Genomic DNA, 56258 nt, shown 5'->3' with positions numbered 1-56258 from the left:
TTGTTGAATGCTTGATTCTGATTGGTCAATTACGACTAACAGACTACTGTCTGTTATGTAAGGGATAATGTACAGCGAGCTGGTCATTGTTGTGAATGAGGGGTCCTTCATCACCCTGAAGGGGATTCTTTCACAACAATGACCCGCTCGCTGTACATTATCCCGCTTATTACACAGCTGCTTACTTAAGAAATCAATTTTGACACAAAAATGGTCCGCCAGAGTCCGACATCAGAGCTGCACCCATAGCAGCGGTCTGTTATACATAGCAACGGTCTGTTATAGAGAAATTACAGACCGCAGAACGCTGTGATTAACCAATCAGAATTGAGTATTCAACACAGCTGTGTAATAATTCTTTATTACAGACCGTTGCTATGTGCTGTATAATAGAACATTGCTATGAGCGCAGTTCTGATGGCGGACTCTGGCGGACCGATTTTGTGTCAAATAACTGATTTCTTAAGTAAGTAGCTGTGTAATAAGCGGGATAATGTACAGCTAGCGGGTCATTGTTGTGAAATAAACCTCTTCAGGGCGATGAGAGACATTGTTGTCATTTCACACAATGACCGGCCAGTTGCACTGTACATCATCCCTTACTTAGAGCTGCTGGTGGATTATTTTACCACTGGACAGAGCCAGGCTAGCTGTTTTCCCCTGTTACTAGCCTTTATGCTAAGCTAACGTAACGTTCTCCGAGCTGTAACTTAACAAACTGATATGAGTGTGGTATCAATCATTGCATCTAATTCTTGCTAAGAAAGAGGATTTGCAACCCATGACCAATTCTAATGCAGTCATTATAGTCACTAATACATTAAAAGTTTACAAAAATGCAGGTGAGAGCGATGTGTGGGGTAACTTAACACCATAACACCATCGCTACATTGGTTCAAAATGATTATTATGTAATGCGTCTGCTACCTCCTAGTGTCCTGTTTTGACTAAATGGCTATTTTTTTTGTAGATCACTCTACATTATTTCCAATATGCTACTGTATTATATGTGCTGTGCATCAGAGTCAAATCTAGAAACTTGTTACAGTAATGTTGGCTTCCTCAAAAAAAGCCTTTGGCAACAAACCACTAATGACAAGTGCACTGAGATGTTTCAGAAAGCAAACAAGTCACTGACTCATGTAAGATGAGAGCAGAGGTCATCTAAAAATATTTACAGACCAGAGGGCAAGAACCTCAGCCAGTTACTGTGACAACAGGAGGTCTCAGCTATGTAAAGCTCACTAATTGAATATTTACAGAATGGTGGACGAAATATGAATCTGGCCTTTGTCACTGAATGGCAAACTTTCAGGAAATATGATGAAATGGGAAGTCTGTAGTATTTGCTCTGATGATAAGGACGTTGTGAAGAGTGCTCTGTGCTGTTTCCTCTCTCTTGTTTTGACAATGCTCCTTCTGCCGAAATAATTTTAATCTTGTTGTTATGCTGGAGTTTGTGAAGGATTTGGCCTACGAGATTAATGTAGGAGCACACCTAAACCACAAGTCAACAAACTGAATGCTTCCCAATGTAGAGACAGTTCAAAGTGCTTCAAAATCCTGTAATGCGGCGGTGCCTGACATCATGACGTCGGCGGCACGACGACGACGACGACGTGTATCTCGCTGTGAACGTGTGTTTCGGTGTGTGTCATCCGAAGCTGCATGACTCGCCCTAACTCTGACGTGGGGTCTGTAATAGGTCCCTGATTGTTTCCGTTTTGGGTCACATGTTTATCATTCCATCTCTTGGCAACACCACCACCACCCAGCACTCATCTCTCGCTCTCTCCTTCCAAGCTCTTCATTTCCCATGAAAAGTACGCTTTGGTAAACATTACTTAATGACAACATGCAACAAAAGTACTTCCAAATGATCAAACACCTTTAAACAATTTGCATTTGACTCTGATATTGCAAAACTGCAAAAAGCCCATTGGAAGAGTCATACGAGAAACAGATGTTCGATGCGGTTATTATGACAGCTAGCAGTCTTTGTCAGAACTCTGTGTTTAATTCAAATCAACTGTCATTCTTCATTAATAGTAAAGACTTTCACTCGCCAGAGACCCTAAAAAAATATATTACAAGTCGTTACCGGGAAGGCTGCTGCTTGTGAGAAAAATCCAACACATTGCTGAGGTAAAGTAATGACACTGTATATAAACTCATTATCTCTCTATGAGAATTGCATTTGACTGTCCATGTTGAGTCATTAAGTGTTACCCCATAGCTCACTGTGATGAAGTGTAGGAAGCTTGAGCAATCTGCAGCTCTTTGCTATCCTTTCTTTCATGTGAACAGAGCATGAGTGCCAGAGGAGAGGTAGCTACAAATCATCTGGCATGACCCCAGCTGCATTCTGCAGAAAAATAAACCGCCGGGGGAATGCTGTTGTTGTTGGGTTTTAAAGGTTTTTGATGACAATTCCTCTCTTGTAAAACAAATTACAAAGGTTACAACTGCAAAAAGTGACTGAAATGCTTCTTCTCAACTCTAAAAACGTGGTTTTGATTACTCAGTCAAATCCATATGGAACCAGTTTACAGAGAGAGCAGACAGCTGAGAGGCCCATCACAGTATAACAATCACGAACCACAACAGCAGAACAGAAATAAAACATGAAACCCTTGTTCTGCTTACACATGTTTTCTCATGCGTAAATGAACAAATATAGCGTTGAATATAACATATTTATCTATAATCTAAGAAAACAATCCGTAGAAAAACAGATAATGTCCTGGCAGAAAATTACCAGTACATTTTCCGTTAAGTTTACAGACATTTTTTTCAACCCTAAAACGGACATTTCTGTTGATTTACAGGATGTCCTCCGTGCCGAGCCAAATAGCAGGCCCAACCTTTACATTCTGGAGGCAATGCAGATGCTTATGGTAGCATTTGTACGTTACCTATCGGACCGCCTGAGACTAAAACTGGGGCTAACTCTACCTGACGTCCACTGAAGTCTAAAATATAAGCATTGGTAAAACATAAATTACCAAACTTGCGTTAGTCTCAAAATGAGTCAGCAAAATATTCCTGTGTATCTGGTAACGTTAACGGTCCATAACAGCTGAACTAAACAACAAAACAGCTTTCCAACTAAAACGATACCGAACTAACGTTAAGTCCTTAACATAAATCATTTTGGTTAGACATTAATTGTTGAATTTTTACCGCAGAATTTTTAGAAAGGTTTCTCCAAATTCGGAATTTGAACTAAACTTTGCTGTGTGTGATGGTCTCTGCCTCTTCCAACTTTCGCGATAGTGGAGGTTCTTGTTCCCACAATGCAATGCATATTTAAAAATACCAGTAAAACTCTTGTGAAAAATCGATACAGAAAATTCCTTCATATTAATACGGTACATTGGCCTGTATTTTTTCGGACTTTTCTTAGAGTATATATATAGTATATATTTACAATATAATCATCAAGCCAATCATCAACAGCTTTGGCTCAGAGAGGAATGTTCACGTTAGATATTCATATTATTTTTACATCGTAGACAGTTTCACACTTTTTTAAGGTTAACACTGTTGCCTCACAGCAAGAGGGTCACCCTCAGAGCACGAGGGTCACCCGGCTTGGGGTCCTTCTGTTTGGAGTTTGCATGTTCTCCCCGTGATAGCGTGGTTTTTTTCCAGGTTCTCCGGCTCATAGTCTGGCGACGTGTCCAGGGTGTGCCCCGCCTTCGCCCAATGTCAGCTGGGTTCCGCTCCTCCTGCGACCCTGAATAGGATAAAAAGTTACAGATAATGGATGGATAGATGGATGTAGACAGTTCCACCGAAGCTTTGGCACAATTTAAAGACTTACTTTACCTTTTGTAATGGCTAGATGACAAAAAGATATCAAACCATGTAGTGATATTAGAGAAATAGTCTCACATTTTGGGTATTTGCTTTCCTGCCAAGAGTTGGATAAGAAGATCGATAACACTCTCACGTTTGTGCGGTTAATATGAAATAACAGCCAGCAGCCAGTTTAGCTTAGCTTAGCATAAAGACTGGAAACAGGAAGAACAAGATCCACCTACCAGGACCTTAAGTTCACCAGCTGACACGTTATATCTTGTTTGTTTAATCTGTACTAAAATGTGTGGTTTTACGATTTGGTATGTTTGCCTTGGCCAGGCGCAGTCACTTCCTGGAGTCTCTGCTGAGGCAGGCTAGCTGTTTTCCCCTGTTTCCAGTCTTTGTGCTAAGCTAAGCTGACTACTGGTTGTAGCTTCCAATTGTACTGTAATGACTTGAGAGTGGCAGCAAACTTCTCTTTCATTGTAACCTGGGATGAGAGAATATCCAACTCGTTCTCACTCCCAACTCAACATAAGCTGGACATGCTAATGTTACAACTGGACTTTTCTTCATTCCCTGGAGTCAACACGAGCACATGGCCAACTTGACGCATAATTGAACCGCAGTGTATTGCACCGGTGTGACCTGTAATTTCCTCCTTGAGTAAGACTGGACTTTCCCAGTTTCAGCTTGATACTTACTTATAATACTAACAACATTAGTGCCAGGAAAATACATCTGCCAAATGCTCTGCTTTATAACCGCAGTAGTTATATCAACACAAGCGACTAATACGTCTTTTTGGAAGTTACCTCCACAAAGACGGTAGTCGAGTAACTGCGACCTGGAAGTGTTTTTTTTCAGGGGTGGAATTAGTGATTTGAGGGCCCCAAGCCAACGTTGGCTAGCTTTACTTTTCACCCTTTCTCTAACTTGGAGTGTTGTTCCCGTCAGTTGTAGAAAAAGAAAGGCCAACTCAAATGAACTATTAGTAAAACTACATAGTAAAAGGCCTGCATTCAAATGGTTACTTCAACTTAAGAGTGAAAGAGGCGAAGAGAGGTATGGAGCTTTCATGTAATGATCATATCATAATGGTCGGGTCATGGAAATGTTACTATGCTGAAGCCTTTTTTTTAAAAATTCGGTCATGTTAGATTCTCAGTGATTTTCAAGCACAGGGCTGTGATCTACTGCTCCCCACTGAGCCCAAACACTTCATTAGCAGGGACCCTGCCATCTGCCTGTATTTTCTCTTTTCTTCTTATTTTGCTATGTTCAGGACATTTCTGGGCTTCAGCAAACAGTGTAGCTTCCAGTACTGTATGGCCTGCCAGCTTTTGGAATTTCATTGACTGGATCTGGCAGGCAGTGGGCAGTAGTGGCCAAAGTTCATGTGGATAGAGATGGGCAAGTCTGTGTGCTTAAGGATGGAAACTGACTTCCTGTCTCCCTCTGCAGGAACAACGCATTCTCAACTCATCACACACTCATGCTTTGTGAGTCCCCTTGGTACTCATTTGCTTAAAGCTACAGTGGGTAGAAATGGAGCAAATATGATTTAAAAAAGTTATTTTTCTAAAACGATCACTATATCCTGACAGTAGTCAGTAAAAATCCTGTACCTTTGTTTCCTCAAGTGTCCTCCGGTCTTCCTAATGGCATCTGATCTAGAGTCTGCCATCTATGAGCCGGCTGTCAATCACTCGCGAAATCCGATCAAACGGTCAAACTAGGCACCGCTGATCAAATATGAATCAATATTCTGTTACTGTAATACCTATTTCTTGAATAAAATGTTTTCAGAATCATCTTGTGGTGCACTGTTTAGCTGTAAAATGAGAGTTTGTGACCCGTCAGCCATGTTGATATCTGTTGAGGAAATACCAAGCACCGCCCACCAGCCAGAGCACAGCCAATAGGAACGCTCTCTGTCTGAAATGACCTGTGATTGGTCAAAGTCTTCCGTCAAAGGCTAGATATTTTAAAGCCTGGAAACAGAGCCATGAGGAGGAGCAGAAGTCTAGTTATCTCTCAGAACACTTGAATTACAACATGCTGAAAGGTTATTATGGAATTTTTGCCCAATGATGCCAAAAATATACTGCCTACTGAAGCTTTAACATGGTATTTTGGTAATTTTTAATTCAAACAAAAACACTTGCTAAGGTTAAGGCAACAAAACCATTTAGTTAGGTTCAGAAAAAAACATCATAGTTGGGCTTAAAATGACTATGTTACGTGGCACATGAACGGCTGTTTGTAAAATGGAAAGTGAAACGGTGCTCTCCTGGATGAAAGCCTTGTGTTTGTCACACAGACTGTGTGAAAAGAAGTATTCATTATTCTCACTGTCCAAAAAACATCATGCCTGTGGGAGCATGAAATAAACTTTATAACCGTAGGAAGTCACACACTCACTGAGAACACATACACATTTCAACCAGGGTTGTGAGAGTGTGTGTGCGTGTGTGAGAGAGAGAGAGAGAGAGAGAAAGCAAGAGAGAGAGAGAGAGATAGATAGATAGATATGGCTCTCACCCCATCACCCTGCCCCAGCCAGGAGTTGAGCAAGCGGCCTGCAGCAGCACCGTCACATCAAACATCATCAACTGGGTTGTCGATGTGTAAATTGTGTATTACTGCATAGAATCATGCCAATGCATGTGTGTGTGTGTGTGTGTGTGTACTGTATCAGACCAGATGATTACCGACAGTAACTTAAGAGGAAGAAAAGGAAAACAGAGTGAAACCATCGCAGAAAGAGGCGAGATGTGATAATTGTTGAAATACAGGAATAATGGTGCACATATTCTCTCCTAGAAGGCATTCATAATGTTGTACTCGTTTGTTGTTAACACGAAAAGTGAGAGAATGAAAATAGAGATATTGAGAGAGAAAAACCTTGCTTACTTCCTCACCTCTGCACACCTGGCCAATCACGAACCTGGCCAATCATGAGGGAAAAGTGGGAGTGAATGTCAGAATATCGGTTTTGGAAAATTACAAAAATTGTATGATGAGGGGGGAGGGGGTTTCTGAAGCTGATCTGGCAACTTAACTTGCGCACCCTTTGTTTTTTAGGTTCCCACATTAAAATGGAACCATATGAGTCTAACATCCTTGCAGAGACTGGGTATATTACATCGTAACTGGCTGACCCTGCACCAACATCATAAATATGATTTACAGAGTTTTGTAGACTCGTATTTTTGATGACAGGAAGCACAGATGGGAGGGGGGCAGAATGAATTCCTGTCCAACAAACACAAAGCTTCATCCAGGAGACCGCTGTTCGTGTCCCGCTGCGTTAATTATTACAAAAGGAGACCAGGCGGGACCAAAAATAGCAAAAAAATGGCTTAGACCTCAGAGGGTTGTACCCTCCATCCAAAGCTGTGTTCAACTTGTTTGATAAAAGGATAAACAAATATACAATGCATTATTGTTGTTTTTTTGTTTTTTTGTTGTTGTGTGAATTAAAAAAACAGAAATCCACTTGCTTTTCATGTTTTCGTCTTCAAATCGGAAATTGGAATAGAAATTAAACCAAAACCAGAAAACAATTCGATACTATCACGATACTTGGGTGCTGAATCGATATGTATTGCGATTTTTATGTATTGCAATTCCTCTTCACACGTTACGATTTATTGCGATTTTTGTTAACTTTTTCAACACTAGACCGTGGGAAAAAGTTGAATTATACACTTCTAGGGACTTTTACTTTGGAAAATATCTAAATTGATACAGTAAAAATGTTTGATATTTTCTCTACAACAGAACAAGATCGAACCAGGAAATTTTTTCACAAGATAGAACAGATACCCAAAGGTTATATTTCAATCATAACTCAATTTTAACCAAATTTATAGTTTCTGCAGTTAGGCTTTGTAGGGCAGCATAGGTGAACTTTTTTTTCCCACCCCCAATATCTATAAGCTATCTGCCCCACCTGCATCTATACAAAAACAAAGTAACTGGCAATGCTATAAGCCTAGATAGACAGACAGAGAGACAATACTTTTGACCCTATTTTGATTCCATAGACTGGCTGCTGGTTGTAACTTCCAATTGTACTGCACCGACTTGATAATGGCATCAAACTTCTCTTTCATTTAATCAGTTTGTAAAGTAACCTGTCATGGGTGAATATCAGCGGACATTCACTTCCCTTTACCTACACGTACAGTCTGATCAGCATTGACCAAAATAAATCTGTCATGTATTATCTGCCTTACGCCTACAACATGAATGAATACACACCAAAACACTCCCATGTCACAAGGGCAAATCAGTTGCATAATAGTTCAGGCGTTTGTTCATTGTTTCATTGTCATGATTTATTGCGTCATCTCATGCTGCATTCACTTGCTACAGAACAGCTGGAGGTATTAGCGTTTAAATGCCATTGTTAGTTTTCACATTGTAAATACTGCACCTGAACATGATGTTTGTCAATGAACTTAGTGTAATGGCAATTTTAATATCTGCAGTTTAACACTGTACCTTTAGATAATCTCAGGGCCTCACATGTTCAACTAGGTCACCATAGGACAGTGACCTGACATTTTAGTTCTCTGTAACTGCAAACAACAGATTGCTGGAATACTTGTTATGTCTTGTGATGCTCTGTTGTCTGCTGTGTGTTGACGCATTGATACACTTTCTATCCTTCTCTTCTTTTCTTCTTTGCACTTATCTTCGTGTTATGCTTTAAATGTATAAATACTGACTACTCTTTGTATTCGGGGCTCACTTGCCACAGTCCACAACAGGTGGCTGTGCTCGTGAGTCCATCTGCAGTCCATCTGCAGATGTTTTAGTTATTAATGTATGCTTTTTTATTAAATTCACTGAAAGACAAGTTGTTACGTTGGTTTGTGTCTTGTTTTAACAGAAACTGCCACCACAATTTGGCGTTGTCGGCAGGATCACTCGTGTGAGCGGGACCGCTGGAACTCTGTGCGAGGGTAAAGACCGTGCACGGCTGGAGTCCGGGACTCTAACCTCAACCTCCCTATAAAAAGGGTGTAGAAGTGGGGGCCTGACGCCGGAGGACCAAGTCTCGCTCACCGCTGTGATCCAAAGAACCAGGTGGCAAAGAAAAAAAATAAACAACTCTGTCTTTCTGGTAAGTAAGAATTCATTGATAAAAAGGCATACATTAAAAGATTTCATTCATACGGCGTCTGTACAGGGGGATACAGTATCTGTACAGGGGGATAAAGCGCTGTTGGGGGAATGAAGAGAAAGTGATTCTCCCACCTCGAGGGTGGTTGTGACAGACGTGTCAACAGGGCAGGTTTTGGAAACCGCTGTAGAATTCAGGGCTAGCGCAATACGGTACCAAGTAAGATTTCATTCATACGGCGTCTGTACAGGGGGATACAGTATCTGTACAGGGGGATAAAGCGCTGTTGTGGGAATGAAGAAAGTGATTCTCCCACTTCGAGGGTGGTTGTGACAGACGTGTCAACAGGGCAGGTGTTAGACGACCGCTGTAGAATCCAGGGCTAGCACAATACGGTACCAAGGAGTTCAGGGAACTCAGAGGGATAACATCAATACACTGTTTTTTCTTGTATAAGTGTAAATACACAAGGAGTTCTGGGAACTCAGAGGGATAACATCAATACACTGTAATCACACATAGTGTAATAATAATAATAATAATAATAATAATAATAATAATAATAATAATATTGCTATCTTTTTTCTTTTGATCCAGTGGACTGATCACCCACTGGAAGAAAAAGAAAAAAGAGGGGGGGAAAGAGTAACTAGAAGTAAGACCTTACTGGAGTTAAAGCATAACCACCTGTAGGAGTTGAAGTATATAAAGGTACAACCACCTGTAGAAATCTCTAAGCAAAAATATTGATAAAAAATTCTTTCCCTTCCTTAGTCCATGGCCCTTAAATAAAAAGTACATTGATATTGAAGAGCTCTTGAAAACTATTTTTTAAAATAGGTGCAAATCATAGTAAACTCAAAGGATTGTGATAATCCACCTTAATTAATGTCGCCTAACATCAAAGATATGACCACCAAATAGAGTAAACAGTAAAAGGTATTTGACCAACTTGACGTGTGGGTTAACGAGTGTGGATTTCTAAGCACTGGCAGTTTTAGCATAAGACAGCTCCAAGCTTTAAAAAAACAAAGTAGAAGAAGCAACCATCAGGGACAGAAAACAAAAAAAATCAGGGACAGCACTACTAAAATCCATGTCTCAGTGTCTCTAACTAGATCCTGATCTGGACTCGACCCCGCAACGACAACAGCCGGCCCAGGCAGTGCTGTCCCTGGCTGCTGGTTGTAACTTCCAATTGTACTGCACCGACTTGATAATGGCATCAAACTTCTCTTTCATTTAATCAGTTTGTAAAGTAACCTGTCATGGGTGAATATCAGCAGACATTCACTTCCCTTTACCTACACGTACAGTCTGATCAGCATTGACCAAAATAAATCTGTCATGTATTATCTGCCTTACACATACAACATGAATGAATACACACCAAAACACTCCCATGTCACAAGGGCAAATCAGTTGCATAATAGTTCAGGCGTTTGTTCATTATTTCATTGTCATGATTTATTGCGTCATCTCATGCTGCATTCACTTGCTACAGAACAGCTGGAGAAATTAGCGTTTAAATGCCATTGTTAGTTTTCACATTGTAAATACTGCACCTGAACATGATGTTTGTCCATGAACTTAGTCATCAACAACTTAGATCACTGACGAGGAAACAGATAATGTAGTCTTGTTTAGAACATTATACAGATTTCAATCATTTTTATTATAAATGGCATTTTGTGGTCACAACTCAACTTAAACTTTATTACAATCCTCATAATACGTGGAATTTAAAGGCACTGTTTGTAAATCCTAACACGTATATATCATTGCGGGTCGGTGTCCCATGCGCGCTCGCGGGTGGCTACGCTGTTCAAACAACACAAACTACACAGAAGCATCAAAACCGCAAAGTTCTATCTAGTGAAGCCCGTCTGTTAAACAGTGTCAACTCTTCCTGCTCCAGCCCCCCCGGCCGTGGTCAGAAGACACAGGGGAGACTGTAGCTTTGGTCTCCTTAACCCACCCTAGGCATTAGGAGAAGGGGGCTGCTGCTAAGCAACTTGGGGTTCATCGTCTTGCTCAAGGACACTTGTGGACATGTGGACACTGAAAGCTGGGGATCAAACCGCCAACCTTGTGGTTAGGACAACCCCCTCTACCCACCGAACTCCAGCCGTCCCCCCTCTCTCAAAATGTCTTGACACTGTAGGATGTGTGCCTGAAATGGCAATGGTTGGTTTGCTGTAACTTTGGGATGACATATTCCTCATGAAGCGTGCGTATCAAAAGCTGATCAGGAACAACCAACATCTGCAGAAAATATCCTTCATTGCATCCTTGACAGCTTTGCTGGAACTTGAGCAATCCTCAGTTTGATATATGTAAATGTAAATCCAATTTTATTGGCACACATTGTACTTATCACAGCGCAGCACAAAGTCAAATTTACCCCTCCTAGTGTATAAGGAGCAGTGGGCAGCTACTACACAGAGTGAGTGACAGACTGAGCTACTGCCGCCCTCAGAATGCAACAGTCCCCATATGCAACAGTTTTGTCACTTTGGACGCGTATACTGCACTGGTGCACGGTACGTGCCAAAGAGGAGGTCCCAGTGGGTGAAGTAGGGGGCGTAGTTGACACTGTGGAGAGTATGGTGGGCTTGGTGGTAGGGGGCTCCTCCCAGGCAGGGCAGCAGTCTGTGCAGAGCCCAGGGCAGGTCGTAGCCACAGTGGTCCTCCACCGCCAGCCAGCTGTTGATGAGGTGGAAGAAGGCTTCGCTCAGAGGGTGGCAGCCCACCACCCAGGCGCTGCTCAGAGCCAGCAGCAGCAGAGACAGCAGCTCCAGTGAGCCGCTGTCCTGAGCAGCCAGAGCAAAGGGTATGTGGTACTGATGGTGCAGCTGGTGGGCGTTGCGGTACAGCCAGGGAACCCTGATGAGAAACATACAAACAGCTGTCTCTGCTTATGTTCTTACTGTTATGGATAATCACTACAATATTCCCAGAATGGTATAATGTCAGTGTGTCTGTGGTCGTTTACGCAATAGAAATTTAGTTCAACTATTACTAATAATATTGAAAAGCAACTGTCAGGACACCTATGGTCACCTAGTATGTTCAGAATAAAGGATTCACATGCCATCAGTTTCCCTGTCCCTGATGATGCCAAAGTGATGTCATCAGGGTTATCTCCGATTGGACTTGAGACTTAAAGGGACCTATTTAAAGGATCTATAGCGCATGGTCTAAAGTGCACGGCGCAAATGCATTTAGGGCGTGTCCAACTCCACTTTTGCTACTTAAGCGGCGCATAATCTGGGCGCAAAGCAAGGCACAAGGGGCAAAGGGGTTGTGTTTAGTAATGTGTGTTTTAATTAATCATAGGTTTGTTTTGGGCGTAACAGAAATTAAACCAATCAGAGTGTCATCTCCCATTCGCATCGCTTTTTAAAAGGCGGACTCGTCAAATTGGAGAAGCGAGCCGCTTTTCTGCTGAAACCGATCCGCTCATGCGCGAAGTGAAAGTGTGGAGCAGATGTATGTGATGCTTGGCCGTTGGACCCTCTGCCTCCGCCGTCTCCCAATCCTCTGTCCCATCAACAACTCCATTTGACTGCATATGAGCAAAATGCACCTATTTAACTTGTGGAGCATTGAGCCTGTCCAAATAAGCTTTTGTGTCCTCCCACAAATCATTATATTTAATTAACATTAAATTTGACAAACATGTATTGATAAATAATGAAAACTGTATTGCTTTCTGATGCAACCCACGGGGGACTCAGACCGGCTGAGTGGAACCCTCCAGAGCTGCTTTACGCACGGGCTTGCAGTCGGGCACTGCCGGAGAGGCTGTGTGTAACGCGCCAATCCATCAGCCTCAAAACGCCGTCGTTTAGGGGGAGAGGGCCCGCAAACTTTGAAGTAGCCTCCGTCTACACTCCCACACATAGAGGGAGGAGGAGAGGAGACGCCACAGAGGAGTGTGTGCACCGTGATCTCTCTGGTCACGGCGGTCACGACTTGATTGACAAGCCATAGGTTAGAAGCAATATTACTTAAACACACAGCATGTTATTTGTCATTCTAATCCCACTTAATGTCTTTAATTAGAACTGTGCCAAGCCAGGTGGAACAGATTTGTTATTGGACCACACAGCTCATCACATCAACTTATCTGATCTCCATGGGCTGTATATGGAGATGGATTAGAACTAATGATTTTGATTAGGCTGGTGCACGCCAAGGGTAGAGTACGAGCAGGGAGGCAGGGAGGCATCTGATTGGTTCTTTCCAAGCGGACCGCGAGGCAGTGACTGGTAGACTTTTTTAAAGGATTATAGCAGCAACAGATGACGGCTCTTCTCTGGCCCTTTTTCAGAGCTCATCAGTAATGGATCGCTGTCGGGCTGTAAAGACCATTTCAACCAATATAACAAATAGTGGATACTGGAGAACATCGTCAACCCTGCCTTTAATGTTATAACTGCCTCGTGGAAGTGATTCTAGCTATTTTTATGTGCTGCTTGGGTGGTTTCATTTATTGTATGAAAATAGAAAGTATTTCATATGCTCATCATAGGTTTTTAAAATCTTAATATGTGAAATAACAGTCGCTGTCCGATAAATGTACTCGAGTAAAAAAGTGTAGGCTTTTAGCAGAAAATTTATATTAAAGTCGCAGTCGCACCGCAGTTCATGAAATTATCACAAAATTTAATGTATTGATTTGTGTACATAGACACGTGATGGTCAGCACAAAATCAATTCGTATGTAACCCATCAATTATGAACTGGTGAAGTATGGCGGCGGATGCCAGGGTGGATGGGAGGGTCAAAAAACACATGACTTTCGCTCAGGAGACCGGTGTTTGTGTCCCATGTGAAACACGTCAAAGTTGATTTATTTGTCACGTACCTTTTATACTTCAGTTACAGCACTTTCTGAGTTATTTTAACCCAAAACCGCAATCTTTTCCTAAAGCTATCAAAGTATTTATCTCATTGTTAACTGCAATGGTTCAATAAAGGATAAATCAAAAGATGATCATATAGGCTGATCAACTTTTAATCTTTTTTTGGGATGTGATTGGTTGATGTTGTGTCATGCCGCATTCCTGAAGCAACCTTTCTTGGAACAGCCGCTGGCTTTAGGGGGAATTCCTTGATAACCTTACTACGGGTTTTAATTGATAGAGGCATACCGATATTGCTCTCAACTTCTCCTCTCCCTAGGCTCACCTTGCTCCCGATGACGGGGTGTTTATTATAATATTTATATTATAAACTGTTGATTTTAGATCTAAAGTGATTATCCCAAAGGAGGATGCACCACATCCTGAAATATATGTACATGTTTTAGTTGGAGACATTCCCAACATGTACATGTTCCCTCACCTTAAAGCTTCAGTAGGCAGAATGTTTTTGGCATCATTGGGCAAAAATGTCCTAATAACCTTTCAGCATATTGTAATTCAAGTGTTCTGAGAGATAATTAGACTTCTGGTCCTCCTCATGGCTCTGTTTTCAGGCTTTAGAAAATCTAGCCCGTGACTGGAGACATTGGCCAATCACAGGTCATTTCAGAGAGAGTGTTCCTATTGGCTGTTCATTCAACGGAGCCAGCTGTCAATCACACGCAAACTTTGCGAAACGGTCAAACTAGACAGCGCTGATCAAATATGAATCAATATTCTGTTACTGTAATGCCTATTTCTCATGTAAAATGTTTTCAGAATCATCTTGTAGTGTACTGTTTAGCTGTTGAATGAGAAAGTTTGCTCCGGCTGGTAGTCGGTGCTTGGTATTTCCTCAACTGATTTCAACATGGCTGCCGGGTCACAAACTCTCACATTTTACAGCTAAACATTACACTACAAGATGTTTCTCAAAACATTTTATGCGAGAAATAGGCATTACAGTAACATAATATTGATTCATATTTGATCAGCGGTGCCTAATTTAACCATTTGATTGGATTTTGTGAGTGATGTCAGCTGCTCAGAGAAGGCAAGGCTCCAGCTCAGCTCAGATTGGTTGTTTTCCTCCGGTCTGCAAAATCTTGCAGATGCCATTAGGAGCACCGGAGGACACCGGAGGAACATTATTTTTTTTCAGATTACCTGTCTCACACACTACTGCCAGGATATAGTGAATTTTATAAAAAAATAACTTTTTCAATCATATTTGCTCCATTTCTACCTACTGCAGCTTTAAAGGTCCCATATTGTAAAAAGTGAGATTTTCAGCTCTTTTATATTATAAAGCAGGTTTAAGTGCTTTATAAATACTGTGAAAGTATCAAAACGTTCAATATACGGAGAAATACACACCTCAAATAAAAACTGTCACATTGAAATAAACACAACCACATGGTATGGGATGCAGACTGCTCACCGGTGCAGACAGATGTGCCATATGAAGAAGAGCAGGTCGAAAAGCAGCAAACACGCGAAGACTTCCACGAAGAGCTGCCAGCAGGACGGAGCCAGCTGCGGTAGCGCGGGGCTCCTCAGTGCGTGGAACAGCGCGTGGATCAGCACGGTGGCCGGGAACACGGCGGTGACATATTTGAACAGCACGCTCCACAAACAGTCAAACCACCGGCGGAGAGACGGCGGAGGACCGGAGCCCGCGGAGATCCTCCAGGACCGGACCCGCTGACTGACACCCCCCAGGGCGTCCAGCGCGAGGAACGGAGCGCTCAGCAGGACATGAATCAAGAAGGCGAAGGACGCGGGCAGGTACGGAGACAGCAGGATCTGCTCCTGACCGGATCTCACCGACTCCCAGAGACCCTGCAGGATGGGCTCTGTCATCACGGCTCCAGCCTCACCAGCTCCAGCATCTTGTGCTCCAGGGCTGCAGCGGCCTCCTGATGATATGAAGTAGATAGAAGATACCAAGTCTTACCAAAGAATCACTTTTTCTTTGGAAAAAGCAGTGTTTGTATCCTTTTAAAACCAATATCCTCTTATGAATTATATGTTTCCACTTTGAATGTACTCCAGAAGGATCAGTCCTTGATTGACTCTCTTACATTTCTAGAATAAAGGCATGTTGTGTAAAAGGGTCTTTAGATGTTGTTCCTCTGCTGCTGCCTCGCTTCTTCCTGGAGCTCCTGCTGCTGGAGAAGTTTTGTGTCCACACGGTGGAAGAAGAAGAAGGAGGAGGAGCTCCACATTCTACATGTGCAAATATACAAAGCTTAAAGTGTCCTTCTCTCCTATTTCTTTTATGTGGACATGTGGAGACTGAGTAGAAAGTCCCCTGAGGGCAGCGTTCTCTTTGACGCACTAGTACCACCTACTTTACGCCTACAGTTGGCTGTGGGAAATGCAGGGGGTTTCTGGCTGCACTGCCGCACTAGAGGACCAGTTTTTCCTCAGTGATGGCGGGGAGGTCTGATTATGATCCCACACAGACAGATTACACTGCTGATTACTAATTCATTTAGAATTAGAGTCAGATTCTGGATTTGGTGATTTTATTTGGGGATTTTATTGGAAAAGGAGACATCCTCAGCCAGAACAGGATTGGTCCTCAAACTGGCAGAATATGAAAGAAATGATATGATGAATGATCCAGAGGGGTGAAAAAAAAATACATTTCAACACCTCTTTGATTTTCTTTACATTTTTCATTCTTTTTTTTTAATTAAGGAGACAAACATGCAGCTGTAAAATCAAATGAATCATCGCAAACGCCTGCAAACTATTACCAAATTACTGTGTCATCAAAATGAACTATATTCTGAGATAAATTATCAAAATATTCAAATTGCACAGGGTATTATCTACAGTCATTATTTCAGTTAAGGCTGCACTAGCCACCAGTCAAAGTGGACAAATGCTCCGAGAACCTAAAGCCCCCACATTCCCTCTGAGTCAGTTGGCTGTAATTAGTCATTAACAGTACGTTTGAGTGGGATAGAATTTGTGCCAGAAAGGACGACGGCAACTAAAGAGGAACCTGCGTGATAATCCTCTCGGTCTTGTAGAGGGGTCATGTGTTTTTTAAGACTTAAAGCGGCTATAATCAATACGTTTATATTAACAATGTATCAAATGACAATGAGAACACAAATGCAGGAACTTTCCCCCCAGAACTAAGAACTTTTTGAGGAACTCATTGCATTTTGACTGCAGGAACCAGCGTCTAAATCAAGTTCTTGGGGGCATTTTTACCCCCCAAAAAGGAAAGTAAAGTTAGTCTCTGCTGTCGGCTTCCTGACTCAGAAAAAAAAGGGAAAAGAGAGAGAGTATATATGCAGCAGTAAATAATGTCACAGTGAGACGAAACCCAACAACATTTTATTTTTTTTCTAAGGTTTAATTTTTTTCCGCTGTGTTTACTGCTGTGACCAGCAGCAGCCCCTCGTCCCGTATCGTGTTGCTTTTTCTTACGTTGGCAGACTAATTTGCCTAATCTTCGCAGGTCTTTAGACCGCGGTGGAAACGCAGACAACAGTGAGTTGAAGGAACCTTTTAGTTCCTTGAAGGGACTAAAAGTCCCGTGGAAACTTTTGGTGGAAACCCGGCTAATGTGACAAGGTGAAAGCTGCCGCTCATAGTGATGAACCTACGGAGAATTATCACCTGAACCTGCAGCTCCTCTCAGCTCTACAGAACTCTACAGTGAGTTTCAGCTCATTGTTCAGCTGTCCGGCCCACACCTCTACTGTTTTAGTTCACTCTCACTGCTCTCTAGCTTCGCTTTCAGCCGCAGCAGCAGCAGCAGCAGCGGGCAGCTGTTTTCAGTGAAAAAGCTCTTAAGTCCCACTGACCCAGTCAGCAAATAGCTGGTGAACATAATGGAGCATTTAGCAGCTAAAGAACCAGATATTTCCTTCGGGTGTTAGTAGAGACCAAAAACCGAGCTAAAAGAGAATGAATGTTGGACATACATGTGCCAGAAACCCAACTCCAAATGAAAGCTAATGTCACTGGGTGGTATGCCGCATGCGCGAGCGGCGACACAGTTCCATGCACGTCTCTGTATGTCTGTTTGTTTTAAGTATTGTTTAAGTACTTGTTTTAGGAGTCGTAATGTTTGACCGTGTTTCAGACAGATGAGCGTGGAGGTTAAAGATGAAGTCGGCTCCAGTGCTTTTGCTGCTGTTTTTTTGTCACTTTTTTGACCGAACGTGCCAAACTTGCTGCGGGGCACATCACATACACAAACAGCGGCTTGGAACTTTGGCTCACCTACACTCGGGATGTCTTAATCAATCTAAGAACCTCCGCAACACGTCTACGCTACGATGACACAAAACTGTTTCCACCTGAGTGTGTCAAAGACGGCACAATTAAAGCAAGGAAACGCGGCAAGAAAGGTGGGATACGGGAGCGGACTAAAAGGCAGCCTTACAGACGACCACTTCCATCTATTATGCTCGGCAATGTTCAGAGCATAAGAAATAAGGCAGACGAGCTGCAGGCTTGCACCCAACACCTCTCTGACTACCGACAATCCTGCCTTATCTGCCTGACTGAAACCTGGCTCACGGAGACGGATCCTGACTCAGCGGTCGACCTGGAGGGCTACACCCTCGTGAGGAGGGACAGAAACCTGAATTCCGGGAAAAGTAAGGGCGGTGGAGTGTGTGTGTTTGTCAACAATAAGTACTGTTAACCAGCGCATATTACAACCAAACATCAGGTTTGCACAAAGGACATTGAATTACTGGCGCTTAGCCTAAGGCCTTATGACCTGCCTCGCGATATACACCAAATAAAGTGGTGGACACACTGCCCGCATGAGACGCGCGTGCCGGCTGCGTGGCGTGTTGTTTTTTTATTTCGCGTCCATGTTAACAGACTAGAGTGGACACACTGCCCGCATGAGACGCGTGTCTCACGCGCGTCTATTTTATAGAATAGAATACTCGCCTATTTTACACGCGAGCCGCTCGCGTCTCAGCTGCGTGTCCCAGCAGCAACAGACAGTGAAGGTGATCTATTGACAGTATATGGACATCATATCAGTTACATAATACAGTTTACATGTCTGGACATCTGTAGAATATGTCACAGACAGTGAAAGGGATCTAGTGACTGTATATTAACATCATACCAGCAAGATTTTACTACAGTTTCGAGGTTTATCTGTAGAATATGTTACGGAGATGAAAAAAAGTAAAGTTAAGTAAACTTGTTTTTAAATCAACACTTCCTGCTTTCATTTAGAAATAAAAGCCCTAAAGCGGGTTTTCTTTGCACAGAATTCCTTCATTTGTTAACACGAGGCTTTTATTCTGAAATATGCGCCGGACAGTGATGTATGCATCATAAATGAATACAGTAAGGAGTTTTAATTGTGGATTATTACTGTTATTTACTATTTACCACACGTTTCTGAACCTTTCTCTGTCTAAAATAAATATAAATTATATTTATCATGAAGTTAAATAGCCATTAAAAGGCAAGCTCTATGCAGAAAGAAAGGGCTGACAGCAGCAACAGAAACACAGCTGACAGGCAGCCGACACGCAGCCAACAAGCGTCTAGTGTGAACACCAGACTCCTGCATCACGCAGCCGCGACGCAGACGCCACGCGCTCCTGATGCGGGTAGTGTGCCCACGGCTTAAGACTTTTTGTTGTTTGCATTGCTCCCTCTGTGGACAATTAGGCGGCTGCCGCTGTCATACATGACCTAGTATCCCAAGCTGAGGCAGAGGCTCCCGACTCGGCCAAATTCATTTTGGGGGACTTCAATCTCTGCAGCTTGAAGGACCATTTACCAATGTTTCAGCAGTTTGTCACCTGCCCCTCCCGCAATGAAGCTTGCCTTGACCATTGCTATGGAAACATACGGGATGCCTTCTATCCTAAGGCACTGCCTGGTCTGGTGAGCTCGGATCACAACATGGCCAGGCTGATGCCCGCCTATAAGCCCCGCTTGCGGCGAGCGAAGCCTAAAAAGGTGGAGGTTAAAAGCTGGACCCCCGCTGCGAACGAGCCCCTCCAGGATTGCCTGGAGTGCACGGACTGGGACGTTGTGACAGGACAGGACTGATAACATAGATGACTCAGCACTCGCTATCTCAGGATACATCAAATTCTTCGAGGACATGATTATTCCCAAAAAAGACTATCAAGGTCTTTTCGAACAACAAGCCTCGGGTGACCCCAGAGTTAAAGCAAATTCTTAATGAGAAAAAGTGCCTGTTTAGGTTGGCTGGAAGCAAAGAGGAAAAGAAGTTAGTACAGAAAAAGGTTAAAAGCAAGATTATTGAGTGAGAGACAGCATATAAACATAAATTAGAGGGTTTCTTTAAAGAGGACGCCAGGAAAGCATGGCAAGGGCTACAAACAATCACAGGATATAAGCCTAAGAGTCACAGGATGATGGTTGATAATGACCTTGATATGGCACATAGTATTTTGTTGTATTTTTTTGTGGGGATGTGTGTGTGTGTGTGTGTGCATGGGAGTGCGCAGGATCCTGGGAGTGTGTGAGGTTTTATATGTTTTTTTATGAGACGTGTATGACAAAATGAATTTCTCCTTGCGGGATAATAAAGTTGACCTTTGACCTTTGACCTTTGACTCCGTAACTGCTGGATATGTAACAGGGTGATAATAAATCAATGTTGTGTTCACAACTTCTGCTGCTACCCCCAAGTGGCAAAAAAAAACAGTTATTTGCAGGTTTAATACCAGTTGCCTCAAATAAAGTACAGCAGGGGTTCTCCAACATTTTGGGACCAGGGACCCCTTAAAGGGGAGGAAATTTTCCAAGAACCCCCTCATAATCATAACACGATTAAGCATAAAGCTTACTACCATTTGTACTTTTAGTTCACCTTGAGCACTTCAGACCTGTTTGATAGTGATAGACAGAAACACATTCCAATTTGAATCATGTTCAGATAAGATGAGATCATCCTTTCTTAGTCCCGCCGTGGGGAAATTTGCAATGTTATTTAATATTAATACCACATATACCTTTAAACAGAGGGGTGATTTTATCCAAATTGCATTAGGACTGAACTTGACAGCATGTGCAGCCTACATTTTATGTAATTAATCTTGAGCTGTGTGTCACAATCATATCAGAGTTTCTGTTGGCCCAAAGCTGGGTCGGAGTAATGGACACCATATGCTTGTTTTGTTGGTGCAAATGATCCCCATCTGTAGATATGTACTTTTTAATGATGCAGCACATTTTTATAATTTATAGCTAATTATTTTGCGGACCCTCGGAGTGAAAGTTTCCTGGAAAAGCACCATTTGGAACTAATTAGGTCAAATAAAGACAGTAACTCCAATCTCTATGGACAAATGTCTACAGTAAAGCATAGGTTCAACATATAGCCTACGAAGAATAAATTTTCGAGGGCGGGGGCACGAAATTTGTCAGTATGGTAAGATAATGGTGAAGTAATGAGGGTTTAATAGGAACTTCTCAGTATGATGTACCCTTTGACTTAAAGGAATAGTTCAGGTGTTTTGAAGTGTGGTTGTATGAGGTCCTTATCCATAGTCAGTGTATTACCTACAGTAGATGGCGATTGGCATGCCCCTAGTTTGGAGAAACAGACAGGAGTACCAGCACAGGAGCAAAGCAATGTACTGCTGTGGACGGGGCCAGCAGCAAAACATATTTTAGACACCTAAAATAATCAATATCAGTTTAGTATACGGAGAACTGAACTGAAAGTACAATTTATCTATACCGTTTTTGTCAACGGAGTCTGGCTGCTTTGATAAGAGACTATAAGTTTCACTTTCAGTTCAGCGGTTCGATTAGATTTTTCTTTCATAAACGGATATTAAAAAACAAAAAATGTGTGGTTATTTGATTTTTGTTTTAAAATACAAAATTAATATTGAAATACAAGGCGTTTTTCTTCATCAGGGTCAAACAGGGATGAACTAAACTTAAAAAAGGGTTGATTTTCATTTTTTATTTCTAAAAACAAAAAATAAAATCACTAGAAGTCAGAAACAAAGGAAACTCCTGTTTTTTTTTATATTCTGCTACCGGAAGTTGCCATTTACAAAGTAAGAGCGCGTATGAGGACGGTGCTGTGTCATGTCTTCTTCCCTGAGACGCACTCTCTTAATGTTTCAAAAAACTACCTACTGATCCATGTCCATCACCTTCAGTCACACGGCAGCACCGTGCTTCTTTTTCTCTCATACACAGCACCGTCCTCATACGCGCTCCTACTTTGTAAATGCCAACTTTTGGTCGCAGAAACAAAAAAAAAAAAAACGCCTGTTTTTTTAGTTTCTGTCTTCCAGTGATTTTATTTTTTGTTTTTAAAAATAAAAAATGAAAAACAAACGTTTTTTTTTAAGATTAGTTCATCCATTTTTGCCTTATATTTCGATATTATTTTTTGTATTTTAAAAAGAAAATCAAATAACCACACATTTTTTTGTTTTTTTAATATCCGTTTGTGAGAGGAAAATCGAATGACCAAAAGATACACTGACCGGTCATGCATGCCTGGAAGAAAATTTAAAACATTTTAAAGATTAATGCATCAATCTGGAGCACTTTGAGAGCAAAACTACAAGGCTAAATCTGTGAAGAACTTGGTGCTCTAGAAAACAATTTAATCATAAAGGTTGTCTGGTTATGAATGCTGATGGCAAGAAGTCACACAGCATAAACATGGTAAACAAGACGTCGCTGCAGACCACTGAGGACAGTCCGCCATGGTTGACAGTTGCACCGGGAATCCCTACATGGAGAGAGAGGGCGTACTGCGTACCGAGAACTCCTTGGCTCTGGGCAACAACCTTGGGCAACAACCTTGCGTTTAGACATGTATTGTCAAAGAAAAAGAAAAAGAAATAGACTTGAAGCGCAAACAAAGGCTTCAGTTCAGGTTGCGGTTACATCTGTGAGACACGGCTGAGATGAAGCCGTTCACACATCTGCTGCACAGATTCAAATTATAGGTTTATCTGTGGAGTAAAAAACACCCTCCGATCTTGAATGTTGTGAATACAATGATGAAAAGATTCCAAAGAAAAATCAGTCACTACCATGCCATTAGTTTTGGTCCTCTTGGGGAGCTGGTCTGGAGCTAGTCAGGAGCGACTCATGAAGAAAGAAGCCAGCATGTGATATCGAATCATTACACAGTGATTTGTTCATATGTTTCCCAGTCTGTTCCCAAGTGATACTCATCATTCCTTCCTGTGAGTAACCTGGTTACTTATGTTCTGATCTAAGATTCCCAGGAACTTGACACACAGACCTGTAAAATAAAGCGTTACCAAAGTCTGTGGCGCCACAACATGTTACGCAACCGTATTATCAAGGACTGTAAAATGTGTTTCAACTAGTCCAACTATCTAGGTATTGTTTATATGTATTCTTTTAATCTGTGTAAACTGATACTTCACACTGCCACGCTCTCCTGTACAACCTGGATAACTAATCCCATTTCAGGCTAAAATGAAGTCGGTTAAATTGATTTATGATGGGAAATGCAAACGGTAAGAAAGCTTTCATTATGGTATATTACCATATTTTACTCAAAAGTACTTTCTTCAACTTTTTAAATTATCTGATATTCAATTACAACAGTTGTTTAAATACTTAAAGGTCCCATATCGTGCTCATTTTCAGGTTCATACTTGTATTTTGTGTTTCTACTAGAACATGTTAACATGCTGTAATGTTAAAAAAAACAACTGTATTTACCTCATGCTGTCTGTCCGAATATACCTGTATTTACCCTCTGTCTGAAACGCTCCTTTTTAGTACATTTCAACAGAATTGCGTTGCTAGGCAACAGCTTGGGTCCACGTTTACTTCCTGTCAGCTGATGTTATTTACATACACTGCAACCAGGAATAAACTGGGACACATTTAGAATGTTTATGTTTAAAACTTTGTAATGATCTATATATTGTATATTTGTGACATCACAAATGGACAGAAATCCTAACGGCTTGTTTCAAAAGCACAATTTCTGAATATCTGAAAATCTCACTTTTTACAATATGGGACCTTTAAGGTAGAGCATTTAAGTGCAAAATCCAACCTGAGCTGACCCCGAGTCTGTGAGATCCAGCTGAATCCTGTTGGGTTTGGGAAACACACTTTTAGTAATGACAGACATCCTATACATCCCATTGGACTTGCAATATAAATAAGAACTCTTTTGCCATTCATTTCTCAAAGGATAACCCACAGTATTTTATTGTCAAATGACAATTATCTTGATTGCACCTTCACAATTGAAATCAGTGCAAAAACATTTACCTTTCAAGTCACTGTCAACGCCCCCTCTACACCTGGTATTAAAATGTGTTTAGGGTGAATGGATTGTAATCGGATAGCGCTTGACATGGCGGTACAGGTGGAAATGCACCCGAAAACACATCGAGGACGGATTGTGATCCGATCGGCCAAATCACCTCCGGAGACGGTCAGGGACGCGCTGTGACCATATTGAACAACAGTGTAAATGCAGTCGTGTTTTCAATCCAGATACAACTATGTGGGCGAAAATACCTAATGCTGGGGCTGGTCCGAGTATGTTTTTTTGGGCCCCGGAGCTTACGTACCTTAAAGTTTTGGGGCTGATGTGTCCGCGCATGCAGCCGTCCTCTCAGCCCTTTCAGACACAGTGATCGGATCTCAATGTGGAGACTGGAGACACATATAAATACCAGGTGTAAATGTAATCAGGTTAAATCATATCTACATTAGGGCTGTCAATATTAACGCGATAACGCCTTAAAGCAAATTAGTTTTATTGCAAGTAATTTCTTCAACGCATTAACGCGATTTTTAGGTTGTAGCGGGTCAGTTTTAAAGCTAGGGGGAAAACTGGCATGACCATTTTCAAAGGGGTCCCTTGACCTCGGACCTCCAGATATGTGAATGAAAATAGGTTCTATGGGTACCCACGAGTCTCCCCTTCACAGACATGCCCACTTTATGATAATCACATGCAGTTTGGGGGCAAGTCATAGTCAAGTCAGCACACTGACACACTGACAGCTGTTGTTGCCTGTTGGGCTGAAATTTGCCATGTTATGATTTGAGCATATTGTTTTATGCTAAATGCAGTACCTGTGAGGGTTTCTGGACAATATTTGTCATTGTTTTGTGTTGTTCATTGATTTCCAATAATAAATATATACACATACATTTGCATAAAGCAAGCATATTTACCCACTCCCATGTTGATAAGAGGATTAAATACTTGACAAATCTTCTTTTATGGTACATTTTGAACAGCTAAAAAAAGTATGATTAATCACGATTAAATATTTTAATTGACTGACAGCCCTAATCTAGATACGAGACATATTTTAATGCAAGGTGTAAAGTGGGTCTATGTCACAATCAGTCAGATAAATTGTTGTTAAAATGACAATTGGAAGTCACTTTCAGGGCTAACTGGACCAACTTTAAACAAACACAGAGAGCGGTGCCAATTACACAGAACATGATCACTGTTTGTACAAGAAATGACAAATGGAAGTTGCATTGGGTTACAGTGAATTCATGATATGAGCCATTTAGCTTCAGATTACAGAAACATTTTCTCACCGCGGCAGTGTCTGCTCAACATGCTGAGTTCCCGGAATCAACGATGAAAACCCCCTTTCCCGCAAAACCAGACAAAACTAAATAAATGAGTCAATTTTCGACGTAGATAGAGGCAATCATTTGGTCACTAACTCATACCCAAGTATTCTCTGTTGTGCAACACCACATCCTTCTGTAGAAATAATCCCCCAAACAAGAGAACACATGGGGGTCACACATTAAATTGTCTTTTGGTCCTGATCAAGTCAAGATTTGTAGAAAAAAAAGGTTTTGAGTGGGTTTTCCAAAATGAATAAGTGACCCCTACAGACAATTTAGACATGCGCAGGTTGGTAATATTTCTACAGCAAGTCCGTCTTTATCAATCTGTATAGCAATGGGTCATGTTTCCAAAGGCTCAAAGCCAATTCACTACCGTACATATCCTGTATGAAAACTGGAGTACAAAAGCGGATTGTTTTTCGTGTCATAACCCAACCAAATCCGTTTGGAATAAAGCTCCTAATGCAAAACAGATATTAAGTCAAAATAAACAGTTGCACAGATATAGTCTCTCCACTGAATGCAGTGAGAAAAACTAAGTGCTACATACATATACAGCAAAATGTGGTACAACTTCAAACAGCTGCACAAATTCAGTTAAAGGGACTGTTTGTAACTTTTTAAGCGTATAAATGTACCGGGTCAGGACACATGCGCGCTCGCGTGTTGCCGGCGTCCCCGCTCCTCTGCCTGTTTGCCTTCACTCAGACAGCACGCGCGTTCTCGCATATTCGCTCCACCTCTAGACGTGAACGCGCGCTCACGCCACACTGCAGAAGAGTTAGTTTAGCTCTGAGAATATCTAGTGAATGTACAGTGGACGTTTGTGCAGAAATAAATGCTGCAGCTTCACCAGACAATCAGAGGTTTCCCGTGTCTTGTGAAGTGACGGGGCTCCGCAGAGAGAAACCTTGTCGTCTCGTTACCGACCGGGTGCCGGTGTCTTCCTGCTCACTCCGGCCGCGGGCGGAGGGAGACGAGTTTCTTGCTGTGGAGCCCCGCTGCTGAAGCCTGCGCTGAGGCAGGAGAAGCAAACGCAGTATCAGCATTGATTCATGGAGACCATCGTCTGGACAGCTAACATTACTGCCAAGCAGCTGAAATATAGAGTGATATTGTGGTTTTAGCTGACGTGTGTCGCCTCACTGTTTTGAAAGATGCTCGTTCATGTCTATGTAGAGCGAGCAAGCACGAGCCCGACGCTGACTTTCGTTGATTTTACGGCCACAGGTGTCGCTGTTAAGAAGCATTTCTGAAAGTTACAAATAGTCCCTTTAATATTCAACAGGTCCCCTGTGCTCAAAAGAACTTTTTTTTTTTTTACAAAAACATGAAACAAAGAAATGGAGTGATGCTATTACATCCGACAGGCAGCAGCTACCACAGTACATTCATCATCCCTGTGTTTGGTCTACAGTGACATATCTGGTTGCGGGCCTGTATTTTTCAAGCAGTTCAGAATAAAAAAATCACAGCCTACCATCCTCAGAGCGACACATATTTGGTCCTTTTTTTTTCAGCAGAGGAGTACCAACATTTTAATAACTTTCTTGATCCTGTCGTGTCCTTCCATTTCCTCTCGGATTGAGCAGAGCTGCCCTTCCCTGGACTCTCTTTTTTTCCTGGGATGCAACCGCTTCATTCACAAAACGTGAAAAAGTTGTTGCTATTGACCGTTCGCTAAATCCCTCCATTGGACAGCAATTGTCCTTTAGTGGTGTGCATTGGACTGCAAAAAGAGTGACACTTTACATTTAAAAAGCATGGTAAAACTTTTGTATCGTCTTTTCAAAACCAAAAACACAAAGAATGGATTGAACTTTGTGTTTATCTTTGTGCTAATGTAAGCTGCAATTGTTAGCAATTTTGATTGTAAATCTGCCATTGTTCTCGTTGTCTACTGCAGTGATTATCAAAGTGGGGTCTGGGGAACCCCAGGGGTCCGCACCACTCTGTCAGGGGGGTCCGCAAAATAATTTGCTATAAATTATAAAAGTGTGCTCTATTAAAAAGTCCAGATGGGGACCATTTGCGCCAATAAAACAAGCATATTGTGTCTATTACTCCCACCCAGGTTAGCTTTGGGCCAATAGAAACTCTGATATGATTGTGACAAATCACGTCAATCTGTCACTTCACTCAAAACTGTTGCAGCTGCTACTTAGCTTAGCTTATTAGCCAGCTAGCTAGCTGGCGAGCATGGAGAAATATCTGAGTCAGTCCACATCGTCCAGTGACGCTAAGCCCAAACTAGCTAAATTGAGAAAATATGACGAGTTATATCGAGCGACAGAAGACTAAAATGAGTCACGTGTCTTCACGTTGCTAGCGAACGAAGCCATGAAGCCGACCAAGCTAAAGCGACATCTGATTACAAAGCACCCGGAGGGCAAAACAAAGTGGTGTTAACATGATTCAAACTGAAATGTGTTTCTGTTTATCACTATCAAACAGGTCGGAAGTATCTCGGTTGATAAGTTTTAGAATACAAATAGTTCCGATGGCATGTAAGAGTACAAATGGCAGTAAGCAGGGTCTGAAATTGTCTGGCCACCCGCCACTTTGGCAGACTGGGAAAACGCTGGTGATGGGAATACAGAACCGGTTACCGGTAAGAACGGATTCTTATATTCCTTGGTATCTCATGCCTCCGTGACTATCAATTCATCTGTGTTGAGGCTTTCCCACAGCAATTTGTATGCACGCTTAAACATGTTTCAGTTTGTTTTGGACCAGAGCCACAGCATGGTGCTACTAAACCTGAGGTGGGCACCCTATTTTTTCTCTGACAATGCTGCACCGTGAACAACAAACCTGAGTTGAAATCAGCAGTAAGAGAGTTAGTAACGTTAGCTGTTAGAAGCCGGTGGGCAGCACAGTCCTGCTTGGCTAAATAATGGAGCTACTAACGTTAACGGAGGTGCCATTGAGTTATTATGAGGCGTACAAACGCTGCTCAGGAAAAATTACTATTGAGTGGAGGTAAATTACAACATTATCATGATGTGTTCAAATGTAGTCTTGTAAAATTAAGTTTTTGGCGAGAAACTTGAATAAATCCAGTTGTTTGAAGGAGATGTTTTCACATCAATATAAAATAGATATTAGAGAGAGAATTATGACCCGTTTAACTTCCTAACACTAGCTCTAAGCAGCTTGCCAAGATTTTTTTAATCAAAGCAAATATTTAAATAATCATAATCATTTGAACTGTGTGTTTTTAATGCAACCACTATAGATGACAATAACAAAGTGCAGTACAGTACTGTGTATAGTACCCTCCCTGCCCCGAAAGATAGGGCTCCCCCGGAAGCCACGGTGTAATTCGAACACTGTAATTTACTGTGTATATAATGTTTTTTGTGTATAAAATATTAAACATTGAATGACATCAGATCTAAAATGTTATTCCTTCATTTAGCGCAGAGATTTCAAAAGTGGCAGATAACATTTCTGAGTGGCAGACAAAGAAAAAAAATCGAGTCTACTGCATTTGTGCAGTGTGAGAAATGAAAGCTGGACAGGCATAGCAACAGTAACTAGGGGACAGGGGTTAGCGAACGGCCAATTGATGTTAACAAGAACAATAACTCTGAATTAAGATGATCTTAGTTAAGATGATCAGTCATTTCCCCGCCACTGAATAAATATCACTGCTTCACATGCTCAATGAGGACACATGCACGTCAATGGATAACACAGTATAAACACACCAGTAGCGATGATTTGTGATCCTTGATGTTGTGGCTAAATGGACTTGGCACACTTGATGCACAGGCCACAAGAGCTGAGCAGCAGCAGGGAAAATTCCTTTAAATGAAGATAAAGGAGGGATGATGATGACAAATAAAGGGGGCTAATTATTCACCAACGGGTGAAGCTATCTCATCTAGTTTTACTTCCAACCAATTTACTGTAGTCTAGACGATCTCATTCAGTAGAAGCGTAGGAAGCTATATAATATCTCGAGTCCTCTGCTCTGAGGCAGGAGAATATTACATCCTAGTCAAACCCTTCATTGTGATTTTCTAGCGGTTATTCTGAGGTGTTTGAGAAATACAGGCCCTGGTCTGCAGAGCTTCTCCAGGTCAGAGGGAGAAGATGCCAGCCGAGCCTGTGGGCCGGGCTCCTGCCCTCAAGCAGTCCTCCACCCCTGGGTGGTCCTGCGGGCCCCCACTACTTCCCTCACTAATCCAGGTCCAGGAACTGCTCAGCAACAATGTCCATAGCTGCAGAGGCCTTGATTGAGCTCCCTGCAGAGCCAGAGTCCACAAACATCTGGGGTATGTCGTTCCCAAAATAGATTTTGCTGTTGGTTGAGATGGCCTTGTACTTCATTAGCTGCAGGTACTCCGGTGTCAACTTCATCTGCAAGAGGCACAACAGAATTCAAATTCCAGTCCCCATTAGTCCCGGCTATGGTGGGCGATGTGTATTTGTGTTATCTCGTTACCTTATTGGCCTCTGCAGCTTTCTGTGATGTATAGAACTCTGCATCTGCCTTGGCTCTCTCCCGGGCCAAGTAAGCGGAGTCTATGAATCAGAACAAACAAACAAACGGTCAGAGTTAACAAGCTGTAATAAAAGAAATCCAAGCTGCTTTACTGCTCAGAAAGTAGGAGGGCTGGCGTAAATGTTGCGAGTTCCAGCTAAACAACTGGTTCCCAAGCTCAAACAGCAAACCAGTACTAAAAACAAACACGCTTGGAAATAAAGCAGTTCTGATTGTTCTTAGTTTAAGTGCTCAGCATGTTTGGTTCGTTCTTAGGAATCACACATTTTGACTTGCCCTAGCAGGAAAAGCACACGTGGTAAAACGGTGTCAATAGCTGTTTCATAAGTGGCCTTGTCAACATAAGCCCTGGAATAAGCACATCGAAAAGGCATGTAGTGATTATACATGTTATTACATGTGAAGTCAAAAACTGAGCCTGTTTAGGATACAAACAGTGGTGGGAAGTAACTAAGTACATTTACTCAAGTACTTTATATACGGACTGTACAATTTTGAGGTACTTATACTCAGGGTCTGACATTTTTCTGACTTTTTTTTGCGCATATTTCAGACGTATTTCCAGACTTTTATTCAGACATATCAGCCTTTTTTCTGACATATTTCAGATGTTTTCAGACTTTCATGCAGACACATATCAGCCTTTTTTTGCATGTATTTCGGCCTTTTTTGGGCCATATTCCGTATTTTTCACACTTTTTTGGGGATATTTTGCAGACATTTTTCCTACTTTTTTTGGACATTTGCCAGACGTTTTTCAGACTTTTATACAGACATATATCTGCCTTTTTTCTGACATATTTCAGCCTTTTTCGGCCATTTTTTCGGCCATACTTTGGCATAAAATCATCAGGACAGGACACCCGCCACTTTGGCAGACAGGGAAAACGCTGGGGATGGGACTAGAGAACCGGCTCCTAGTTGTCTGAGTTCTTGGCATCTCATGCCTCCGTGTCCATCGATTCCTCTGTATTGATGCTTTCCGACAGTTACGCATGCACAATGGCGCATACGCACGCTGTGTCATGTTTCAGTTTGTTTGGGACCGGAGCCACGGCGGAGAGAAAAAAAGAACAGCGTGGTGCTAGTAAACCTGAGGGGGACGCAGTTTAGTTTTTGGTGAGAAACTTGAATAAATCCAGTTGTGTGAAGGAGATGTTTTCACAACAATATAAAATAGATATTAGAGAGAAAAATGATGACCCTTCCTAACACTAGCTCTAAACAGCTTGCCAAGATTTTTTTTAATCAAAGCAAATATTTAAAAAATCATGATCATTGTGTGTTTTTATGCAAATAACCACTATAGATGACAATAACATAATACAGTACAGTACTGTGTACAGTACCCTCCCACCCCCAAAAAATAGGGCTCACCCATAAGCCACGGTGTAATTCCAACTCTGGAATTTACCAAGCATAAAACATGTTTTTTGTGTAAAATATATTGAACATTGAATGACATCAGATCTAAAATGTTATTCCTTCATTTAGAGCAGATATTTCAAAAGTGGCAGATAACATTTCTGATTGGCACACAAAAACAAATACTAAAGTTAATTTCAGACCCTGATTGTTCTACTTTACAATTTATCATACTTCACACTTCTACTTTTACTCCACTACATTTATCTGACAATAGTTACTTTTCAGATTAAGATTTCACATAAGAGCTTATATAATATAATAAGGGCTGTCCAAGTTAACGGGATAGTAACGCGTTATTAATGCAATTTACGATTTAAGGGGGGCTCAGTTTTAAAGCGAGAAGAGTGAGGATACTGGTATCATATGAAACTAGATAACTTAGAAAAACCTAAGGAATCCATTGGTGCCAATCAGGTCATACTAGATATGTTGTGAAATCGACGCTAAATTCTGGCAGGAAAAACTGTCATGTCAATTTTCAAAGGGGTCCCTTGACCTCTGACCTCCAGATATGTGAATGAAAATGGGTTCTATGGGTACCCACGAGTCTCCCCTTTACAGACATGCCCACTTAATGATAATCACATGCAGTTTGGGGGCAAGTCATAGTCAAGTCAGCACACTGACACACTGACAGCTGTTATTGCCTGTTGGGCTGCAGTTTGCCATGTTATGATTTGAGCATATTGTTTTATGCTAAATGCAGTACCTGTGAGGGTTTCTGGACAATATCTGTCATTGTTTTGTGTTGTTAATTGATTTCCAATAATAAATATATACATATATTAGCATAAAGCAGCATATTTCCCCACTCTCATGTTGATGAAGAGTATTAAATACTTGACAAATCTCCCTTTAAGGTACATTTTGAACAGATAAAATATGTGCGATCAATCCCGATTAACTATAGACAATTGTGCGATTAATCCCGATTAAAAAATGTAATTTGACGGCCCTAAATACAATGCATTGTGAAGTTTAAACCAGTGGTTCCCAACCTTGCTGGTTTGTGACACCTTACAAAATAGTTGCACAGTATGTGCTTGGGGCACTACCTTACTTCAAACTAATTCCTTTTTCACGTAGTGTTTACATTATTTTGTACATTCCCTCACTCTCTCCCTAGTTGGCATCAGTATTAAAGGACCAATATGTAATATATTTACTGTAATAAATCATAAAATTATCATGATGTGTCATCAGAGATTAAGGAAATATGCTACATTGACATACTGGCTTCTCAGACAACAATGCTACAGCCTGGATGTTCTCCTTTGAAATTTCCATTCTGGTCCGGAACGCCTGTTTTTGTTTTGGATCTGTGTGATCTCGTCCACTGCCCATTTCAACACCCCGTTACCACATATGAAACAGATTGGCACTCAAACACAGCCTTCAGCAGCCATGGAAGCAAGTAAACCAACTGGATCAACAGAGATAACGTTAACGTTAGATTCTACCCGACCGGCCGAAAGCCTCAGCACATCTCTCTGTGGTCCGTGTGCAGCTGGTCATCGTGGCAGCGAGTATTTGAGACACACAGCCGCTGAAGTGATTCCAACTGCTGCTGCTGGCCAGAGACTAACGCGGTCGTGTCTAGAAGGTAACCTTCAAGTTAAGAAAACTTGCACTAACTGTTATCAATCACACCGGAGAAGCGGACGGAATGAATTTGGACTGCTGTTACCCATTTTAAACGCTAGCTGTCAGTCCTACATATTGTTTCTTTAAAGGGGACATATCGTGCTCATTTCCAGGTTCATACTTGTATTTTGGGTTTCTACTAGAAGATGTTTTAATTTTCAAAACACAGTATTTTTCTGATCCTTTCTGTCTGAATATACCTGTATTCACCCTCTGTCTGAAGCGCTCCGTTTTAGCGCCCGTCTCTTTAAGCCCCCCTCCAGAAAAAGCTTGGTCTGCTCTGATTTGAAAAGGTAGTTCTCAAGCTGTGGGAGGTATAATCTAATGAGCCTGCATGTGATATAGGAAGGGGAACCAAATCTGAATGGGTTGTTGAATCACATATTTTCTGATCCAGGCAGCCCACAAAAAAACGGACAGGGCACTCCAGATACCCAAATGCACAAGCACTGAAAAAGGGAGTTTTTCATGCCCTTTACGAAACGAACAATGTGAGATAATATTTTAGTTAGAGGGGGCATTTACTTTTACTTGTAATAAGAGTATTTTTACATTGTTGTACTGGTCCTTTTACTTCAGTAAACGATCCGAGTACTTTGATACAAACCTTCGATTAGAGAAATCTTTTTTTCCGTTTCCTTCTCCATGACTTTCTGTCCGAACTTGATCTCTGCCACTTGTGCCACTTTCTCAGCCTCTGTAAAACAAAGAAGCATATTTCCATGTTTCAACCCATAGTGTGTATGAGACACTTCTCCTTGATTGTTTGCTTTTTTTCTCTCTCACCTATCACAGCTTTGATCCTTTCTGTTTCTGCCTCCTTCTCCACAACCTTCTGTGTCTGTTGAGAGATCAGCAGCTTCGTCTTCTCACTCTCCCTGCAAACATTAAAGGTCCCATTTTGTAAAAAGTGAGATTTTCATGTCTTTTATATGATAAAGCAGGTTTGAGTGATATATAAATACTGTGAAAGTATCAAAACACTCATCCATGGAGAAATACGAGAATGAGAAATGCTTGTTAACAGCGACACCTGTGGCTGTTAAGTCAACGAAAGTCAGCGTCGCGCTCGCTCTAAATATACATGAACCAGCATAGCTTGTAACAGTGAGGCGACACACGTCAGCTAAAACCACAATATCACTTTATATTTCAACTGCTTGGCAGTAATGTTAGCTGACCAGACGAAGGTCTCTCCATGAATCAATGCTGATCCTAGTGTTGGCTTTTCCTGCCTCAGCCTCCCGACCGCGGCCGCAGGAAACAGGGGAGACACCGGAGTTTTGGTCGGAGACGATAACGTTTCTCTCTGCGGAGCCCCGTCACTTCACAAGACACGGGAAACCTCTGTTGGTCTGGAGGAGCTGCAGCAGTTATTTCTGCACAAACGTCCACTGTACATTCACTAGATATTCTCAGAGCTAAACTAACTCTTCTGCAGTGTGTAGTGTGCGCGCATGCACGTGAGAGTGGAGCGAGTGAGAACGAGCGTGGTGTGTGAGTGAAGGCAAGCAGGCAGAGGAGCAGAGACTCTGGCCCTGGAGACCAAAGCTACGGTCTCCCCCGCGTCCTCAGACCGCGGCAAACACAGTTTTGCAAGACGGGCTTCACTAGATACAACTTTGCGGTTTTGGTGCTTCCGTGTAGTTTGTGTTGGAGTCTGAGTCTGAACAGTGTAGCCACAAGCGAGCGTGTATGGGACACCGACCCGCAATGATTTATACGTGTAAGAAGTTACAGTCTCTTTAAAGCATGTAAACATGGTCTAGTAGAAACCCAAAATACAAACATGAACCTGAAGATGAACATATGTCCCCTTAACACACACTTTAACATTAAAACATCCCCCCCGACCCCCCCCCCCACCCACACACCCACACACGGTGTTTCCACTACTTTCACCGACATCTAAAACTTTAATTTTTCTGTGTGGTGACATCATTTCCAGAATAATTCCTCCCAACTTCAACATATGCAGAGGTGTCACCTGTGTGGGTGTGCAGGACCTTTAACATTTGTATTTATATTTAAGATGCATCCTTACGCCTGGGGCACACAGCCCGCTTCAGACTCGCCTGACGGCAGCGTCACGTCGTGGCCGCGTCATGCCCACCTAGGGTGTTCACACTAGACGCGAGTTACCCGCGTCTCGGGAGCCTGTCGGCTACCTGTCAGCTGTGTTTTTGCTGCTGCTGACAGCCCTTTCTTTCTACATAGAGTTTGCCTTTTAATGGCCATTTAACTTCATAATAAATGTGATTTACATTTATTTAAGACAAAAAAGGGTAAGAACTGTGTGGTAATTTGTAAATATTATTAAAAACAAGCAAATAAATTCATACATAAATATTAATATATAGCCCATATAAATCCCTCTTTTCTGTCAGTGAAGAGGGATTTATATATATATATAAATCCCTCTTCACTGTCAATGAAGAGGGATTTCTATGGGCTATATATATATATATAAAAATCCCTCTTCACTGACAGTGAAGAGGGATTTCTATGGGCTATATATATATATATATATATATAAAAATCCCTCTTCATTGACAGTGAAGAGGGATTTCTGTGGGCTATATATTAATACAAAAAACTGCGCCTTGATGGAGAAAAACACCTGAAGTATTTCAGAATGAGCGCTGAACAAATGGACAATTTACTTTCATTGATTGGAGCTGACCTGACCAGGCAGACAACAACTTACAGGGCTGCCATTGAACCAAAACAGCGGCTTGCCTTCACACTGAGGTAATTATAACTATTTCAATTTATGGACCTGCATTAATAAAGACCAGAGTAAATATAAGTAAATTGTTTTTTTTTTATTATTATAAAACAAAGCAAAATAAACAGTTTCGTTATTTGTTAACCTTTAGAAAACGAAAATTATTATTAAATATCTTAAAAAAAATTAAACACCTCTAAAAGAAAGAACAATAAAGTTACGTGGTGTTTGTTTTGAGAGAGAGAGAGAGAGAGAGAGAGAGAGAGCATCGGAAAAATACTGCCCATCACCTGATGTTCTTATAACCTATTAACCCAGTCTATTATATTTATAGCATATGTAGGGTTTCTGCTATGACTACTACAGTGTTTACAAAATTAAAAGCCTGTACTATATTAACTTGATGGAAACCTGCAAGTACACCACTGCTTTATTTAGAGTATTTCAGAATAAAAGCATTGTGTTAACGAATGCATGATTCTGTGCACTAAAAACGCTAGAGGGCTTTTATTTTGAAATCTAGATAGGAAGTGTAAAATATTGATGGTCAGTGACATATTCTACAGATGTCTAGACATGGAAACTGTAGTAATCTTGCTGGTATGATGTTCATATACTGTCAATAGATCACCTTCACTGTCTGTTGCTGCTGGGACACGCAGCCGAGGCGAGCGGCTCGCGTGTAAAATAGGCGAGCCTTCTATTCTATAAAATAGACGCGCGTCTGAAATACTCTAAATAAAGCAGTGGTGTACTTGCAGGTTTCCATCAAGTTAATATAGTACAGGCTTTTAATTTTGTAAACACTGTAATAGTCATAGCAGAAACCCTACATATGCTATAAATATAATAGACTGGGTTAATAGGTTATAAGAACATCAGGTGATGGGCAGCATTTTTCCGATGCGCTCTCTCTCCCTCTCTCTCTCTCCCTCTCTCTCTCTCTCTCTCTCTCTCTCTCTCTCTCTCTCTCTCAACAAACACCACGTAACTTTATTGTTCTTTCTTTTAGAGGTGTTATTTAATTTTTTTTAAGATATTTAATAATAATTTTCGTTTTCTAAAGGTTAACAAATAACGAAACTGTTTATTTTGCTTTGTTTTATAATAACAAAAAAAAACAAACAATTTACTTATATTTACTCTGGTCTTTATTAATGCAGGTCCATAAATTGAAATAGTTATAATTACCTCAGTGTGAAGGCAAGCCGCTGTTTTGGTTCAATGGCAGCCCTGTAAGTTGTTGTCTGCCTGGTCAGGTCAGCTCCAATCAATGAAAGTAAATTGTCCATTTGTTCAGCGCTCATTCTGAAATACTTCAAGTGTTTTTCTCCATCAAGGCGCAGTTTTTTGTATTAATATATAGCCCACAGAAATCCCTCTTCACTGTCAATGAAGAGGGATTTATATATATATATATATATATATATATATATATATATATATATATATATAGCCCATAGAAATCCCTCTTCACTGTCAATGAAGAGGGATTTATATATATATATATATATATATATATATATATAGCCCATAGAAATCCCTCCTCACTGTCAGTGAAGAGGGATTTATATATATATAAATCCCTCTTCACTGACAGAAAAGAGGGATTTATATGGGCTATATATTAATATTTATGTATGAATTTATTTGCTTGTTTTTAATAATATTTACAAATTACCACACAGTTCTTACCCTTTTTTGTCTTAAATAAATATAAATCACATTTATTATGAAGTTAAATGGCCATTAAAAGGCAAAGTCTATGTAGAAAGAAAGGGCTGTCAGCAACAGCAAAAACACAGCTGACAGGTAGCTGAGACGCTCCCGAGACGCGGGTAACTCGCGTCTAGTGTGAACACCCTAGGTGGGCATGACGTGGCCACGACGTGACGCTGCCGTCAGGCGAGCCTGAAGCGCGCTGTGTGGCCTGGGCGTTAGCCTCCTGCACTCTAGCCCTGTTCCTCGGAAAAAAACGTCTAAAATAACTACCAAAAATGCATCAGGACCAGCTCCTAAACCATATATGCATACATGTGAAAGGTCAGAAGCTAAGATTTATGACTAGATTTTACGCAGACTAAACTATATTACCATGGGGATAATCACAATGGATCAGCAATAATGTTTTTATCCTTGTCTAATATAAAATCTTAATTTCAAAGGCAATATCACCATTAAAAGAAAAGGTCCCATGATGCAACTGAATGTATCCTACTACTCTTTGACTACAACTGTAACTATAAATTTGATGAAAACACACGAAAATATAAAATTTTTGATACAATTTATAAAGATATGTTTAGGCCCTCTCCATGTTTACATGCTTATCGTTGACATATTGACTGTTTACTGGGAGTTTTACTACATATTTCCATATAGCCATGTTACAAATAACATAAGCATCCCCAAAACATTGAAATAGTATTTAACACAGTGAAGACTGATCAATATGAGCAAAGAGATCCATGCTATACGGCAGATAAATGCAGATTGCAAGGGTGGAAAAGTGCACTGTAATCCTCAGACCCAGGAGGACAATGGTGTACTATTTGTTTGTGTCCGTCTCTAGTGGCTGAATGAAAGGGCGAAGGGCAAAACCTCCCCTGACACCAAACTACTCTTCCCCACCCCCCCAACCGTCTTTCATTCTGGCTGTCTAATGTTTCATGATGATCGCTGCAGAACTGTAAGAAACTAAAATCTGCCGTTTTGGGGCGAAAATAACGCTAACATGCTTTAGTGAAATACTTTGACAAGAACAGATTTATGTCAGTGTGACTGTGAAATGTGAAGTTTCACCGTTTCGTTTTGCCGTCCCCGTGTGTGAGCCGAGTCGAGGTGTGTTCAAGTGCGTTGGAAAGCTTGGAATTTCTAGTTATTCAACGATATCAAGCATATTATTGTAGCCTTATGAGAAAATGATCGCGGATCTTTTGATCCCAACTTAGGAAGTTTATTTCTGTACAACTTTATTGTTAAAATACTTCATAATAAGACATAGTTTGGACTACATACAGTTGGTTTCAGGATTCTGAAAGCTTAAGACCTCAGGTTTTCAGAACAGTACAACATTCACGTTCTATAAATAGATGATTATGAAATAGCAGCATTTTCTAACTACATCACGGGTTGCCCCCCGGTACCGGGGGGGCTCTCAGGTTCTAGAGGTTAGGAGCGTTATTATTATTTTAGTGTGATTGTGAGGGTCTTTAATTAAAACTCCTGGACCACCTATGGAAATCAGTGCTTCTATGGTGCATTTACAACATGGCACTCTACCCGTGACTTTAATTACCTTCAAACGGTGGACTTTGGCTGACCTGAGGGATCCGGATTGGTTTTCCTTCTCAGGCACCAGGTTGGCTACGTCGGAGCTTTCCGAAAAATCGGAGTAATCCTTTGTAATTATGACTTGGATGCTGATGTGAATGGTACATATTTATGGTATGGTCAGAAAACGCAGCATGAACCCACCAAGCACTGCACTCTCACAGATTTGAAATGACATGCGTGATCTGGACTGAGGCATTTCTTTGGCGATGATCAGGACTTCATATAATAAAGAGCTAGACACTGTGTTTATTACTATATGCATGTTAGCTTGTTCTTGGCAGCTCCGGTGTTTTGTGTTTAGATTTCTGCCAACATTTTTAACATCACAATGAAAAAAAAAAGAAATTAAGCAGATTTACTGAAGGTGTGCAGAAAGCAGCTTAAAAAAAAGTTCTTGAGAGCGCCCTGAGGCCTGGCAACATGCCCTGGAAATCTTGGCTTTGCATCTTCATGCCTTTGCCTCATTGGAAGCCGTCCTATTACTATGTGAACCACATTAATCGGGTTCATCTCTCGAGTGATCCTTCTAAATTAAAACAAAACCCTGGGCTTATTTCCATAGTCTGAATCATCTTTTCTTTAACTGATAAAGCCTGTTTACATCCGATAACGTCCGGTCGTGTCACTAACGCCAACGCTCAGATTGTCTCACAGGCTGTATAAACAACACTGAGTTTAAACATGACTGTCAACTTAGAAGAAAGTGAAACCAAAAGTATGCTCATCCAAAGACTAGTTGTTTACCTATTCAAATTGCAGTAGATCAAATTTAAGTCAAGATGTAGCTCTGAGAAAATCTAATGCTGTTTTGCAGGATAAAATGGATACAGATAAGAATCTTAACGTGGGAAACCGGCAACGACTTCTGTGATTGTCTGACAGCTTGTGTTGCTGCCCGCTGAACCATCATTTACAGGAAATGTTGACACTACCTTCCCAGATTACAGCAATTCAGTTGGTGAGTAATTGGTACCATAGCCCTCAGGAATGACAAAATCGACAAAAAAACATGTAAAGGCCAGATGATGAAATATTTTTCTGAAACAGCTGATTGGTGACGTGTACAAGAAGTGATTAGAGAGGAAAGCGCAACTCCAGAGCTGCTGCAGCTTATTTCTATATTCCCTCTAGTCTCAGTTTATCACTTGTGACTGTGTGAGTGTCTGATTCATCACTAACAAAGACAGTTGTTCAACAGGAAGAGAGGGAGTTTAGAAGCTCTGATGAAACAGTGAGTGTATGTATAGACATTTGAGTTCATTTTTAACGACAATTGGCGAGAAATTCAACACGTGTGTAGGTAACAAAGTAGACCAGTTGACACATGCATGTTGCATCAATCAGGCTTTGTGTAGGTTTTGGGCCAGAAGTCAGACACACAAGTTTGACTTTAAATTTAACAATATCGAAATTCTGTCCTCTGACTTCTGTCACTTTCCACGGTGGCCGATGCCTCACAGTGCCTCCGTGACCTTTATTACATCTCACTGTAAATCCTCAGTTTCCTCTCCTTATCACAGTTGATGTAACAAAGCACATGCTGTTGATTTATGAGGCCGGAGTAAGATGCTCGCAGACTGACATGAAACAGCAGAGTCTTGCAGGACTTAGCAGGGCGAGAGAGTTGGATGAACATCAGGTCCATCCACTTGGGAGGGAAAGTTACACAACACACGATTCAGGAGTTCGGGGGGAGGGGACATTCCTTAAAAAAAGAAAAAACTCACATGAGCTCGTAGTTCCTGCGAATGCTCTCTGGGATGTTGGGTTTTGTGACACGGACCGCCTGTGGACCAGTGAGACAGACAAACAAAGACAGAAATAGAAACAGTCAGACCCTGAAGTAGCCAGATAAAGGCAGCGGGAGAATTTAAAGCAACACAACGATAAAAAGAGGTTTTCACCACCAGGGTATTATCTAAAAAAAAAAAAAAAAAAGGAAGGCATTTTGAGAGGAGCCCCGAGACAAAGGCAGTCCTGTTTAAAGGCCCTCTGAACTCTGTGGAGATTATTGGTTTCCCGGAAAGTACAGAAAAAACATGTTATTCCAACTGTGTCTAGAGATTTACAGGAAACACAAGGCCAGAGTATTAAAGCCCAGTGGAGCCTTTAACACCCAGGAGTGAAATGTGTGCATCTCTGTGGGTGTGGGTGTGGGAGGGGGAGGGGGAGGGGGTGGGGGGACCACTCAGGCTCCTTTCAAAGTCAGTCATGATGTTGTCCTTTATAAAAACTCCTCGGACAAACAACGTTTTGTGTTGTTATAATAGAGTCTACAGGAGAGAGGCTTTATAGAGGCTGTGAAGGTCAATACAAGGTTGAAAACTGTAAAAAGACTCTCAAGAACTCTGTATCCAGAGTTTCATTAGGTTGACATTACTATTAATATCATCAATACCCCGGTTCTGTACCGCAGTCCAGTCTGAGTTTAGATGTCTTTTAGCTGTTTTATAAGTATCATTCTGAAGAGAGACAACAAGGTGACAAAGGTAGAAACTAGGGCTGTCAATTGATTAAAATATTTTATCGTGATTAATTGCATTAATTCCAATTAAACCTATTTTTTACTTTTCAAAATGTACCTTAAAGGGAGATTTGTCAAGTATTTAACATTCTTATCAACATGGGAGTGGGCAAATATGCTGCTTTATGCAAATGTATGTATATATTTATTACTGGAAATCAATTAACAACACAAAACAATGACAGATGTCGTCCAGAAACCCTCACAGGTACTGCATTTAACATAAAAAATATATGCTCAAATCATAACAACATTAACAGCTGTCAGTGTGTCAGTGTGCTGACTTGACTATGACTTGCCCCAAACTGCATGTGATTATCATAAAGTGGGCATGTCTGTAAAGGGGAGACTCGTGGGTACCCATAGAACCCATTTTCATTCACATATCTTGAGGTCAGAGGTCAAGGGACCAAAATTTAGCGCAAGTTTGGAGCGTTATTTAGCGTCCTCCACGACAAGCTAGTACGACATGGTTGGTACCGATGGATTCCTTTAAGTTTTTCTAGTTTCATATGATGCCAGTGTCTTCACTGAGCCTGCTACGACCTAAAAATCTCAAGTAGCATTAATGCCTTAAAGAAATGAGTTATTATCGCGTTATATTTGACAGCCCTAGTAGAAACGTAACCTTCTTAGTAGTTAACCTCTTCCACTCCTCGAGGACGCTGGCACCCTCAGCTGTCTTTACTGTCCATCAGAGGCTGTAGCAGGCTCAGGTTTTATAGCTAGAGGGGAAGGTACTGGTAGCACAACCACAACAAGGTCCCTTGACCTCTGACCTATGGTTCTATGGGTACCCACGAGTTTCCCATTTACACTAATTCCATACAGTTTTGGGCATAAACCATGCAGTTTTTGACTGCAGTATAAATGTCTTATTTTCGTCTATTCTAAAAATGGTTTTAATTGTATTCACCTGTGATGATGTTAGTCCCCATAGTAGCCATTTCAATGTAGTGAGATTTTTTTTTTAAATTTGACCTCACTGTATAAAATGACCTATGATGACCTCTAGGATAATCACAGCCTCATGAAACTTTACAACCACAAACTAGAGACCTAGAGCATTCAGAGGATGGATGGCTCTCCTAGCTAGACTGACAATAAGGGGATTTCTGAGCAGTTTACACAAGAGAAGTGCTCGCCATCCAATCTTGGATTCTTGCAGAAATCTCCAAATGGCAAAAGTTTTTGACACCAAATCACAGCATGGCTTTTTCTATGGTGTTCTTAATGTGGTATTTTGGAGGGATTATTGATCATTTTTTATCAATTCTTGAGAGGTAAAAAATACTTTACATTTAGCATCAAATCTGTGTAACAAATGGTATCAACCCAAAAATTGCAACTTTTGAGACTTAATAGAGCATGGGGATGACCATCATATACTTCTATGATAATGTTTTAAACACTTATACACTACATACAATTTATTTATTTTAATTAATTAATTATTTTTTATTCCTGATTTATGACTAGAACATCTTGACACACAGTGCTCAGCTGCACAGCAAATTAATCTTCCCAGCTTTCAGATGATGTACTGTACATCACTTCTATACGACATCTACTGCTGACCTGCTATCTTCCCCTAGAGACACCCTGTACCCCCCTAAAAAAGAGAGGAATGGGTCTATGTTAAAGAGGGGTGGAGTGGAAAAGGTTAAAGACACAAGTTAAACAGAAAAATGCAAGCAATACTTTGTCAGTCCACTGTATCTGGATTTGATCACAGACCGTGTCACAACAATAAATTAATAAAATAAATTAATAAAATAAGCTGCCAGAGCTGGAAGCAAAAACCTAAAATATTGATAATAAAATGGTTGTAGATAATTTGAATTTATATGGCGGCCTTAGTTTTGATCAATAGTTGGAAGATGATGAGAAGGACGCAAAATCAAAGAGCTCAATCACTTAGAGAAGTCGAGGCGGTCCTTAATGTGGTCCAGGACACATTCGCGTACGCACCGCTAAAAGAATGTGGCCCAGATCACCTCTGGATGTGGTCTGAGCGATCGCATCTCAATGTGTCCTCAATGTGTCTTGGTGTGCGTTCACACCTGAACTTAGAGCTGTCCACTTGTGATCGGATCACCCGGGACGCGTGTTAATACCAGGTCTGAAAACCACCATGAAAGAGATCGTTTAAAGCAGAAGAGGGGTTTGAAGACCCGGGGGGGGGACTAAACTGTGCCCAGTTTAATCTTTTGAAACATACCGATCTCAAATCCCTAAAAAAGGCTAAAGCTTTCTACATCCATCCAAAGAGGAGTTAAAAGTTAAGGGAGGTGTGGAACTCTTTGGAGCTAATGGGTGTCAATTAGGTGGATTCCATGCTGACACGTTATTTCATCCAGTATATTCTCAAAGCTTTTTATAATATCACTGCCCCATCCAGACGACTAAATCTGACTTTTGAGTGTTCCGTTAAATGAATAAGTCTGTTAATTTACGCATTCACACATTGGCAATATTTTCTTCTGCCAGCTGTCCTTCCTGCATTTGGCAGCCTCAGCTGTGTTACTGTTAGTCTGGATTGTGTGTTTAACTTCTTCGTATTTGTCTAATATTATAGTTTGCTCTTCCTTTGTAAAATGTGCCTCTCTGCCTGTCTGTCTGCGAGTCTGTAGACTTGTCCATGTTTGTGATTGGTCACATGCTGCAAACACCGCCCCGTTTGTGTGAACGCGCTCGTGACCAGACTGAGAAACCCTGAGTTGATTTACCAAGTTGATAACCAGCGTCGTAGGACCGTTTAGCGGGATCTCGTTTGTTAGGGTTAGTGAAGCCAGATAACGAGAAGGTACTCTGGGTATGTTGAACTTGCTTCGTAGTACAGGCCTCTGATGTCAGATGAGATGAGATGTGGCTACAAGCTCCAAAAGCAAACCTGTTGTTATACATCCATGTGCTGACATGAATACATCCATCCAGCATCTCTCAATGTAAGGTCACATCAATCAGTTTTGCAAAGGAATAAAAAAAAAAATGTGCATCAATTGTCAAAAAACGGTCAGGGGCTTAGTTTTGGCCCAAATGGACCCGAGACGGTCTTGATCTCAGCTGCTGGACTTGACTAACTTGTCTTGTCTTGTCTTAACTTTTGGTGGTTTTACTGTACCTGTATGATGAGTCCGGGTGCCATGTTTGTTAGGTCCTCTTGCAGTGTCAACTTCAAGTTTTCATCAATTTGGTCTGTGGGGGTAAAGCACGAGAGAGAGAGAGAGAGAGAGAGAGAGAGAGAGAGAGAGAGAGAGAGAGAGAGAGAGAGAGAGAGAGAGAGAGAGAGAGAGAGAGAGAGAGAGAGAGAGAGAGAGAGAGAGAGAGAGAGAGAGAGAGAGAGAGAGAGAGAAGGCAGGTGAGCTGAACTCAGTAGAACTGGTTTAGTTTGATTAATAATTGTAGAGTATAGAGATTCTGAAAAACATTTTTGATTTTTAGTAGTTTAGTATTTTAATAGTTTACGTGTAAAGATTAACTTAGTCAATACTTTATTTCATTTACAAAGAGATGCGTCCTCAGTGTGTGTTCCCTTTCAAAGTAGTGCTGAAGATGTTAGATGTAACAGGGACTGTGATAAATACAAATGTAGATCCCATTGTCCTGATTGCATAAACTTTTTTCCCTGAGATTTAATGCATATAATGTGTTCTTTATACTATGACAGTTTTCCTAAAATTATATTTTTTTTAAAAATCACAATATATCACCTTGCTTGGGTGATGTGATGTACATTTAAAATTTTTGGTATTCGGATATTCTTTGTTGTTTTTGTTTTAACCCACCAAGATTAAAAATATGCATAAAACACACCAAACCAATAGGAAAATGCTTCTTATTCAATAACAAACAACAATACTCTGGAATAGCCGAATCCTTAAAAATTAATGCATTTAATTAAACCGAAAGACGTGTTGCAGCGCTATGCCGTCCATCTCAGCCGAGAAAATTCTGGCTGAGTGCTTCCCGAGTCGTGTCGTAGAGACGAGCCAAGAGCCTTCTTCGCCGTTGCTTATGTCAGAGCGAAACCCACGCCAGGCTCGGACCTACAGGGCAGAGAGGAAGCCTCCGCAGGCCACATTACGCAACGGGCTCGCAGACGGGCACTGCCGGGGTCTGCAGCCTCAAAACGCCACTGTTTAGGAGGGGAGGGCTCGCAAGACGCGGAGCGCGGACAGAGGAGTGTCACATTTTTTTGTTTGAAAAAAGCATGTGTGTGGGGAAGCCTCTGACTCGGGATTTGTGCTGCTTTAATGACGTGAGTCCGTGCTGCCTACTAACAGAGGTTAAAACGGTCATGGCAGTACCGAGAGGCCAGACACACAGCCGTCCAATGTTCAAAATCAAAGTGAGCACTACAAATATTGAGCATCACATTTTCTTGTAAAAAGTCTGGTGTAATTGGGAACACCGGTCACAAGTTATTTAACCAGTGGGGAAATTTCCACACTGTGGCCACCGAAATCTAAACGAATGGAAGTAAAAACATGAGAGCATTCTGCATCAGGATCCCCATAAGTAGAGATTGATACCAATGAACGATTTTAAATTAATACAAGTTCTTTACTGGTCAGAACTGGAATACCGATACACTATCAGTATTTGAACGTGACTCACTTTAAGTCATTGTAACACAGCTAGAAGGAACTTTTAATGTGCTTACTGTAAATACCCCTCAAAATGATGATGCGTATGTACACTGTAAGTGTCTCATCATCATTACGCCATGGTTGTGTTCACCTTCTGTGGACTATGGTTAGAGATAGTTTATAACATTCACAAGGAGTGGGCTCACTTAAGTAAAGTGCATATGCATAGCAGTTGTTGTGTGTAACAGGGCACTGCCCACATAATGAGACAAGCCATACAAATGTAGGGCGGTTTGAAGCCCTCGGCTGTAGGCCGACTACATCCTGTTTATGCACATGTACCTTTAATAAAAGCTGAGACGAGGTGTTTCCAATTAGTAGTTAGGTTACGCCCGGTCTGCAGCACTTACCAAACAAGCCGATGTAGACCTCCTGCAGCGAGTGAACGCTGCAGAACTGGTTGAGCTCATGGTGAACCTTGTTGAATATCAAAGCTTTGTCGTAGTCGGCTGTGAAGTTCCTCACTATGTCGAACACTGCAGAGAGGGAAAGAAGTGCTCAGTCAGTTCAGAGATGACAGCAAACACAGAACACACATATAGCACAGTATGTAGGGCTGGGACGATACACCTATCTCCTGAATCAATATCCGATACTTAGGTGCCAATTCAATATGTATTGCGATTCTACAAGGATTGCGATTTGATATTATGATTTACTATGTTGTTTTTTTGTTTTACTTTTTTAACACTAGACCACAGGAACAAATGTCATTCTTCACTTCTAGGGACTTTTACTTTGGAAAATATCTAAACTGGTACAGTAAAAATGTTTGATTTTCATTATGTATGTAGTCAGAGATGTCCTGAAGTCAAATATTTCAGCCATTGTCAGGAATTATTTATACATTATTTCCAGCAGCCCAAAAATCAAAGAATAAAGACATTTCTCCTCACAAATTACTGGTATTTTCTTTTTAATTTATAAGGGAAATGTAATGTTTTATACTTCTGGTGAATATAATCTAAGCAATCTTCCATTTCCATATATGTATTTTATAAATACAGTTCCCTTTGTTAACACCTTATTTTGAAAACCGGACGTAGTCACAGGTGTATACTCTAACTTCTCTTAGTCCGTCTCTAGCTCTCCCATCAGCTCCGTTCTCTTTATCCATCCATGGTCAGCTCCATCGGGGCCGTTTGAATGTATTTAACATAAATGTCAGTATATGGGTGCTCTACAGTTGTAGCGTCGGCTGATTTCACCACGGAGATGAGAGTGACGGCTGGCTTGACCGCACGTTACTGCAATATGATAGCGTTTCCTGTCTATGACAGAGTTAGCATGTATCTTTAGCCATGATGTCTAGCTCTGCTTTTCCTGTCAATGTGTGAAACCCAAAGTGTTTCCATCCTTTACTGGATGTGTAGTGTTTACCATGCTGGATTTAAAATGAAATGTGAGGGTGGACCTTCCGTCGTTTTCTACTTTCTCATTTCAGCTCCCTGCAGCTCGCTGCGGTTTGTTTTGTTGACGGATACGGAACGGAGATGACATCACGTTACTCAGACTACAACAATAAAAGCGGTAACTTCCTGCTACCTTTACATAGACTCAAATGAAGCAAATATATCGCTTCTGGCATTAAAAAATGTATTTCAAAATCCAAAAGAAAGAAAAAAATAGTGATACAAAGAAGAATCTGTATGTGAATCTGCTGGAGCCAGCTGCAACAAAAAACAATCCAACATGCCTGTCAGTGCCAAGTTGCCTTCAGATGTGAAAATAAATGAACAGGGAGTTACTTTGACTAGAATACTTTGTTTGATGTTTTTGGCCCGTAGAACGCTGGCGAGTTTACCTGCTGTTGGAACGAGGTAGTTCACCACTTCTATACGGTCAAAGTAAATCATCACTCCTCCACTGAAAGAAAGCAAATACATAACATGAACTAACTGACAGGAGCTTTTATTCAAAACACCAGTACAAGATAAGATAAAAGGGTTTGTATTTTCAGTCTGGATGAGGCCAGCGTTGGTGTAATACTCCACCCGATGTACTGTGTGGGAGTGTGTAGGGTACAAGATGAATGCTCATTGTAATAAGTAGAGTGCAATGTAGATACCACTTAAGCCAATCAAAACAGCAGACCTACCCTGTGCCGCAGGGTACATTCTTCACCTCGTCTGTCTGCAGCGTCGTCTGCGAGACAAAAACAAAGATTCACGTTTTAATTCATTTTTCCACGTCACAAAAACGTGCTCCTGAAATCACAATAAAAACACCATAATAGACACACACTAGCAGGACTGGGAGTAAATCCATCAACACCGTATGAAATCAGAGAGTTCAATATGTTCAACTGAAGAAACCTGGATCTCAGTCGTACATACAGGACAAATGCAGTCACAGGAAGTCCTGGTCAGTATCATGGATTGCAATGCGACACCACTAAGAGCTGAATCAACATCTCTACGACACAATGTGTCGACACTAACTCAACGTTATAACCTTCACAAACATTACAGGGCTGTTGCACTGCATTCGTACGTCCGTCCTTAAAGGTTAGTAATGGACGAGGAGATATCGATAATGACGCAGGTTTACGCACATTTCAAGACATTCAAACTTTCGCCATTCGGGATCCTCATTTGTTTTTATCTGTGGTTGAGATCAGCTATGACCTTGGTGGCTGATACGGACTGGTGTCTAATTTCCTATTCAACACAATTCCATGTAGATCAGGTTCCAAAAGTCTGGTGGCCAGAATAAAGTTTTAATGAAGGCTTCTTATAGGCTTCTTTCTTTGGACAGTGTTTAGAGAAATAACATCTGCAACTGGCAATCAATGTGGAACAATATTTCTTTTTGCAGCCCCAATCAGTTTGTTCATTATACATTTCTACACAGAGCTTATTACTAAGCAAGTAGACCCTCCCCAGAGTGCTCTTTCTGTCAGTTTTATGAATGGAACTCCACTATAAATATGATTTGGTAATGTCCTGCAGTCCTCCTCTTAATGGAAGGAAGTAGTGACTATTTTAAAAACAGTCCTGAGCAAAACTACCACATGTTCACTGTGTGCAGCATGTGATAGTGGGCATAAGCACTTGTGGATATTTTAAATCTTGAATTTGCAACTGCTAGAATGCATTGGGGCTAACATGCCCAATATTAAATTCATACATCACACTATGTAGAGGGGTTTGGACATATTTATGTCTATACTTATCTTTTCCTTTCAGAGTTTCACTTACACACCCACATTCAAAAACAAAACATCCACCCCTCCGAAACTAGTGAACTAGTCTAACAACAAGAGTAAGGATATTTGCATATTACTATCAAACAGGAAAGTAACAGATGAAGCATACACTTCCTAATATGCGTATATGTATATATACACCATAACATACATATATTGTATATATTTACAGTATTAGGGCTGTCAAAGTTAACGTGATGACGCGTCGTTTTAACGAACTTGGGATTTTCAGCTTGTAGCGGGCTCAGTTTTAAAGCTAGAGTGAAGATACTGGTATCATATAAAACTAGAAAACCTAAGGAATCCACTGATACTAACCAGACTAGCTTGTCATGAAGGAGGCTAAATATCGCTCCAAACTTAAACTAAATTTAGGGAGGAAAAACTGGCATGGCCATTTTCAAAGGGGTCCCTTGACCTCTGATCTCCAGATATGTGAATGTAAATGTGTTCTATGGGTACCCACGAGTCTCCCCTTTACAGACATGCCCCCTTTATGATAATCACATGCAGTTTGGGGGCAAGTCATAGTCAAGTCAGCACACTGACACACTGACAGCTGTTGTTGCCTGTTGGGCTGCAGTTTACCATATTATGATTTGAGCATATTTTGTATGCTTAATGCAGTACCTGTGAGGGTTTATGAACAATATTTGTCATTGTTTTGTTTTTGACAGCCCTAATCTGGAATAATATTCATTTCTTTTTGCAACCCCAGTTTGTTCACTATACATTCATGCACAGAGCTTATTACTCAGCAAGTCGACTATTTCTAATGAAGGACAGAGCCTCCCCCAGAGTGCTCTTTCTGACAGTTTTATAAATGGGACTCCCATATTTATATATATATATATATATATATATATATATATATATATATATATATAAATATGATATGATATTGTCCTGCAGTTCTCCTCTTAATGAAGGAAGTTCGGACTATTTTAACAGTCCTAGGCAAAACTATCACATGTTCCCTGTGTGGAGCATGTGAAATCAATTCTTCTTTGCCCGCTCCAAAACAGTAGCCTTCACTGTGCTGTCGTCCTGGATGTATCATGGCTGCCACTGGCAACTACTGTTTTAGAGCGGCGAAGAAGAACTGCTTGCAGGTAGTTTGTCAAGTAGCAAACAACAACAGTGCGGTGCCGGTGGAGAGTGTAATGGCAAGATTTCACGGTGGATAATCCAACATATAGAACGGCGATATGTACAGTATGTAAGGCTTCCGTTTCGAGGGGTGACGGAACCCTAAGAGGGTGTGTGAATATTGCACTCTACACAGGCTGTCCGCTGAGGAGACAGCTAAGAGAATATTTATTCCTAGCTTCATTTATTTATGTTCTTTGTAACTGACAAACTGAATAATAAAATAAAGATCTACTGCATTCATTCTCTGGATGTATTTGTTCATGTTTTACAAAGGGTTTAACCTGAGCCAGGCCATGCAACAAAGATAGTAATCGTATCATAAACATACATGGTCAGGAGTAAACAGCTGTTAAATAATAAAAACAATGACGATGTTTTTTTATCACGCGATACCAATTCCGATACATTAGCATGCGTTATCGGCCGATACCGCATGTTCAGGTATCAGAATCGGTATCGGGAAGGAAAAAAATTGTATCGAAAATATCTAAATAATATATATATACATACATCCTCATGTGTCTACATACATTCTATGATTTTAGGCTATAAAAAAAAAATGACTTCACTTGACTCACCTGAACTGGTTTGTAGGTGGTGATAAATGGAAGCATAAGATGGAAACCAGGGCCGCTGGTGGTGGTCAGGAGAGCCCCTCCCCTGTGGCACACACACACACACACACACACACACACACACACACACACACACACACACACACACACACACACATACACACATACACACACACACTGTTGATAGTTATATCTTAGAATTAAACTCCTGGGGGAATTTTAGCTTCTATCTATTAAAGACTCGGGCCTTTGCCAAAATCTGTTAAATCTTCGCCTGAGCCTTTATTTAGGAGAGAAGAGGAGCAGTTATGGTATTTTAGACAACGTTAGCTGTCAGGACTCAGGGGCTTTCATTGTCCTTTACGCTACTGCTGACGGCATGTACAGATATTCCTTCTTTACTGCCCACATACTCGGGGTTAAAGATAAATTTATTTTCCCAGAGGAACTTCTTGATAAAGAATCAGTCTTTATTCTTGGATGTCGCCATTATGACTCACAAGAGACCACAGTCTTAATGGCACCTTATCATTTGTTTAAAGCATTCCACTGAAAGGCGATAGCTGATCGTATCTTGTTTGTTATGAAAACTCTGATATTTATTACATGTCTGTGCAAGTAATAAGACCTTAAATACTCTACCCTAAGAAGACACAGAACCACCGCTGGCTTTTTTGGCAATGTTAATGCTCAGGTATTTATGGTAGTCGCTGTTTAACAGTTAAGTTGCTCATGGCGAACACCTTTGAAGCAGATGCTAACCCTTTTTTATAGACTCAGTTTCACAACAGAGCACTTTAACACTAATGTTTCAGGCATAAAATAAAAAAACAACATGTGCTGCAGTCTCACCTGTAGTAAACTCCAGTGTGTCCCTCGTCAATCTTGTGCACGGAGGCTAAGAGCGCTGCTCCACCGAGGGCAGCGATTATTGAGAATATGGCACCCCACTGTGCCATCCTGGCAAGCAGACAAAGAAGACAGCATGGGAAAATGAGCAGATGGGAACAGAGTTTCTCGTTTGGTGTTTACACAAAGTCCTGCCTTAATTGCAATCAAATGCTCCCAACTACAAGTACTAATAGATTCTTTCTATCTACCCAGTCAGTGGCTTGTCTCGTACTGTAGTAACACATTGGAATTGGCTTCCTGCTCACTGGGTTATCTCCTCTCAGCTCAGGCTTAGCCAGGCATCGGCTGGTACTCAGTGACCTTGTCACACTTTAAGAGGATTGAGGCTAAAGTGCGAAAACATTGTAACCTCTCTTCACACATGAGATGAATCTGCCAGTACCATCTTCAACAGTATCAACATTCACACATGTATGATAACGTTTACTTGAGGTAGTTTAAGCCGATGAGCGGGATGAGGTGCTGTCTTAGTTAAGGATTTGCAGAGATACAATCTGGTGCCCCTGCTGGTTCAACACTGGACCTGTCTCAGAATCACACTGTTTATACAACAATGTTTATAAGATAGTTGTATGTTAGATCCAATTAAATATACTGTAACACCTTCTTCACTGATGGTTAAAACTATAGGCCAGCACAAAAATCACAATTACTGACATAAACTAACATGTTCTGAACAGACATATTACAAACACCAACAAAAAGCAATATTTGCATTTTGGAACATAAAGCAGCCAACTTAAGCAGCAGTGGGCAGAATTCAGGTAAATATGATTTAAAAAACGTTATTTTTTATAAAATATATCGTGACAGTAGTGCATGACAGGTAATCTGAAAAAAAAACATGTGCATCCGTGTCCTCCGGTGCTCCTAATGGCATCTGAACGATTTCACAGAGAGAGTTTGTGACCCTGCAGCCATGTTGAGATCAGTTGAGCAAATACTAATCACCGCCCATCAGCCGCGTCACAAACTTTCTCATTTTAAAGCTAAACAGTACACTACAAGATGTTTCTGAAAACATTTTACGCAAGACATAGGCATTACAGTAACAGAATATTGATTCATATTTGATCAGCGCTGCGTAGTTTGACTGTTGAATAGGAGTTTGCAAGTGATTGACAGCTGCCTCTGTTGAATGAACAGCCAATAGGAACGCTCTCTCTCTGAAATGACCTGTGATTGGTTAAAGTCTCCCGTCACAGGCTAGATTTTCAAAAGCCTGAAAACAGAGCCATGAGGATGAGCAGAAGTCTAGTTTTCGCTTTCCTTCTTTGTAACACACTGGTCTGCAACTATTTGTTTTGATGCTGGTCTGCTGGGAAGTGATTCTAAATTTGAATGGAAACAAACAACTTATAATCAACTTACTTGCAACAATAAATGTATGCCCTGACAATAACACGTTAGATAGTGTGCAGCATGTATAGCTCTACTGACATCCTGAATAGACAGAAGGGAAAGAAGTGAACACTCAAATGTGGAAACGATATCGTGTTGAATCAGAACAGTGTTTAAAATCTGGTATAAATAGAAAGCTTCATATGGCAGTTTCAGAATAAAACTAAATCATCGACCAACAGAACCGGTCAGAATGAAATCTCATGTTTTCGTAAAGTGACGGACTCAGTTTCCTGTGCTTCACGGAAACGACCGCAGCCTACAGCAGGTCAAAGTTCAACATTAACACATCATCAAAACACATATCATGTTGGGTACAGACGTACATACACACGTATGCCGAATGACAGGGGTGAATCTAAAGATCTGTATACAGTCGTTAAGTAATCAAGTTATGACAGATATGTATGATTTATTAAACAGACAACTTTAAATAGCCATATATGTGAACCTAGTTTGGTTTCGATGGCTCCTGAGCTAACGTTAGCTATGATAGCATAATGTATATTATTGCTGCCTAAGTAAGACCAGTCTTCTCCAACAGCGGACCCGTTTACCGACACCATCAGTCCCCTGGATGTCACACCGTAACGATAGCAACACTTCACTGTTCCCGTCAGAGCAGCACAGCGACTCATATTGATTCACCTCTGCTAACGCTGCAAGTTAGCCAAACAATACCAGCACCGTTTATCTCCCTTTGCCGTGCAACCGTCACATTAAATGAGACGGGCGATACAGAGCGCTTGTTTACATAGACGGTGACACAATGTCCTTGTTGCTCTGAAGGTCTTACCTGTAGATTAACCCGTGAAGACTCTGAAGACTCTATAGCAACAGATCAGAAGCAGGCAGCACAAGGCACCTGCTACTTCCGCTTCTGCGTATTCTTCAGTTTGGCTTTTTGGCGTCCACTTGTCGCATTAGCGCCCCTCGTGGGCACTCCACTAACAGCTTCTGTTGTCTGCATACATTATTTTCAATACATTATTTAGAAAATCTAGTACAGTAGTTATAAACATGTTCAGCTTTTTCATTACATATCAATATATATATATTTCACAGCATAAAAATAATATGAAAATAAACTAAATTGCACAACTAATAAAATGTAAGAAAAGGAAAGGAAGATTAATAATAAAAAAAAAACAATCAGGGTCTGTCAGACAATTAAAATAAATTTGAAATGTCTACATAATCTTATAGTTTTTGCCAATTTAGAATTTTTGAGTTTTAAGTTTTCAATCGTAGTCAAATATGTTTTAAAATCAGTATCTTTAAAAGTGTAAAAAGAGGGTAGTTTTTTAAGCCATATCACAATATTTTGCTAATTTATTAATCAAATTAATTATGTGAATTTGTCGTTGGCATACATAGACACACACGATTACGTTTGGGCCCCCTTTTGGCCACAGTGGCTTGAGCAGCCGTCTGGCCTGCTTCAGTAAAACCGAGGCAAATATGATCGACGTGTTTATTTGAAATTAAATAAACTATTTACAGTACTTGCAAAACAGGATGGACAATTTAGATTTCGCAGTTCACACTGCCTGTATGTCTCTGGAGTGTGGGAAGAAACCAGAGTATTCAGAGGAAACCCACAGAAACATGAAACTCAAGACAAATGTGCAAACTCCACACAGAAATGCACTGCTTGATTTCCATGATGAGCCCCAGGCTGGATTGGGCCTTTTTGTTGACAGAACTGTACTGCAAAACAGCTGGTTAGGAGGACAGAGACCAACAGGAACACCAAGTGTGAAGTATTCCATTTATTGTCTGTCATAATGGAAGCAACATGCACTGTTTTTGTTCTTCCCATAAAAAAGAACATAACATACTTTGTTCAACAAGGTTGAGAATACACACTCTAAGGCATCCCTGTGGCTAAGGGGTTAAAGAGGATGACGATGAAGAACACTGTCCCTGCTTCAAGTCCAGCGGGAGATCTTTTTTTTGCACCGCTCTCTCCCACATCTCTCTGCTGCTATCCAATAAAGGCATAAAAGTCCCCAGAAATAATGATGAAAAAAAACCACTCACACACTCTGTGGTTTAGTTATGTCACCCAATAGCATCCCTGAAATGTGGCATTCATGTCTTCCTGGTTTTCTCACCACTCCTTGAAACTAGTTTTTTTTGTTGCAGATGTTTGTTGTTGTTGTTATTAGGTTTCTTCTACTATCAACCTCAGTTTCCTCATGAGTTTATGAGCTGGAACCCACAAAACCTGAGCTGAAAGTCTCTTGTTAATGAGCCTCCGTTGGTATTTCACTACAGCATGTCCAGCCTTGCTTGACATGGAAGTAATTCTATACCTTTTATTGCTGAACTTGAATCACAACAACTTACCATAGCGTCTCCTGTCTATTATAGTGGCATTAAAATGTCCATAATGTGTACACAAATTTGTATCAACAACTTCCAGCTACAGATGTTAAGAATACAAAACTAGACCGTGATTCACTGGGTTTCACCTATCTGTGAATACTGATGACTCCTGCTTGTTAGTGTTCTAAGATCCAACACTAAACACTGTGATCTTAGTGTGATCAATACTTAACCCCCTGAGATCTGCGGGGTCGCGTGTAATCTCGACGGACTTTACTGTCTTTCAGAGGCTATGGTAGTTTCAGTTTTACAGCCAGAGTGAAAATATCATTTGAAACCAGAAAACCTGATAAGCCATTGGTACCAACATTGTCATACTGTCAG

General features: G+C 41.0%; 2 protein-coding genes across 5 annotated transcripts; both read right to left on the bottom strand.

The window, feature by feature from the left end:
• Positions 1-10388: 10388 nt before the first annotated feature.
• ch25hl3 (cholesterol 25-hydroxylase like 3) lies at positions 10389-16211 on the bottom strand. Of its 2 annotated transcripts, XM_037776785.1 has the most exons (3): positions 15936-16210; positions 15293-15770; positions 10389-11827 (listed from the first exon to the last, which is right to left on the bottom strand). In XM_037776785.1, exons 2-3 carry the CDS (start codon positions 15712-15714, stop codon positions 11452-11454), a joined length of 798 nt encoding a protein of 265 aa, XP_037632713.1. In that variant the 5' UTR covers positions 15715-15770; positions 15936-16210; the 3' UTR covers positions 10389-11451. The 2 variants fall into 2 exon arrangements, with proteins under 2 accessions (XP_037632713.1, XP_037632712.1); XM_037776784.1 differs by having other exon boundaries at positions 15293-16211.
• A 12459-nt stretch (positions 16212-28670) lies between these two features.
• erlin2 (ER lipid raft associated 2) lies at positions 28671-54474 on the bottom strand. Of its 3 annotated transcripts, none has more exons than XM_037776779.1 (12): positions 54340-54473; positions 52083-52190; positions 51234-51315; positions 48394-48440; positions 48100-48161; positions 46646-46771; positions 44768-44841; positions 40847-40905; positions 33842-33933; positions 33663-33752; positions 29924-30003; positions 28671-29838 (listed from the first exon to the last, which is right to left on the bottom strand). In XM_037776779.1, exons 2-12 carry the CDS (start codon positions 52187-52189, stop codon positions 29659-29661), a joined length of 999 nt encoding a protein of 332 aa, XP_037632707.1. In that variant the 5' UTR covers position 52190; positions 54340-54473; the 3' UTR covers positions 28671-29658. The 3 variants fall into 3 exon arrangements, with proteins under 3 accessions (XP_037632707.1, XP_037632708.1, XP_037632709.1); XM_037776780.1 differs by lacking the exon at positions 54340-54473 and adding an exon at positions 52331-52807; XM_037776781.1 differs by lacking the exons at positions 28671-29838; positions 29924-30003; positions 33663-33752; positions 33842-33933 and adding an exon at positions 39664-40767 and having other exon boundaries at positions 54340-54474.
• Positions 54475-56258: the final 1784 nt, after the last annotated feature.

The sequence above is a fragment of the Sebastes umbrosus genome, chromosome 8 (genome assembly GCF_015220745.1).
Source record: "Sebastes umbrosus isolate fSebUmb1 chromosome 8, fSebUmb1.pri, whole genome shotgun sequence".
Classification (NCBI taxonomy): domain Eukaryota; kingdom Metazoa; phylum Chordata; class Actinopteri; order Perciformes; family Sebastidae; genus Sebastes; species Sebastes umbrosus.
Note: the sequence above shows the minus strand (reverse complement) of the source record. Positions and strands in the feature narration are given on the sequence as shown.

Coding starts and splice junctions, on each gene's coding strand:
- ch25hl3 (XM_037776784.1), bottom strand. CDS start 15,714: ATGACAGAGCCCATCCTGCAGGGTCTCTGGGAGTCGGTGAGATCCGGT. Junction 11,828..15,292: donor TGGCACATCTGTCTGCACCG/GTGAGCAGTCTG, acceptor GTTTCTCATCAG/GGTTCCCTGGCTGTACCGCA.
- erlin2 (XM_037776779.1), bottom strand. CDS start 52,189: ATGGCACAGTGGGGTGCCATATTCTCAATAATCGCTGCCCTCGGTGGA. Junction 40,906..44,767: donor CACCCGGACTCATCATACAG/GTACAGTAAAAC, acceptor ACTGGTCCACAG/GCGGTCCGTGTCACAAAACC. Junction 33,753..33,841: donor AAGGATCAAAGCTGTGATAG/GTGAGAGAGAAA, acceptor TTTGTTTTACAG/AGGCTGAGAAAGTGGCACAA.